At 36.4% G+C, this 72,089-nt stretch overlaps 1 protein-coding gene across 1 annotated transcript; it reads left to right on the top strand.

Moving 5' to 3' along the window:
• The first annotated feature begins 31,337 nt into the window (after positions 1-31,337).
• On the top strand, positions 31,338-35,665 carry LOC127115554 (cystinosin homolog). Its single transcript, XM_051047071.1, has 8 exons — positions 31,338-31,509; positions 32,041-32,173; positions 34,326-34,415; positions 34,535-34,659; positions 34,777-34,819; positions 35,116-35,233; positions 35,361-35,410; positions 35,517-35,665. The coding sequence occupies exons 1-8, from the start codon at positions 31,391-31,393 to the stop codon at positions 35,619-35,621; spliced, it is 783 nt and encodes a 260-aa protein (XP_050903028.1). The 5' UTR covers positions 31,338-31,390; the 3' UTR covers positions 35,622-35,665.
• Positions 35,666-72,089: the final 36,424 nt, after the last annotated feature.

Consider the following 72,089-nt stretch of genomic DNA (forward strand, 5'->3'; position numbering starts at 1 on the left):
GACTTTGGTTTGAGTTACCATCATGGTAAAGCCAATTTCGCAGCTGATGCATTGAGTCGCAAGACTTTGCATACATCGATATTGATGGCTAGAGAGTTGGAGTTAATCGAAGAGTTCAGAGATCTGAGTTTGGTTTGTGAAGTCACGTCGCAGACTGTGAAGTTAGGTATTTGATCAATTAATTTTAATAAAACAAGGTCAAGGTGGTGATTTCAGAATCGACGAGAATGAAGTGATAAGATTCTAGAGCTTAATCGAAGTATTTTTGATGCGGGTCACACAAGTGGCTAGAGTATTTATCCCAGTGCTACTAAGATGTATTTAGACTTGAAGAGGATCTTTTGGTGGCCAAGAATGAAGAAGGAGGTTGCTAGTTTTGTGTATGCATTTTTGAATTTGCAAAAGTTAAAGATGGAGCATCAGAAGCTGTTGGGTTTGATGCAACTGTTGTCTATTCCGGAGTGGAAATGGGATAACATTTATATGGAGTTTGTGTCTGGTTTTCTGAGGAAAGTGAAAGGTTGTGATACATTTTCGGTCATCGTCAATAGGTTGACTAAATCGACTAATTTCCTTCTGATGAGACTTAATTATCCATTGGAGAAACTATTAGAGATGTATATTGAGAGGATTGTTAGTCTGCATGGTATTCCTTCGAGTATCATATCTGATAGATATCTGAGGCTTACTTCAAGGTTATGGAATAGATTGCAGAAAGCATTATGTATGGATTATCGGTTGATTTTCGATTATGATCCACAGACAGATGGTCAAACAGAGAGGAATATTCAATCGTTAGAAGACTTGTTGAGAGCTTACATGCTCAAGAAAGAAGGCGCTCGGGATGGATTTTTACTGTTGATAGAGTTTACCTACAACAGCAATTTCCATTCGAGTATCAGAATGGCAACATTTGAGGCGTTGTATGGTAGAGGGTGTAGGACACCTTTGTGTTGGTGTGAATCAGGATAGAGTGCTATAATTGGTCTTGAGATTGTCAAATAGACCATAGAGAAGATCAAAGTGATTCAAGAGAAGATGAGAGCTTTATAGAGTCGCCAGAAGAGTTACCATGACAAAAGGAGGAAAGCACTTGAGTTCCAAGAGGGTAATCATGTGTTTCTTAGATTTACTCTAATAACTGGTGTTGGTCGAGCTTTGAAGTCTCGAAAGCTCATTCTGCGTTTCATTGGTCCATACTAGATTTTACATAGGATAAAATAGGTGGCCTATTGTATTGCTTTACCACCGTTGCTTTCTAATCTTCATGATATGTTTCATGTGTCTCAGTTGAGAAGACACATTTTGGATCCATCTAATGTGGTCCAAGTGGATGATGTACATGTGAGAGATAACCTGACAGTTGAAGCATCACCTCTGTGGATAGAGGATCAAGAAGTGAAACAGTTGTATGGTAAAGAGATTACCTTGATGAAGGTAGCTTGGGAGGACCTGCTGGTGGAAACATGACTTGAGAGCTAGAGAGCCGAATGGGGGAGTTGTATCCGACTCTGTTTGCTTAATGTAACTTTCGAGGGTGAAAATTCTTTACGTGGAGGAGAGTGGTAACACCTTAATTCTTGATTTGTTGAATTATTTGAATTAGTACTATTTATGTTAATTATTATGTGTGATAATTGATTTAATATGGGTGTCAAGGGTGTGTGACCTTGAGGTAGGAGTGTGGAAAGTATTTAGAGATTGGTAGAGGTAGACTAGAATTATTAGAGTCCAGTTTTAATAATTAATATTACTAGTATTTTTATTAAAATAAAACTAGATATGATAAGGGTATTTTGGTGAATGGGGGGATAAGTGAGGGTAATGTTGGTAGTATCTAATTGAGGGATTAGGTTACTAATAAAAAAGTTAGTAATGAGTGGTTAAAGTTTTTCTATGTAAAATCCGAATTTGGTGGAAAGGGGGAGAGGTAAGGGCTAGGGCATAGGAATAGTATCCATTGAAAGAGGTTTGAAGATTTTTTTTTGAAAAAATCTAAGGTAAGGAGGAGAATAACCTTCAATAAGGGCTTATGCATGAGTGGTAGGGTAGAGGAGTCCTTAACCTCCAATAGGGATGATGACTATGATAATTTCTGTGTGTGTTCTTGAGGAATGATATTCTCCTGATTATATTGATGTGAATTTGGCATGAATTGATGTTTGAAATAATGCACGGTGTATGTATGTGTGTTTACCACCCTTTTACAATAGGGAAGGTTTTGGAGATGTGAATTGATGATGATTTGATGAATTTGTGATTGAATTGGTATGTTAAATGGTAGAATTATGGCTTAATGAGAGTGGAGTTTTAAATTGAGAAAATAGGTGTTTGAAAGACGTTTTTTTGTGTTAGGGAGTGTTTTAATGGCTTTATAACAGTAAAATACTTTCCATGTGAGTTAAACTTTGATTTTTATGCAAAAATAGCAACTGGAGTCTACTCATACGTGCATGGAGTCGACTCCAAAAAATCAGAATTGGAATTTTTCAAAAACTACATAGTATGTAGCGCTACATAAGTGTTGGGATTCCTATATAAGTGTTGGGAGTCGACTCATAAATTTTATGCATTGACTCCAAACTGGCAGAATGTTTGATTTGTCATTTGTTGCAATATTCGAGAATTTTGGCTGTAACTTTTGCTCTGTAAGTCAAAATGAGACGTCATTCAAAGTGTTGGGAAGCTAACGTGTAGAGCTACCTTGTGAAACTACTTGATGAATGTATTTTATGAGTGTTGGAAATGTTTTGAGATGATATTTATGATTATCATGTTATTGCATGTATGAGTAATGCTCTAATTGAGGAGATTGATTGTATACTTATGTTGCACTAAACTATATGATGTTGTGCATGTGTGAATATGTTTCTATGATGAGATATTTTGTTGTATTGTTACATGTTTGAAATATAATAATGTTGAGATGAATTATTAGCATACTTGTGTTGCAATATTGATTGGTAATGTACATTTTGTGATTTTGGTATGATGTAATCCATAGAGGGGATTACTTGAGTTGTCAATGCATTTAAGTTAGGATCAGATAGGGGTCTTAATGCATTGATTTAATGATATGATCATGCATCATAGAAGTTGTGTCAAGAGGCATGTCTTCTAGTTCAGAGAGGGGACTAGTGGCTTTTTCCAACCTCAGAGAGGGGGCTCGGGGGTTCGTAGAGATTGGAACCCAGTTCGTATGAAGAACCAAATATTTAGGTGGTACCATATGCATATGCATAAATTTGCATAGTCGAGTTGCATTGCATAATGAAGTATATGCATTTTGTTGAGTTGTGAATGATTGATGAGTTTGGGTGTGCGAATGTATTTTGATATACTTTCAATGATATTATGTAGATATTCTGCCTTGCACTATAATTCATGTTATTATTGATTTTGATTTCTCACCCCTTTGTTGTTGTTGTTGTTCTGGTCTATGCTCCTCTCCGTGGTACAGATAAGCAGGTAACTGAGTAACTGCTTAGAGTGGAGGATGACATGAGATTATTTATTCATTTTCGTTCTGCGTTTAGTTTACATGCTCTGATATGTAATATTGAGGGGAACTTTTGTAATTTATCTTCTATTGTGTTGAGTAGAGAGTTAAAGTATACTCTCATCGTTAATGTTTTGAGGTTTTAATAGAGATTGCATTTATGATTTCGTTTATGTAAAAATTCTTTGAAATTGAATGATTTATTGATTGCATGCTTTGTTGATGAAGAATTCCACTGCGATGATACCCTAAGTGAAGGTGAGCATGCGAAGACACCCTAAGAGAAGGTGTTGATTATTGTTACTATTTGTTAAAGTGTTACATGACATGTATGTTTTGAAAAGAGAATGTGTGATATCCTATTTGATTGTGTGAATACTCTGATTTTACTATATATTTATGTGCGAGGAAATTAGGGTGTTACACTAATCAATTACGATCTAGTTATAATCAATTACAGACTAGTTGTAATAAATTACATGATAGTTGTAATTGGACACAACATCATTCAGAATACTCAAGATTTAGGATTTCATCATTGTAACCGATTACAGACTAGCTATAATTATTTACAAGCCCAACTAGAATAAAAAAATCCCCTTTTTCCCTGCACTTTCATGCATGCAAACTATTCCATTGAATTTCTCCTAACAATATGCAACACTTAGAATCAAAAGCAAGGCATTTATGAATGGAAAATAGGCATGCAACCACAATTAAGAATTTAAAAACAAGCAATTACAAAACCTAGAGTACCCAATTCCAACATGTAAACCGTTAATTAGGCTATTCGAATTAAAACCTAGAGAACCCGAACATGGAGAGAGTTTTTTGATCTTGATCTTATTTTCTCCCAAGCTAATCAATTCCCTTGTGCTTTGATCATACATGCAATTTTAATCCTTGATCTTTATCATGAATTTCTCCCATCTCCATTGCTTCTTCTTCCTTACTTCTATTTAATTTCGGGTTTGCAAGGAGAAATGAGAGTAAAGCTCTCATGTTGATCTTATGTACCCCTTAGAGAAATTACACGAATGCCCTCAAGTTTCTCTAATTTTCAATTGTGCCCCTAATGCCACTAATTTTAGGAAAACCCTAAGTTTTAGTGTCAAAGCTCATTCAATCTCATATTAAGCCAGGTTTAACGACATAGGGTATTATACGAACTAACTCAAATGAACACAACAAAGTGTGTGAAAATGACAACAATGAAAAGAAGGAAAAAGTTATTGTTGAATCAAAAAAAGGAAGAAAGTGGGAAATAATTTGAATAAAATGAGTTGGAAAGATATTTAACCAGAAAGGCAGAAACAAAAGAAAGTTGTACACAAGGTTTGTAGATATTCTCTAAATACTGCAGAAAAATACATCATCTTATAAATCCTTGAAGCAACTCCCTTCCTATCTCATATTCATGGGAGGGAATTGGAAGAAGGAAAAAATATATGTGAAGGAACCCTAATTTAGGAGTCAATCTAATGGCTTTAAACAAGTGCTTATTGCGAAGCAACTCAACTTTTTAGCTTTAGATTTTCCATTATTCGAATTGTATTTACCCGAAACAGGTAAAAAGAAAAAGTTTTGAGAGTTTATAGGACATTCTCTAAGCGAGATCTTATACTCACTAAGCAAAAACTTCAATGACATTTCATTTTCTGAGTTTATAGAAGTTCACCCAACAAAGTTTTATTGTCTATAAACGAAAGTTCTAGGTTCGAGATGCAGATTTTTTATTTAAATCCCTAGTTTCATATGATAATTGCATGAGGATAGGCAAAAAAAATTCAAATGGGGTGGAGCTACGATTAAAGCTCGTCAAAACCAGTGACATTTATTTTTCTATTTATTTTATGTTATTTCTTTAAACTTACATGTTCAAGTTCATACATGAGTATTGATGGAAAATTTTGAAAATTTGGTGAATTTTCGTATTAAGTTCTTTGTCCACGGATGGTTTAAATGATTTGAAAAATCCAAATGAAAATGAATCAAAGCTTAGGACAAATACAAAATAAAGAATTAAGGCATGATAAAAGGATAATTATTTAAAATTCTTCATACTATCTCTTGAAAATATTTTAATGTATGTTAAGAATCATAAGCCTACCAAAGTCTTATGTGTTCAACCTCATGTTTTAAATAAATAATGAGAATGGGCATACATGTTAACTATGTAGCTTTTGCATTAGTCATGCTACTACTTGATACATTTTAAGTCAAGGATATAATCAAGAAATCATTTGATTTTGAGTAAAAAGCACTTGACTAAAAATCCTACCTTGTGAGAGTGTGATCCTTTGACAATCCCTTTGATTGTAAAACTAATTTTTTTATTCTTTCAATGTTATAACCCAGTTGTCGCATCCGCGAAAAACAACCGGCGGGCTAAAACAAAACAACACAGAGCCGCCACCGTGCGTTATTTATCCCAAAGAGGGAAAGGAAACGCTCGAAGTAAACCTGGAAAAGACATGGTCTCGCGACCAAAGAGAGATGGGATCGGGAGTCGGTTATGCGAAGGGAAGGTATTAGCACCCCTACGCATCCGTCGTACTCGACGGGATCCACGCTCAAAAGGAAAGAAGAAAGGTTGCTAAATGCTGCTCAAAAGAATGCACACACACACACTAGAAACAACACAGGTGGGAGAAGAGGGGAAAGGGCTCGCTAGGATATCGCATCCTATGCCTACGTATCTCATCTGGAATAAGAATCAGAGCTACCGTAGTTCGGCTCACGCACGCCGAAACAAAACACACGCACAGACGCTGAGACGTCAAAACAAACACACAAACAGGCAAACATGGAAACCGAATGCCAATCGCTGGACTTACATCAGACTCCGAACCAACAAACACACACAGGAAACCGACTGCCAATCGCTGGACTTACGTCAGACTCCACACAACAAACACCAATAGGATATAGACTGCCAATCGTTGGTCTTACGTCCATCTCCTAACACACAAGAGGGTTAACCAACAAACAAGTTACTAAGGAGTCTGGCACTCGAGCCTAGTAACTATCAAGCAAACATACACAAAAAGGAAAAAGGGTGCCCGGAGAGATCTCGTACGACCTCCTGCCTACGTACCTCATCTGGTATGAGGATCAGGGCAACGTAGTTCCCCTTAACAGGGGAGAAACTTTCTCCTAACCAGAGACTGGGAAATGACCAACTAGAAGGGAGACTGACTCGAGCCTAATAGTTATCATGTATTCCACAATGGTCCTAGGTTGAGTTTTCTATCTAACTTGCACAGGCAGCAAGCTAATCCTAAACAGGTAAAGCAAAGCATACAAGCAAAACAAAGCAAACATACACACAATTAGCACACACTATATACAAGAAAAGTGGGCTCACACAAGGGTTAGGCTGTGAAACACAAGCCAACTGTAATCGGGTGATGTTAGCTCTTAACCCTAACATTGAGAGTTAGGGTGAAGCAGATGAAATAGGAAGTGAGGGGTGTGCCTCACAGCTCTTATCCCTGGCCAGGGAGAGCTTCAGACAAATGAAAGTGTGGGTTCAGAAAGTGGGAACCCTTCTACACTTATGACTGACTCAACATGGATCTTGGGTTAATATCCACACTGCATCAACACCAGTTGTGTGAGCAAAGGGATGACTCAACTGAATAGCAGGAGATGGATTGCACATCTCTTGTATCTGCCAATTGCCTTATCAAAGGTCTTTCCCTGCTTGGCACAAAGATAAACAAACAACAAGCATTGCCTCTTAAGGAGGACTTCAGACAGGTGCCTGACCAAATAACAGGCCAGGTCTTCCAGACTACATGAAGTCAGTGGGTTATACCTCAATTGGTTAAGCAACCAAGCAACAGCAAAAGCAAGTTCACAATAAACTATAGCAACTAATGTACCTGAAAACAATCTAACTCGGTCAATACACAACTCAAAAAGTCAAACAGACAAACTAAAAGTCAACAGTTAACTGTACACAAGCAAACAGACAAGCAAGCTATGCATCAAGGCAAAGCTCAAGCTCAACTCAAATGAGCTAATCCACCTACAAAACAACTTAATGTTAATCAACATCAACCAAATATCAATCCAAACGAGCAAATGAATCAAACTCCTCAAGGCCATATGCTTCTTGTCCTGAAAACACAACTCAAACATAAGCAAACCCCTAGGACAAGGCCTAGGGTCAAAGAGGGAGAAATAATTCAAAACAGAACATGAAAATTGACAATAATCAAGTTCAATCAAATTAAAACATCATCCAAAAGGTCCCATGTTCATATCATGCACCAAAATTATTTCACAATCCAAATATGGTAAAGCATGCAAGTTCAAAGCTCATTGGACCAAACAGAATGAATCAATCCAAACTAGCTCAAAAAATAATTCAATAAATCTCCAGAAAAATCATGGCTAAACAGAACACATCACATGATCATCATACTAAAATTCAAGTCATTTGGACAAGTGGAAGCAAGGCAATTAAATTCTATAAGGCAAGGTAAGCACGAACAAGCTCAATTAGGGCACAATTTCATGCATCAACTTCACACAAGCCTAAAACAGAATCTACACATGATAAATGCATCAAACCAAAGCAAAGATTAACTTCAAAGGGTCTAGAATCAATATGCACAATTTCAAGCTCATATGAGAAACATCAAGAATTTCACAAATCATCTAAGTTCAACACTCTCAAAAAGTCCACAAATGACCAATCAGCAAAGAAAATCTCAAACAAATCCAAATTGCATCCAAAAATTCCACAAAAATTCATGAGTAATCCTAACATCCTCAAGTATCATCATGCAAAAAATCAGATTAATTGGCATTCATATGGCATGGTAAAGAAATTCCTCAAGTCAAGCAAGCAATGGTGTGACACAAATTGTCACACCTATATTGATCAGATCATATCTCACAAACCAGAAATGCAAAAATTGCAAACTCAATGCCAAAATGTCCCTAAGGATGTCTATTTTAAGCATGCAAAATTTCAAGAATGTTGGATAAAATCTCATCATTTCATAAAGGATATGGCATGATAGGTCCAAAATGCATACTCATACACAATCCCTAGCCAAAATTAAATTCCCAGGCACAAATCATGGAAAAATATTCATAAAACTGTAGACATCAATCTTAAATTCAACCTAACTTGTTCATTTCTTCATGGATTTTAGTGATTCAACTTGCAGATTAACCTACATTCAAAGATCTACCACATGCATGTAACAATTTCAAGAATTAGCACATTCGAAAATTGACCTCAATTGAATGGCAGAAATGAATTCGATGTTTTCAGGCCTTGGCAATCAAAAACAGATGACCTAACACTCTTGTATGATGCTTTGGATGAATGCTTGAGGGTTAAATTGGCACGATCTAGCTCAAATCTCCATTTGCCATTGATGATGGTGTGCTTCAACAGTGCTCGAATCAGCTTGCAAATCACTGGATCTTGCTTCCAACAGCCTCAATTATCCATATGGATGAAGGATTGATCAAGGAAATAGCAATGTTTGTGGAGAAATTCGAAGAAGAAGTGAGAGAGGAAATTGAAGAGTCTTTGGATCTAGATCTCAAATTCAGAATTCTGTTATGCTTAGCAAGAAAACAGTTATGATTAGCCTCTTATATGGTCTGTTAAACATGTTGCTAATCATGATTAGCCAAAATGCACATGAATTAGTGAAATGCAAGTTTTATGCCAAATTGGGAATTCACCCCTCATGCATGCAATTCAATGTAAAAGTGCGAGTTTTATGCTCCAATTCACTTCAAAATGTTGTGTAGAGCCAAATTCAAGTGGTAGCAAGTGAATGTAATGAATAATTTTCAAATTGCAATTTTCCCTCCAATTTTCAAATGAAGAGTCCAATTTTTTTGTGATCAAAATGCATGAGATGTAATGCATGTTTTGGATAGCTCATGACAAGAGAAGAATGTTGCAAAAAATCCCACTCCATTTGGCCTTTTGGTTCAAAAGTTATGCACTTTTGAAGTTCAAATTTTCTTGACCAAGATTTGACCATATCTTGCCAACCACACATGAGAAATTCATGTTCTTAGACTTTTTGGAAATGGGAGAACAAGATCTACAACTTTCATGTTGGACAAAATTTCATTTGAAGCATTTTTGGACATGTAATTTTGAGGAGAAAACCTTTCCATTTTTGGCAATTTTGAATTACAAGTCACTTTCTATTTTTGGAAAGTTTTCATCTGACTTTATTTTCTTCATTGTTGATGTTTGAAATGTCAAATGAAGCTTTTTTGGACATGAATGAAGTAGTTTTAACCCTCTCCCACCTCCAAATCCATCAGTTGACTTGTGGTTGACTTTTGTTGACTGATAGATGAATTGGCTGTGCACAGATGAACTTGAGCCTCAATCTCCTGATGAAATTGCTCAATGTTGAAACCCTAGCCTTCCACAAGCTCAATAAAACCATAGAATGATCCTCATCTCAATGAAGACCTCATCTCCTGGACAAGCCCTGATTGGCATAATTCAGATGATTAGGGTTAACCAAAGGTCAAAACCCTAATCCCAAGGCATCTGATCAAGCACAATGAATCTCTTGGTGATGATAAAACCATGATGATGATGATGTACCATTTCAACCAAGATGATGATCAATCTCCTTGAGGAACCAAGAAACCCTAATTGAATCACAAACCCTCAGATGGCTAGTGATCAATCCAATGAAACCCTCAGGCTTGGATCCTTTAACCTCTTTATCTTCTGAGCAAGACTTAGGAGGATGACTTGCTCAATGTTACCACATGATATGCAAAGATGCAATGACTAATGACCTAAAAAATGAAATGCAATATGCTAAGCTAGTCCCAAGAGAGGAGGGCAAATTTTGAGGTGTTACACCTTAGCCAATTTTAAATAGAAAAACAATAGTCACCCCCTTGTCTTAAGGATAAGAGAGCATTTAAAAATGCAATGGTATTTCAAAAACAAAGTTGGGGAGAAAAGGAAATTTTCAAAAAATGAAAATCAAGTAGTAATGGTGAAAAGAACATACAAGAATATGATTTAACAAAGAAAAATGGAAAAAGAAATCAAATGACAAAGCATACAAAAGAAAATCACCACAAGAAAAAATGGTTGTATATAGTGGAATCAAAGAAAGAGACTTTTTGAATAAAAATATTTACCAATAAGATTTTTCTCTCTTATCTTTAGGCTTTTTGAATCCAAAGAAAAAACTTTTTTTTTGTAAGCCTTGCCAGCTTACAACCAAAAGAAAAACCTTTGTGATCCACGACTGATAATATATTTTGTGATATTGCTTAGATAAAATTCAAAATGTTTATATAATTCATATATTATCCAACTATGAGGGAAACACTAAGCATTAAGAGACACTCAGTGAGATCATGATTCTAATTGAATAATTGACTATTGATATAGACATGTTTTACAATCTTAATTTGATCAAACAAATACTTTATCTTCGGGATATGATTTATGGATATTTATGATGATGATTATGAACTTTCATCAAAAATAATATCATGTCATAAAATAATTCTTTTCAAAGGGTATTGATCTAGTCATTAAACCTCTCATATAATACACTACTACAAAATATCTATTATCATAGCTGGGAGAATTATTCCACCACAGATGGTGGTTTGTGGTATCGAATGGCGTGATAGTAAGTGTGCTACTTTCTGCCATAAGCTATGGTCCATTGTGAAAAACTAGATAGTGTACTACATTTCACCATAGTTGCATTTCACCACAGTTGGAACTTTCAACCACCGTGAAATGTAGTCAGTCCACTTTTCACCACGGTTGAAACTTTCAACCGTGGTAAAATTCCAGTCAGCTCACTTTTCACCACCGTTAGAAGTTCTAACCATGGTGAAAAGTCACTCATTTATATTTTTCATTTTTCCATATGCTTTGGTTGACTAAATTGCAAACTTCCATCACAATATTAAATATGAAATATTTCTAGCACAACAATAAAAATTACAAGAAGAAAAAGAAGAAGAAGATGATGATGATGATGATGATGATGAAGAAGAAGAAGAAGAAGAACAACAACAACAACAACAACAAAACAACAATAAGAACACAAAGAACAAGAACAAGAACAAGAAAAAGAACAAAAATAACATGAACAAGAACTTTAAGAACAACAACAACACCATCATCACCAACAACATCAATAACAACAACAACAACACCAATAACAACAACAATAACAAAAACAATAAAAATAGAACAAAATCAATAGAATAGTTAAACATAATATCTCAGCAATAACAACAACAAACAAAAAACAAAATCAATTGAATCATTGAATATTATATCTCAACAACAACAAAAAAAAAGAAAAAAGAAAATCAATAGAACCATTAAACGTTATATCTCAACAACAACAAAAACAAATAAACAAACTCAATATAATCATTAAACATGATATCCCAACAACAACAATAACAAAAAAAACTAAAACTAAATCAATAGAATGGTTAAATATTAAATATCAACAACAACAATAAAAACAATAACAAGAAGAAAAACAACAACAACAACAAAAATAACAACATAAACCAAATCAATAAAATAGTTAAAAATTAAATCTAACAACAATAAAAACAATAAAAAGATGAAGTTTGGAGGTAGAAGATGAAGTTCGTCTAGGGAAAAATTAAATGAACATCGAGAGTTTTATATCTTGGAAATGTAATTTATTTTTAACATAAAAATAAATAAATAAAATAGAAAATGGCACTTTTCACGATGTTTTGAATTCCAACCATGGTGAAAAGTGATTGAAAAATAAATAAAAAATGAAACAGTTGGTGCTGAGATTCTAACCCATGACTAGTGTAGCGGTAAATTCATGATCATTAAGCTATGGATAAAATTAACGTCAATAAAACTAGAGTCGCCACCGTGTTTTTATTATTTCCAAAGGAAAAGGGAAAAGTACGAACAAAACTCAAAGATAAAAAGTTTTCAAATCAAAACTAATAAAATGCCAGAGATTACAAGTAAGGGGGTTGGTTACACAGATGGAAGGTGTTAGCATCCAAAGTGTCCTAGGTACTCCTAGGGAGCTCTTTTTGTGTGTGTATGTGTTTTGGTATAAAAGATGTTTGAAACAAATAGAGTGTAAAGATGAGAAAAGAATTCATTAATTATATTTTTGTGTTTGACAAGACCTTCGGACTTGTGCCTACGTACCAACATAAAAATGAGGGATCAAAACCTCGTAGTTCGTGGTATTAATTTCAAAATGAGTAGATTTCTTTTAATCAAAATTTGAGTTTAAAAGAAGTACAAAAGGCCCAAAAGTTTGAATGAGTGTTAGTTCTTTTTGTCTTTTGAAATTTTAAGTCAATATGGTTAAATTCATTTACAAGTTTGATTTAAGAAAATAGTTAAAAATGCAGTGGTATAAGGCCAAAGTTTCTAATTTGAAATAAGGTCTAAGTTTGAAATCGCAAGCAAAGAAGATTTAAAAAAAAGGGGGGAGAGATTTTGAAATTTAAGAAATTGGAGGAGATGAAGAGGCTAATCCTAAGCATAAAATTAAAAGTTAAGAGTTGAAAAGATCTGACCAATGAGATGCAACCCAACAGACAAGAATGTCATATAGAAAACCCACTTTCCCTTTGGACTTTGAGTCAAACAATAATCAGCAAGCAATTAGCAATATGAAGAGCAAGGCATCAAATAAAGATAAACACATCCAAGCAAGAAAATCCCATAGCTAAAAGTCTTCTTTGTCTTCTCATGTATCAAATGAAATACTCTTTGATAAACTCAAAAGAAGATATTAGACACCAGATCAAAATAATAGTTGCATCAAGACCATATAGCAGATGAATTCAAAGGCGGTCCCAATACTTGCATCAGATGAAAGTTCAAATCACAGTAACTTAGTCTCAGAAATGTTGGCATTGGCCAAGTTCTTTTGCTCATGGAATGTTGCCTAATTCTAAGTCCAAAAGTTCAGATCAATTCCAACAGTCCACACAAACATTTTTTTAGGGTTTTTGTTGTTTATTAAGTATTTTAAAGTCCTAAGACCACAAATACAAACAAAATATACAAACAAATATATATACAATCACAATATATGGCTCAAATGAGCAATGTGAAAATGGCATAAACATAAACAAGTTAAATGATATGTAAAATGACAAATGAAATGGTAAATGACTTGAATTTAAACTGCATAAAGTAAATGACTTGAAAAATAAAAGCAATATTAATACAAGTTAGTTAAATGTTAGTTGGTTAGATGTTAGTGATGTTTTGTCTTTTAATTGATTAAGTCATTCTTTGGAGAACACTCAACCCTCTATTCACGAGCATGGATCCTTCAACCAAGACATCTTCCAAAGGAAGGAAAAAAGACCAGGTTTCCACACAATACCATGAAAGGGGGGAGACTTACAATCTCGCTTACTAGAATGCTATGCCTTTAGGGTCAAATTTAGCTCTATGTTAAGCAATCGTAATTGGACTTATGTAGAAGTCACAACTATCCGAGGCTGGGAAATAAAAATTTAGGTGCTAATGCATGTTAGAGATTTGGTATGATGAACCAAACTCCTAAAACATATCACACTCTAAAAGAAAAGATCAAATGGATGGACCTATCTCATCCATACATGTATCCGTTCATCTAACACAAGGTTATTGATGAACTAATTAGCCTTAGGATGTTGATATTTCATTGGTCAATAAAAGGGATGGGTAAGAATGGGATTGAAGATGGAGAGGAAAGGGAGATGAGAGAAACACAAATTTGTCATGCGAGAAATTTTATCAAATTAAAATCATTCATTCATTTTGGGAGATGAAATGTACATTTCATCAATCCCCTAAATCTAATGATTTTAACTTAACAAAAGTCAAATCAACCTTGACCAAGGTCCAAACACATAGTCAAACATCACAAGTCAATAAAAATGGCTCAACATCATTTCTATACAATTAATCAATTAAAAATCAAAATTAAAATGCATTTAAATTCAATTTAATTTGGTCAAAACCTAAAACCTCTTCAAAACACCAAATAAATGGCCAAGAGATTTATCCTAGGTCAAACAAGGTCAAAGGACCTTAGACAAACAATTTCATAATTTTTGAAAAGTCAAAAGTATTTTTAAACAATTAAAAATATGCACAAAAACAATTAACTCATGAAAAATATCAAAATCAATCGAAAAAGTATTTTTAATTCAGAAAATGAAAGAGAAAAATATATAAAGATTTTGGTGAAAGTCTCATATTTTTTGGATTAAAAATGAAATTGATATGAATTAATTAAAATAAATGGATTAAACATGAAAATCAAAAAATCAAAAAAACAAGGACCATCATATCTCCCTCATTAATTGAGGTGACAGATCTGATTGCCACACGTGCGTGTTCCACCATACGCCTTAGTCAATACGTTGCAGGCTTGGTAGTCACAATGAAAGCTTGAGATTAAAACAAATTAGATGGATCCTGTGGCTGAGAGGTGTGACAACACAACACCGGAGCTAGGGCTCCGGTCTTCTTCTCCGGCGGACCTCACCGGACTGGTCCACCATCAACCATCACCAAAATGAAAAACAAGGACATGGATTCAAAGAAAAAATGTCCAGGAGCTCGAATCTGGCCTTAATTTTCTCAAATTCCAAGTATATAAAAAGATACAAGGATTTGAATTTTGAGGATCATGAACTGAGTTGCTTCGATTTGACCTCAAAGCAACTCAATCTTCTTGCCTACATTGATAGGAGTTCAGACAACCAAAAATCACAAAGAATGGTGAAAAATTGAGAGAGAAGTGAAAAGATGAAGTTTTTGAAAAATCACCTTCGAGTTGATCCAATTTCACTTAATCTTGATCTGGATTTGCTTGCTCTCTCTTCCTCTTGCTTGCAGAAACCAATTGAGATGAAAAGGGAAGTGAATTTACGGAGTTTGAACTTCCAAACAGAAGATGAAGTTCAAGCTTAATTTCAAGAGAAACCTTCAGAAATTCTATGGTTGTGAGGGTTTGGATTAGTCTAGCAAAGCTTGGGCAAGATGTTAATGATGATTCTGAAGCCTTGAGCTTGTTTAAATAGGCAATAAATTTGATTTTTGCACCACTTGAAATTTGGCAAAATTTAGAAACCTCCTTGCATGGGTGCATGGGCAATGATTTGGGCCTAAGGACTGATGTAATCCAACTCCAATTCGTGTGCAAAGTGTCTTGAAGTCATCATGTGGAAGCATGCAAAGAAGAATGATCATTTGAATCCAAATCTTGCCAAAACACTTCCCATAATGGAGCCATTCACAAGTCCCTGAATTTTGATCCAAATGAGATGATCTTGGACTTTTTGGAATGGCGAGATCAAGGGGAACAACTTTCATGTTGAACACTCTTCCATTTGAAGCTTGTATCATGATGAAGTTTGAGGTGGAAGTTTGGGAAATCAAACATATTTGAAAATTTTCTAAGTCCCAAGTCAAATGTTCACTTCTTCCACCTTGAATAACTTTTTCTATGGACTTCAAATGATAAGAGTTTCTTCATCAAAGTTGTAGCTATTTAAAACTTATTCATTTAGGTCACAAATTTTACCTCATTTAGATTCGGCAAGAAGGAGTTATGCATTTTAGAAGTTGAGGAAAATCACTTGTTCAATGGCATTGGTCCAAAGTGACATATAATGTTTCCTCTTGCCACATGCATTTGCAAGTTGAATTTGAACTTCAAACTAGGGTCCAGACAAAATGACCTATAATCTTTCACTATAAAAATGACTTTCCAAGAAAAACTAGCTCTTGAATTCAACATGAAAGTTGTTTGGAATGTCATTTTGAGTAACTTTTCCTTTGGAATCATTTTCATATGACAAATATTGTAGGAGATAGAGTCTAGGGAAACCCAGTTTTGACCAGTTGACTTTCTCTGGTCAACCACCATGAACCAACTTACTAGCTTGATATTCTCTTAACTTGTGGAACTCATGGAGGATCATATATGTGTAATATAATGTAGTATTAAATATCCCTTGAAATATTTTATCAATTGTTGAAGAAACTTGTTTAAGAAGTCACACAAGATACCTAGATGAATTAGGGTTTCCAAGGAAAACAAACTCCAAAGTCTTGATGATTTCTTGATCAAAATGATATGTAAAGAACATAGGGATCCATATATGATGCTTAGAGACAATTTGAATCATTTCTTGATTGAACTCCTTGCATTGAGGGTCTCAAATGCTAGATATAAGCTTGATAGAGCATGTGTGAACACATACACTACCTATAAAAGTAACAAACTATACATTGACATATTTTTGGTATTTTGGTTAGTGAATAATGAAAAACAAAGTATGATACAATCAAAAGTGTGTTGGGTGATCCCTCCCAATGCAAACCCAATGAATGATGGGTAAAGAGGCTACCAAGGTGTGATCTCAATGCCAATGCATATGATGAGATGGCATGAGGAACCTTAGGGTCAAAATTTGGGGTCTTACAGCTGCCGCTATTTAAGGATATTCTAGTTAGGGAGGCGGAGGTTAAAATCTTGGTATCGACCCAGTAGAATAGGCTTAAATAACAACATATAGAAACAAATTTTGGTCCCTAAGAGACCTCATGATGCATATGATATAAATGTTAAAAATAGTCTTTGTGGGGAAATGTTGTCACAAAGGAAAAGAATCTGGAGAGACTGAAAGTCCACAGGAGTATAACGCATTCCATAAGGAAAACTCACTGGGGATACAGAGACTCTAGGGAAAAAGTTGTGCGTAGGCCAGGCTACGACTTAGAAACTGCTAAGGACACGAGGGTAATTCCATGAAAATAAATCAATGGAAAGACTCAACCGGGGGTAAAGGGAAAATTTGCAGGGGAAACGAGTAAATTAGAAAAAAACTAAAATACTCGAACCAAACAGGGGATTGGCGACTTCACTGAGGAAATGCGCACTCAAACTCAACTGGGGAAGAATGAACTTCATCACAGGAGTACCAGAAGTATATTATCCATTACCAGTTATTGGGTAGGAGGATAACATAATCTGACAGAGAGACATCCGTTACCGGTTAGGGTAAACATATCAAGGATGAATCGCTGAGGAAATAAGGTATGTTCGTCACCGACTACTGGGTAAGAACAACCTGCTAGGGAAAATATCAAATAGGATTTATAACTATCAACTATTAGGCAGAAGACCAAAGAAAGGGAATATCTGTCATTGGTTAAAGTGAACATATCAAGGATATACTGTCGGGGAAAAGTAGGAATTATATCTATCAGTATTGGATAGAATACCAAAAAGAGAATATCAGTCACCGGTTAGCATGAACATATCAAGGATAGACTCACAGAGGAAAACAAGATTTACAACTATCGGTTACTAGGCAGAAGACCGCAAAGAGAAGAAAATTTGTCATCGGTTAGGATGAACATATCAACGATTAACTCTCTGGGAAATGAAATAGGGATTACAACTACCTTTTTACTGGGTAGAAAACCAAAGAAAGAATATCTGTCACCGGTTGAGGTGAACATACCAAGGATAGACTCAAGGGGAATAATATCTGTCATCGGTTAAGATGAACATATCAAGGATAAACTACCTGGGGAAACGTAAAACGAATATGTTGGGAAAGATATGAGGAAGTAGTTACTTTTATCGGGTATTGGTTAAGAGTAAGGTATTCGCAAATCGAGAAGAATATTACCAGTTGCTGGGTAATAGGCTCTCAAGGGACTAAAACATCTATCTAGGTAAGAGCTATAAAGAAACGGTTAAACAAAGACTCGACCCAGTGAGGATATAACTCAGGGGGAGTGGTTCCATCCAGATAATCAACTGGGGAGGAAGCTGAAATAATAACCATCCACGAGAAAATAACTCAGTGGGGAATGAGAAAGGCTAAATTATTTCTACTTAAGAGGATGACACTCTACAATTGAGAGAGGACATACGCACCAAATCTGTATGAAGAATAATGTCACCATAGCAGAGGATCAGAAAAATAAGGAATTAAAAAAATGCGATAATAATGCATAATGAAATATATGATGTATGAATATATATGTATATGTATATGCGATTGATGATTATGCTAACAAAACAATCACAAAGGATATAGATGTCAGTGATCTGAATCATCACTACAACACTTGGCTAATCTCGACAGGATGGAGGCATCAACTGGAGAAAAAGTTAAGGATGAACATAAATCATCCATCTCTGAATATCTCAAATCCCGCTGAGGATCTGATTCATCAACTCTACGGGGAATTTTAGGTCAAAGGATAAAATATTACTGCTCAAGAATCAGTGCTTGCAAGGATCAGGAGTGAACTCCACTGACGACCTGAGGGGAACAAAATCATGTGCTGGATTTATGCAAATCGTTGAGAATATGCGCCTACAACTCATCTGGGGAGGCAATTATGAAACTCGGATGAAGAAACTGAATTGTCGTTGGGGAGGAAAAAGTGATCAAACCAAGTGCTTGGGGAAGACCAACAATGTTCCACTCTTTCAAGACTTACCTGTTCTCAGACTGTTGTTGATATTCCTTACTGAAATCGATTGCTTTTTAAAAGTAATTGCTTTTATTATTTTAAGAAAAAATGATTTTGACTTTTATTGATTTAAATATTTCAAAATTATCATCATAAAAATTCAATTCTATTTAGCTGAAAGATAAATAAGAGTAGGATCAATTAGATAAAAATCCCAACTTTATTTAATAGAATGGTAGTCTGTAAATGACAAGACTCCATAGATCTTTACAAAAGTCGAAAAATGGTAATTTACATGGAAAAGGGCTACATTGAATACAATGATCACTAATCCTTTCACCAATTTCAATATCCACAATGCTCTTGGCTTCGGTCGAGAATGATGAATCCGAGTTGATTGACCTGCTCAAGACCGGAGATCAACCGAGTACAGTTACTTCCCATAATCCCTGATTTTTTGCATTAATTGCCTCAAGATGGGGTACTCAATCTATCGGGATAAATTTTTTCTGTTTTACGTCTCTAACTGTTTCCTGGATCGCCCTTTCGGGTTTTCAATCCACCGAGACGCTCATTTTTGCCTAGGCCGCCCTTTCGGATTTTCAACTTAGTGAGTTGTTCTTTTATTTTTCAAGCGAAGTATTTCTTGACAGAATCAACATTCATAAGATGAGTGAACTCCTCGGAAAATTCAACTGGTCATATCTGGTCTGGCACCATTAAGCTTCTGCCAACTTGGCTTCCATCAAAACTCGTAGTGATGGGATCTTAACTTCTACTGGGAGCACAACTTCCATACCATAAATAAGTGAGAAAGGGGTTGTCCATGTTGAAGTGCGGATGGGTGTACGATACCCATGCAAAGCAAATGAGATCATCTCATGCCAATCCTTGTATGTCACAACCATTTTCTGAATGATCTTCTTAATGTTCTTGTTCGCAACTTCAACAACCCCATTCATCTTAGGTCTGTAGGGAGAAGAATTATGATGTGCAATCTTGAAGTCTTTGCAAAGAGCTTCCACCGTATTATTGTTCAAGTTCGATCCATTGTCAGTAATAATCTTACTTGGCACACCATGCCGACATATAATCTAATTCTTGATAAACCTCACAATAACTTGCTTGGTTACATTTGCATATGATGCCGCTTCAACCCACTTTGTGAAGTAGTCAATAGCCACCAAAATAAAGCGATGTTCGTTCAAAGATTTAGGCTCAATCATTCCAATCATATCAATTTCCCACATGGAGAAGGGCCATGGAGAGGAAATGACATTCAACAGTGTCGGAGGAACATGAATCTTATCTGCATATATTTGACACTTGTGGCATTTCTTCACAAACTTGCAACAATCAGATTCCATTTTCAGCCAATAGTAACCTGCTCTTAACATCTTCTTAGCCATAGCATGTCCATTGGAATGAGCACCAAAGGAACCTTCATGGAGATCAGTCACCAACAGGTCTGTTTTGTGTCTATCCACGCATCTGAGAAAAACCATATCGAAGTTTCTTTTGTACAACACATCACCATTCAAATAGAAGTTTCCAGCTAATCTTCTCAAAGTCTTCTTATCTTTCAAAGATGCCCCATGCGGGTAGATATGACTTTGGAGAAAACATTTGATATCAAAATACCATGGCTTTTCATCTTTGACTTCTTCAACAACAAACACATGAGCTGACCTATAAGGATGCATCACGGTCAGATTAGGGACTTCATTTCAGAACTTCACCATAATCATTGAAGCCAACGCTGCAAGAGCATCTGCCATCCGGTTTTCATCTCGAGGGATATGATGAAACTCAACCTTTGTAAAGAAAGTTGAAGTCCTCCTCGCATAATCTCTATATGGTATTAAATCGGGTTGATTCGTCTCCGATTCACCTTTGGTCTGATTCACAATCAAAGCTGAATCTCCATAGAAGTCAAGATACTTGATTCTGAGATCAATGGCCTCTTCAAGCCCCATAATGCAAGCTTCATACTCATCCATATTGTTCGTACATTTGAAATTTAATCTAGCTGTAAATGGAAAATAAGTGCCTTGAGGAGTAATAATCACTGCCCCAATGCCATTACCATGTTGATTAACAGCTCCATCGAATACCATGCCCCAACGGGAACCAGGTTCTGGCCCTTCTTCAAGCAATGGTTCATCACAATCTTTCATTTTCAGGTACAAGATCTCTTCATCAGGAAAATCATACTGCACTAATTGATAGTCTTCAATCGGTTGATGAGCCAAATGGTCAGCCAAGACACTACCTTTGATAGCTTTTTGAGATCGCTATTCAATATCATACTCATATAACAACATCTACCAACGAGAAATCCTCCCAGTTAAAGCAGGCTTCTCAAAATTGTACTTGATTGGATCCATTTTGGAAATCAACCAAGTAGTATGATTCAACATATACTGGCGCAGACGCTTAGCAACCCAAGCCAATGCGCAACAAGTCTTTTCAAGCATAGAATACCGAGTCTCACAGTCGGTGAATTTCTTACTGAGGTAGTAAATTGCATATTCTTTCTTTCCCGTTTCATCTTGCTGAACAAGAACACAACTCATACTATCATCGAGCAAAGTCAAATACATAACCAATGGTCTTCCTTGAACAGGTGGAGAAAGAATTGGAGGCTCAAGCAGATACTCTTTAATACTGTCAAAAGCTTTCGGGCAATCTTCGATCCAATCACAAGACTGATCTTTCCTAAGAAGCTTGAATATAGGTGAATATGTGGCAGTCATATGCGATATAAATCTTGAGATGTAATTCAAGCAGCCGAGAAAACCTCTGACTTGCTTCTCAGTTTTGGACGCAGGCATCTCTTGTATTGCTTTGACCTTGGCAGGATCAACTTCAATACCCTTCTCACTAACAATAAAGCCCAACAACTTAGCAGAACGAACACCAAAAGTACACTTATTGGGATTGAAGCGGAGTTTATACATCCTCAAACGCTGGAATAACTTCAACAAACGCTCAACATGTTCTTCTTCATCACTTGATTTGGCAATCATGTCATCAACATAAACTTCAATCTCTCTATGCATCATATCATGAAAAAGAGTGGCCATAGCTCTCTGGTATGTTACACCGGCATTCTTTAAACCGAAAGGCATCACTCTATAACATAATGTTCCCCAGGGTGTAATGAATGTGGTCTTCTCCATATCTTCGGGTGCCATCTTAATTTGATTATAACCGAAAAATTCGTCCATAAATGAAAAGACTTTGAACTTAGTTGTATTTTCTACCAACATATCAATGTGTGGCAGAGGGAAATCATCTTTCGGACTAGCTTTGTTCAAATCTCTATAATCAACACACATACAGACTTTTCCATCCTTCTTCGAAACAAGCACAATATTGGCCATCCACTACGGATATTCAGAGGTAACAATAAAACCAGCATCAATTTGTTTCTGCACTTCCTCTTTGATCTTCACTGCCATTTCAGGATGAGTCCTCCTCAACTTCTGCTTGACTGGCTGGCACTCTGGCTTCAACGACAATCTATGCTCCACAATCTCATAATCCAAACCAGGCATGTCTTGATAGGACCAAGCAAACACATTTGAATATTCTCGAATAAGATCAATCAACCCCTTCTTATCCTCTGGACATAGTTGAGACCCAATCTTGACTTCCTTCACATCATCTTCGGAACCCAAGTTGACTAGCTCAATCTGCTCTTCAAACGGCTGAATGGCTTCTTCCTCGTGCTCAAGTACACAAGATAATCCATCAGATACTTCTTCATTAGTCTCTTCCTCAGCCTCAGACACAGGGTAATCAATGTTTGGAGAGGGAGTAGGATCATCGTATTCAATGGGTTTGGGAACCAACCTGCATAATGATTTGATATTTTGATTTTAGAGAAGTGATGCGACCAAATATTATGCAGATGGACAATTATTTATTTATTTATGTTTTTTGTGATTTCCATTTTCAGAAAGGCAAAAAGTAAAAATAAAACATCATAGATGTGGATGAATAGAATTATATTTTATTAATGATAATTAAGAAATACCTAATAATGTTCACTTCTCCCTTAGGCATAGGAGAAGGATTTTTCTTAAAATATGGAAAACAAATTACTTAGAGTGATGGACAATAACGAGAACATCAACAGCAACCCAATTGTTGCAAGTTTTTCCATGCATCACAAAGTCAGCACAATCTTTGTTTTCATCATCCTCAATTACAGCAGCTGAGTGGTGTTCATTACCATGAATGAACCCTCCACTACAAAAACTAGGTTATACTTCTTCAGCTTTGTTACTGAACGACCCATGTTGAAATCCCAACCTGGCTCTATTCTTGTTATCGTCAACTTCTATCATACAACCCCACTGATCTGTACTGCCTGCCTCAATAGATTTCTGAGCATCTTTGAAAGAAGACATGGGTGCCCCAGTTTTCTTCACCTCCGCAATAGACAAGGCTTGGAATGGAGTCCCAACCTCCTCCTCAGCTTCAACATATGTAAAAGATGACAAATGGCTCACCAAGAGCGCTTTCTCTCCACCAACAATGACAAGCTTGTCATTCTTCATAAATTTCAATTTCTGGTGCAGAGTAGATGTTACAGCTTCTGCTTCATGAATCCATGGCCTCCCCAATAAGCAGTTGTAGGCCGGGTGGATATCCATTACCTAAAAAGTAATTTGGAAATCACTCAGACTTATTTTTATTGGGAGGTTCACTTTTCCAATGACGATTTTTCGAGAACCATCAAACGCTTTAACGATCATGCCATTATACCTCACCGGGGCAACTTGATAGGATAACCTAGACAGGGTTGATTTCGGGAGTACATTCAACGAAGAACCGGTATCAACCAGCACATTGGAAAACACATCCTCCTTGCAGTTCATCGAAATATGGAGCGCCAAATTATGATTTCTTCCTTCCTCAGGAATCTCTTCATCACAAAACTCAGATTGTTACAAGAAGTAATGTTAGCCATAATGTGGTCGAATTGATCCACAGTTACATCATGATCAACGTAGACAACACCGAAATCTTTGATGGAGTTTGGAGTAGCTGCTCCACCATATTAAACTCACTTTTCTTGATAAATCGTAGTACCTCATCATTATCATTAGGCTTTAGCTTGCTGGATTCACCAGACTGACAAACTGAAGCACTAACCAGATTCACCACAGGTACATCCACCTTCTTACTGGCTGAGACAACCTCTACTTCCTTGGGAACGATCGAGCCAAATACACGACCACTACGGGTCACCTTCGCAATATCAACTATATTCACAACAAAATTTATCGTAGGCAATAGAACCTCTTGACCATTCTCCACCATGGTGGCATTATACTGATAAGGAACAACTTTATCAGGTGCATATAAGACAGGGCCCGCTAATCGTATTACTAAGAGCAATACCGATTTATTGATGATGTTGCTGCTGCTACTATCAAATTGAATTACTACCCACTCAGGGGTCTTAAACACTGGTACTATCACATTGACATCATCTACCTCTCTTGACTGAAAAACTTGGATAAGCCCTTCATCCATCAATCTCTAAATGTCCCTCTTGACAATGACACATCCTTGAGGGTTCACATTGCATACCACACAACCATCATGTTCATGTTCACAGTCACATACCGAACAGATATCTCTGGGAATTGCAACCAAAGAATGTCTGATATGGCGAACATCATAAACCTTATATTCTCTAGGACAACCATCTACCATGTTGACAGAAGAGTTACCATGGGCGGGCAATGAATTGACTTTTACATTCGGCGCACGATCCTCTAAGGACACCATCCCACTCTTCACAAGTTTTTGTACCTCATACTTCAACAGGTAACAGTTCTCAATATCATGGCCGGGAGCTCCTTGATGAAAGGCACAGTGGAGTTCAAGCTTATACCACCATGGAAGTGGCTCGGGAATTTGAGGTGGATTTCTTGGTTGAAGTAAGTTCTTGAGAACCAAAGATGGGTAGAGTTAGGCGCATGACATAGGAATAGGTTCAAAAGAGACCTTCTTCCTCTCGAAGTTTTGTTGTTGATTATTGTTGTTGTTGTAGTTGGTTCTTTGTTGCGGTTGTTGTTGCTGAATTAGAACTGATTGATTGTTGGAATTGTTTGAAAATACTGGAATTACTGATGAAACTTGATGTTGATGCTGACGCAATTGAGGATTTCTTCTGACATGAGGCCTCCTCTGCCTACCCACGGACACTACATTGGTTTCCCCTTCCTTCTTTCTAGAAAAACCACTTCCATACTTCTTGCAGGACGAAACCTCTTCCTTAGACAAACGTATCTCACGAACTCCTTCTTCTAACCTCATCCCCATGTTTACCATCTCGGTAAAGTCATTGGGGGCACTGACAATCATGCGCTCGTAATAAAACGAACTTAGTGTCTTCAGGAAAATCTTCGTCATCTCCTTCTCTTCCAATGGAAGATTAATTTAAGCAACAAGTTCCCTCCATCTTTGAGCGTATTCTTTAAACGTCTCCTTATCCTTCTGAGACATAGACCTCAGCTGGTATCTATCAGGCGCCATTTCCACATTATACTTATACTGTTTAACAAAAGCTTCTCCCAAATCATTGAACATGCGAACACTTGCACTATCTAGACCTATATACCATCTCAGATCAGCACCAGTCAAACTGTCTTGAAAGTAGTGAATCAATAACTGATCATTATTCTGGCATACATAACAAGATGGCTAAGTGGACAAGTATTTCCCTTATACTTTTCAAAGTCAGGGACTTTGAATTTCATCGGGATTTTCACATTTGGTACTAGGCAAAGTTCAGCAACACTTTTACCAAACAAATCTTTTCCTCTCAACGTTTTTAATTCCTTTCGTAGCTCGAGGAACTGATCCTTCATTTCATCCATTTTCTCATAAACATATGGGCCCTCAGACGGCTCAGAATGGTAGATGGTGTCCTCAACATGAGGCAAGGTATGAACAACTGGAGGTGGCACAGACATGACCGGGCTAGATGCCGGCATAGAAGCAAATTTGGGTGCAAACCCTTCAGGCATGAAATTTGGTGGAATCCCCCACGGGAATCCAGCAGGCATAGTTGGACCGGATTGAGTAGCAGCAGCAGGAATAGTCAAGGTAGCAACCTCAAAGATGACAGTCCTCTAGGGAGGAGTTGCGAGAGTTGGCAAAGACTGATTCTGTGCAGCAAGAAAAGACTCCATCATGGCATTCAGCCGAGCAATCTCATCCTTCAGTTCTCTGTTCTCTTGTTTCAAATGCTCCATAATTCTACGTTGATTAGCATGAGTGTTGTATCGGTGAGTCAGCTTGGCTGAAGCACAGAAGAATAACTGATAAGACATCTGGTAGAAGAAAACCTGTTATACAAATGATGCATGAAGTGCAATGTTTTTGTTTATTTTAAATTTCAAGGAACACATTGTTTTATTTGCAAATATAATTATAAAAAATTGATTGACCATAAAAATCTCTTTTATTCATAAAATTTGGAAGGATTACACTGAGTATGATTTTAGAAACCAAAGTACAAATACAAGAGAAAACGAAACTAATAATCCTAAGGATCCCCTAACAACGGTGTTAGATGATATGGCTGTAGGCGCATACTTCCTTCGGATGCGTCGAATCTCGGTCTCAAAAGATATCTTCATCTAAGCCTTCTCAAGGACAAGCTGATCAACAATCTTCTTCCAAGCACCAGAAGGCTGAGGCATAGTAGAGGAAGATGGATCCTCTGGCTCCCTCTGTCTCTTCACGGCTCGGTCTTCAAGAAGTTCAATAAGTGCGTCTTTATCCTTTGACTCAAGCTGCAACTCTTCATGCTTTCGGCTTAAAGCACGAAACCACTCTTCCCACATATTTCTCTCTTGCTTCATCTTGGCGAGTGCGTCTTCCAACTCCTCCACACCTTGATTAGGGAGAGTTAATTTCTCAGCCACAACCAAAGACATAGGTCTCTCACATGAATACGACATCTTTAATTCTAAAGCTCTCTTCTTCACTCAAGTAGTATAAGCTTCCAAAGCTATACAGTTTCGCGGACCAAGCTCGGATCTTCCTTTCCTGTGCATATTATACCAAACATGTACCATCTTCTGCTTCAAATGTTGGAGATTTTTACCCTCTTGATAGAAAAGTCCTTCTAACTGAGCGTTATTAGGGTTGTCTCTCAAAGGGAACCCAAGTTGACGATGAGCCAAAGCAGGGTTGTAGTTGATTCCTTCTTGTATACCAATGAAAGGCACATTAGAAAATTCATAAAAACTGTCAATAATGTCCAAGCTACCCAATGCAAAATTATACCAAATAATATCATCATTAGTGAGAGACATAAGTCTCTGAGACCACCATAGACATTGCTTGTTCTCCATAAAAGCAGGCGTCTGAGGCAAGTGAGAAATAAACCACATGTACAGAAGAGGAACACAACACACAATAGTCCAACCACCTTTAGAATTACTCAGATGCAAAGAGAAGTACATATCACCCAACATAGTAGGCACATGATTCCCAATCAAGAAGATTCTAATGGCGTTAACATCAATAAAATCGTCAATGTTAGGGAACAAAGCTAAACTGTAGATGAGCAACACAAAGATGACTTCAAAAGTGTCCACACTACCGGTTTAAATAATGTATATTTTGATCAATCGTTATTAATCTAATTCTAACAAAATCATGATAAGAGAAGTGAGAGGTTGGCTCATCGTCTTGATGATTTTCCATTAGACAGATGTTGGCCTTTTTTTCTTCTTCATCATTCGAGGATTTCATATCATTATCTTTCCTTTGGAAGAGGGACTCATTAAAGTGGCCTACTTTTAGACCATTTTGAAATGCTCCTACAAACATTTATTGGTTCAGGTGGATGACTTTTATGGTGGCTTCTTTGAAACGGCAGAGGTATTTCCTCGGTGACTCTAAGGGACCTTGTCAAATGTTAAAAAGGTTGGTGATGGACATCTTTCTATGTTGACTTTCTGCGAACTGGTGTACAAGTTTCTTCACTAGATCTTGTTAGCTTGCGATGGAAGCTCGGGATAGGCCCATGTACCATCGTAGGGCTGCATCCCTGAAAGTGATAGATAAAAAAGCTTCCATTTCATATAATAGAGTGCTTCGATAATGGCCATTTGTGTGTTCATGGAGGCTACATGCTCGTAAGGATCACCATGTCCATCAAACTTTTCCAAGGAGAGAGGCTTGAAACCTTCGGGGATAAGTACTTCCCATATCTCGTCTAAGAGGGAATAGGGATCTAGCGCTTCCATTTCCTCTAATAGGGGTAGCCTTTTAATGGTGTTTTTGAATGTTAAGGATGTTGTCCTCCAGAGTTTGGTTTTTTGCAACGCAACTCATCCCTGACGACACGCATCTTTGCGATGGCTTTAGAATTGATGTTACCTCCACTACTACAAAATAGACCTTTTGTAACACCAATTTTACAACGGTCTTCTTGTTAATCGTTGAAATCGTTTTTGTGGAGCTCTTTTGGTATTTACTAAAGGACATTTCACAATGGTCATTGATAGAAACCATAGTGAAAGGTGCCTGGAGTGAAACGGTTCGAATCTCAGCACCAATAATTTTCCATTTATCGTGACATAATGGGCTTGACCTTTTATATCACCACGGTTGTTATAATCAACCATGGTGTAAGTTACAATCATTTCATCATGGTTTTGTATTTTCAACCGTAGTGAAATATGCTACTTATTTATATATAAGAGAAATCCTCTCTCGTTTCAGTACATTACAGTCATCTCTCTCAAAACAAAACCCTAACATCTCTTCACCCGTCTCTCTAAAAAAACCCTAACATCTCTCTCACTCGTCTCTCTCATATGGAAACACCAAACTTATCCATCCAACTCGTCTTCTTCGAAGTATTTCTTTGTTTTATCAAATCTTAGAAAATGGCTACTTTACAGGTTCGTCTTCATTATAGTTTATGTTACAAATTCTGTTTATATATTATTATTTATGTTTTAATAGCTTATTTCATAATGTTTGAACTTTCTGCTTATTTTGACTTGTAGGTAGGGATGTTTGTTTCAATATTGAGGACGAAACTAAAGTGAGTGTTGCAAACTTTTGTGAAATATTCATAATGACATACATTCAAAATAGACACAAGTTTGCAGCTCTAACTTCAGCTTCATCCTTATTTCATTGTGGACGCTATTATGGGACATGTGAGTTTCTGAAACGTTCTTCGTGTATGTTGTTTAAGATTTGTTGTTGATAAATATTGTTGTTAATGTTTGTTTAAAAGATGAGTTTATTCTATATTATGTAGTTTGAATGTTTTTCCAATCCCTTACCGAATATATAACTTTTCAGGTTGCTTTAGAAAATTATAATATGATAGATAAAGTTATATTAGAAAACAAGTACATGTTTAATTCTTGACAAGATTTCTTTAATTTGTTATTTGCATATTGTTCTTTAACTATTTAAACTTTATTTAATGATTGTATATATTCAACCACCATTCTCTCCACCTCTAATTTTGTTTGTAAAGTAAATTATATTTTGCAGAATGAACTAGTGGTGAAGGAATATGCGGTTGAAGATCTACAATCATTAAACAAAGTTATAACTATTAAAGAGAAAAAGATGGATAAGGAGTTGAAGAACTCTTATCAAGCTTTAAACGTGAACTTATTATTCTAATATAACTTAATTTGTCACATTATAATGTTCTAGATCAGATTGAAATGTTATATGTTTAAGGAGCATTGGCGAAATAAGAATTCCACGTAATTTATAATAAACTCAGTTGTATATATCACAACAATTGTTTATATCAACCATTGTTAAATGTTATGCATTGACGAATGTCACAGTTGGTGTTTAAGTTAACCGTTGTGGTAGATCGCGCGCTACATAGCTTATAATTACGGTTGCACGACTGTGGTGGAAATATTCGTACATACAATCACACCTTACCTCACAACAGTTAGTTCAGCATGGTTGTATCCCTTTTTCAACCATTGTGATGGGTGTTTTCCGTAGTAGTGCTTTAGTATCCTCTTGTGCGAGGGATTGTTCCCTCCTAACAACCATGATTGGGGACAGTTAGGAATAGGAGTGAAGACTTTGATAAGTGTCAAAGTGGTGGTAACAATGGAAGGTGTGGCCTTTCACTGTGGATCCACAGTGGGCACTATTGTACTTACTAAAAAAAGTATAAATGCATAGCAACCCTATGCTGGTAAGGGTTACTAGAGACTTCAGTGTTTTGGGGTTTTAGAGTAAGCTCTCAAGGATGAGGAGCCATGTTTTAGTGGTGTTTTCTGTGGGGTTAGAGCAAGCTCGTGAGGGTGATATGCTCTGTTACTGGGGTATTTTAGGTGAATATGAGATTGTCTTTCCTCAATCTTAAGGTTGAAATATTCATAGAGATCTATGAGCCTGGATTTGGGGGATCCTAAGAAGTAGTAATTGTTCTGCCTTGACCATAAAACTCATGGACTACCTCTACTTAGAAATCATGGTCATAACTATTTCTACCGATGGTTATGAACAACATACACGTCACTATCCATGTTTTCTCCCCACGATGAGCCATTGGTGGGGCAGAGTCATGTCTAGGCGACATACCGTTAGACATGTTGATCCTATGTCACCCATGCGGATCTTTTATAAATATATCACAACACCATTATTATCATGATTTTAAAGACATTGTTTCCCTTTTCTTTGTTCCTAAGCTCTTTGCCTTCTAAAAAATATTCAATTGCGACAACTATTTTATAATTATAAAAACTAATTTTCAATATTAGTTATTAATTCTTCAAAATGATAGTAATTAAAGTAGTGCAACTATCATGCTCTCATAAAATAACAACAAAAATAAATTCCATTTATAAGATATTATTACTATTATTATTGCCGCTTCTTCCTACAAAATAGTCTGACTCAACAACTTAATAAAGACCATTTCTCATTTTTCATGTTTTATAACGTTACAAAAAATTTCAAGTCACTCATTTTAAGAAAGAAAAAAAATTCCAATATATTTTTTTACTGAATTTTTTTTTTCATTTTCTCTCTACACCAAACAAATTCAAAAGATGCAAAATGAACCTAGCCAACATTGCATCCAAAATCAATTTCAACTAATTACTCTCTAATTTTTTGCTCAAGAAAATTCTAAGGTCAATACTAAAGAGATTAATAAGCTATTATTAGAACACCTAACACTAATGACTAGGGCTTACTCTTAACCATAATTAGTTTGAGTCATCATAAAATGTAACACGTATAAGATGCTTCAAATTACGCATCAAAGTTTTGTAATTACACATTACATTGTTAGAGTTTGAGTTTTAGGTTTTAGTGAAAAAAATTCTTGCATGGCTTCTTGGAATTCAATTCCATGTCGTGTGGCATATGAAGTTTTGGGATGGTCTGCATTCTTTTGTTGGTCTGTTAGTTTCTATCCACAAGTCTATTTGAACTATAAAAGAAAAAGGTATGAACCCTAATTATTCATTTACTCACAGTTTTTAATTTAGGTTGATTTTGATTCCTAAAATATGTTTGTTTTTTAATTAGATTCGGTTATCACTCAAAATCGCAGATATAAAAATATACTTGTAATAAAGACAACATTGAAAAATAATGTTCTTAAGTTTTTTTTTCTCTAAAAATCTGAAGAATCTTGATGTTATAGCTGATAATTGATTTTTTAAATTTTATATATGATTGAGATTTATTAACATTTTTATTTGATATGAAGTAATTTATGAAAATCATTTTAATCTTTTTAAAGGTTTTATCATTAGAATAAAAATGAGTATAGTTCTTAAGGCTAATATAATGTAAATGAGTTCACCAAAAAAGAGTTAAGAATTCATGGTTAGGGTTTTCAATCTATGATAAAACAATTAAAGAATGGAAAGTGTTTAACAAAATATATAATTTTTAAGATATGAATACATTTATTGTTATATTTTTCATTGTTATTGTTTGATTTGAGTTTTGTTTTTTTATGGCTGATTAGTGTTGTAGGGTTAAACATTGATTATGCTCTGCTAAACACGATTAAGCAAGTTTACTACATGATCTACAATGCATCTCTTTACTTCAGCCCCTATGTTCAAAAGCAATATGGAAATAAATATGGCCACAAACAGGTAATTTGATTTATTATTATTAAATTTCTATTATATGATATGATTTTCTTTAATTTAAACGTGTAACTAGGTTAATAAACCCTATTTTTACTCCTTTGTAAGATTCTACTTATTTGACTATTTACTCTTTTTGTTGCTTAGTCAAAATTATATTTACATCCCTCTTTCTTAGGATATATTATTATTATTATTATTATTATTATTATTATTATTATTATTATTATTATTATTATTATTATTATTATTATTATTATTATTATTATTATTATTATTATTATTATTTATAAATTAAGAAAAATCTTGCAAGGTTTGCTTATGACATGATGAGGTTATGAATCATTTATTTGTGAAGTTGTCTTATTGATTTGATATAAGGTGTTTAGATAGATGATGATGCTTTTATCTCTTTCCTGTTCGATTTTAGGGGTCCTTCGATCTTAGGAGTCCTGATTTTTTTAAGGGTTAAGTAAGAGTAAGAAATCTCATGTATATGTTTTCAATATAGTATTTAGTAGTCTGAATTATTTAGAAATTTGTCTAGGGAGTTTGTCGGTTAATTACTTAGTGAACTTGATAATCTAATCACTTAGTGAATTTGATAATCAGTTTAACTTGAAAATAAATTCATTCTCCTTCTCCGTTCTATTTAAGTTTAATGGAAAGCGTGACTCACTCAGGTTTAACTTGGAAATTGTCTTATTGATTTGATATAAGGTGCTTAGATAGATGATGCTTTTATCTCTTCCCAGTTCGAGTTCGATCTTAGGGGTCCTAGTTTTTTTTTAAGGGTTAGGTAGGAGTAAGAAATCTCAGACATGTATATGTTTTCAATACAGTATCTAGTGGTCTGAATTATTTAGAAATTTGTCTAGGGTGTTTGTCGGTTAATCACTTAGTGAATTTGATAATCCAAACACTTAGTGAATTTGATAATCGGTTTAACTTGGAAATGAATTCATTTTTATGCACCATTCTGTTTAAGTTTAATTGAAAGTGTGACTCACTCAGGTTTACCTTGAAAGTTCTCTTATTGATTCTATATAAGGTGCTTAGATAGATGATGATGTTTTTATCTCTTCCACGTTCGATCATAGGGGTCTTGGTTTTTTAAGGGTTAGGTCAGAGTAAGAAATCACAGACATGTATATGTTTTCAATATAGTATCTCTGAATTATTTAGAAATTTGTCTAGGGAGTTTGTTGGTTAATCATTTAGTGAATTTGATAGTCTAATCACTTACTGAATTTGATAATCGGTTTAACTTGGAAATGAATTCATTCTCATGCTCCGTTCTGTTTAAGTTTAATTGAAAGCGTGACTCACTCAGGTTTAACTTGAAAGTTGTCTTATTGATTTGATATAAGGTGCTTAGATAGATGATGATGTTTTTATCTCTTCCCCGTTTGATCTTAGGGGTCCTGGTTTTTTTTAGGGTTAGGTCAGAGTAAGATATAGTATGTAGTGGTCTGAATTATTTAGAAATTTGTCTAGGGAGTTTGTGGGTTAATCACTTAGTGAATTTGATAATCTAATCACTTAGTGAATTTGATAATCGGTTTAACTTGGAAATGAATTCATTCTCATGCTTCATTCTGTTTAAGTTTAATTGAAAGTGTGACTCACTCAGGTTTAACTTGAAAGTTATCTTATTGATTTAATATAAGGTGTTTAGATAGATTATGATGTTTTTATCTCTTCCCCGTCCGATCTTAGGGGTTCTGTTTTTTTTTTAAGGGTTAAGGGTTAGGTCAGAGTAAGAAATCTCAGACATGTATATGTTTTCAATATAGTACCTAATGGTCTGAATTATTTAGAAATTTGTCTAGGGAGTTTGTCGGTTAATCCCTTAGTGAATTTGATAATCGATTTAACTTGGAAATGAATTCATTTTCATGCTCCGTTCGATTTAAGTTTAATTGAAAGTGTGACTCACGCAGATACTTTTGAATTTATTTGTGTTCTCTTTTATTTTTATACAATTGCTCGAATTTATTTCATTTCAATTTTCTCACGATGATGTGTTGCTTTTCGTCTTATTAGGTTTGTTTTTGTTTTTGGTTTGGTATATATGTAGTTTTTTTTTCTCAAGCCTTTTCTATTAAAAGATATATTGTGTGAGAAAACTGAACTTTTTAATTTTGTTTTTTTTCAGATGAATCCTGTGGCATTAAATGATGTTGCATTCTCAGCCCATGCTGTTCTACTTTCTGCATTCACTTTATACCAAATAGGAATTTATGACGTAATACTTCTTCTATTTGATAAACCCTCATTATTATTTTTGTTTATATTTTTCAAAATAAATAATATTCTTGTTAATAATTGATTATTATTCTAAAAATTGAAAGTTTTTTCATGCAGCGTGGAGGTCAAAAACTCTCGAGAACAACTGCAGGAATGACAGTAATAGTGACATTAGCTTCAATAGTTTGTGCCTTTATAGCTTTGCCTTCACGTAGTTGGCTTTGGCTAATCTCTATATTCAAGTATGTTTTTTTTATATATATTATTCTAGCTTTTGATTAATCACATTAATTGGTTATTCTAATTTATATTTATTTTTTTGGTTATGATTTATGTTGAAATTTATCTTTATGTTACAGTGGTATCCAAGTTGCATTGACAATTATTAAATACATTCCACAGGTGAGAGATTTATCCATATATTCATTTCTTTATCAATTATAAAAATACTTAATTAATATTACATGAGTTAACATAGATGATAATTTATTTAAAGCTATTATATTAAAGTAAACTTTATAAATTAGTGTAACACTATTATTTAAATTGATTTAAATAATTTTTGCAGACTGGGCTGTACTGAAAATATTTTAAAATATTTTTTATTGGTACAACTAAAATATTATGTACTATTGATTTTTTAAAAGTTTTTTTATTGAAATGTTTTCAATTAATATATGCTCGATTTATGAATATAGGCAGTGTTTAATTTCACGAGAAAAAGTACAGAAGGATGGAGTATTGGATTGGTTTTGCTTGATTTTTTTGGAGGGGTAGCAAACTTTTTGCAAATGATTATGCAATCAGTTGATCAAGGTGTGTTATCTCCTTAATTTACTAAAAAATATTCTCTAATATTTTTTTATTTTAACAATTTAATTTAATAAAAAAACATTCTTTGATATTTTAACTTTTGAACTAACATATATTATATTTTTTCTAGGTTCTTCGAAGAATATCTATGGGAATATAGGAAAACTTCTGGTAGCAGTGGTATGAAATACTAATCTCTTATTTTATAAAATATTTAAATATTTTATAATTTGTTTATGTTCATATTATAGTTTGCTAATTTTGATGGAATATTTATTTATTGTAGGTATCTATCGTATTTGACATACTTTTCATATGCCAACATTATTGTTTATATCCTCCCAAAAAATCAGAGGCTGACAAGTCAGAGAATCCTGTTAATGCAGTTTAGTACACAAAATTTCTTCATTAGAATTATTAGTTCCTAGTTTAGATTTAAAACTACAATGTATAATCATAGAATATGTTTTCTATGATTTTTCTAGCTTTATTAGAATTTGTAAATATAATTTTTTTTTGCTTTTTTTTTTATAATTTTTGTTTGATATTTTTGTTTGGATTATTAGATTATTTTGAGATGTTTTTAACACAGTGAGATTTTTATAGTTTGATTTTATTTTATAACTCAATAGATATTTGTAATATTTCTCTGTTTTTAATTGATTGATAAGTATACATTTTTTTCTCAGTATATCAAAATTAGTGTCATGTGTGAACAATACTTTTTTTGATGCAACTATTCGGTATAAAACAACATTGTTCCAATATGGTTTGTAACATACATGTTATTTTGAACTCTTTTTAATAACACTCTTCATGTTTTTTTTATTTGTAACTTTGTTACTTTTATATTTAATAAATCCGAATCATTTAATAAAATTGGGCCGCATATTTGTTATGCTCCACGGATAACTTTATAACTCTTATCTCACCTTAGTCGAATTATAAATCATTATATAAGATTATTATTATTATTTAATGTATGAAAAAGATAAAATTAGAAGTAATTAGATTCGGAGTGGAGGATGATTGATCAGGCGAAAAAGGTATATATGAAACGCTTCTTGTATGGGGGAGAGGTTTCTTTGATGACCGTAGAGGGTGGTTACGAAAGAGTTTTGCACTTTAACATTCAAATTGATAAGAGATTAAGATGAAACTTTACAAGTCAATAATGAATCATACATGGACATTACTTAGAATCACGCTTATATATGAGAGACTATTGTAATTGTCTATAGATTGTCTGGTGTGGAAAGTAGATGGTCGTTGAATTGTCATCATGTGGCTCAAAGGGGAGACATGCTCATGTGCGATGAAAGATAGGGGAGGTCCACATGTATGTTAGTACATTGAGCATCTTGAAGAGATTGAGTCTTAGTACATTGAGCATCTTGAAGAGACTGAGTCAGTGTTGTGGGTCTTTGGCCAACCTAGGACAACTGCCTTTGAGTCTTTTTTGTCTATCATGAAGTGAGAATTGTTGACGTAAAAGTATATGAGGTTATCCATTGAGTGTGGGGAGCGGTTGGCATGGGGGATATGCGTATTAAATGCACATGGAGCTTATGAAATATTTCTACGACGATGGTCGTCGCGTGTCAGATATGCGTAAGGAGGAAGGTGACACGCCTAGGCATACTCAAGTGAAGTTATTGCTTTAAGAAGTGATATGGGCCATTAAATGGCTTCTTTAGGCTTCAAATTCTTCGTTCAAGGGTATTTTTAGAGAACACCTGCTCATTTCTGAAACTTCAATGTCGGTAACAGAGTTATCGTTGTGCTTTTTCTTTTTAACATTTTTTTATTTACTGCTTTGATTAATTTGGTTATAATTTGATCATATGTCGTATACTGTACCTTATGTCTCACCTTACATTCAATAAGTTAGGTTTATTCATTTTCAATGTGTTTTTTATCATGGGCAAGTTAGTCAAAAATCAACATACATGTGCTTTGAATCACAAGTTAAAAAACTTAAAACAACGTATTTTTTATGTGTGATTCGAATCAAGAATATAATTTATGCAAATAAAAAATTCATTTGAAAATTAGGATTTTGGCACTTATTTTTTATTTGAATCAGGGAATTCTCTTACTTGAATCAGAAGATTTCATTACTCGAACCATGATTCCTTTTGACTCGAATAATGACTAAACAAAACTTCAAAAAAATAACCATTATTTGAGTCAAGTAATTGCTTGACTCGAATCACTGGCATCACATGATGATTCGAATTAAAGCTTACCATATCTAAATTTTATCACCTTGATTCAAGTCTTTCTTTCCTCTGATTCAAATCATAAATGTAGGATTTGACTCACCTCGGTTTTCGTTTCCTATCACTTTTGTGCCTGGCCTCTAGCACATATATAAAAAAAATCCATGAGTGTTCTACCTTTCACAAACACATCTTTACCTTGTTTCAACCATGCGAAAAAAGCTTCTTATAATGTTGTTCTTGTGTGATCTAAATTGTGGTGCTCAACTATAAAGATTGAGTGTGAGTGGTAGATCCAAGGTACATTAGAGAAGCTAATATTTTTTTGTGAAGTTTTGTTATGTGTCTTGTGATAAAGAATCACTTTGTGTCTGTGGTATTTGGATATTGACTTCCAGCAAATAGAATAGTGTTCTTTATGCCCCATTGAAGACTTCAATAGAACGGTGTAAAGCTTACTGTGGAACGAAGTTAGGAGTTTTCGAGTAATTCTTGGGTAGAATAAAGACTCAGACAAGAAACAGATAAGACTGAGTAAATGTCACTGCATAACGCAAGCTTAGAGCAAGATTTGTGTCTAGAAATATTTTTAGATCAAGATCAAGTGAAGATCTTGAAAGATTGGCAATTCAGTGTACTTCTACAACATAAAAGAAAATCAATTTAGACTTATGTTGACAAAAGCAATTTTTTGACTTGGAGTGTTTAGTGTTGTTGATTTCTATTGTACCAAAAAAATCTTGTATTAACTTTATAAAATAGTGGAAGACCCTATGAATTTTCAATGGAGAAACTATTGAATAGTGGATTAAGCTCTAGCAAGGAGGGAATGAGTCAAACCACTATACATCTTGCATGCTCTCTCTCTCTCTCTCTCTCTCTCTCTCTCTATATATATATATATATATATATATATATATATATATATATATATATATATATATATGTGTGTGTGTGTGTGTGTGTGTGTGTGTGTGTGTGTGTGTGTGTGTGTGTGTGTGTAACCTTACCTTTTTTTATTTCTTGCACATATATTGTATGCTTAGGCTTTATTACTTTTCTAGAAATTGCATATGATTAGGATTTACTGATTTCTTAGCGATTTCTTGTGTAAAAGTAGTTATGTGTTAGATTAAGCCACTGAATGATCTCCTTGGTGATTAAACCTGAAATTTTGTGATTTTAGAATCTTTATCAATTAAATAAGTTTGAAATACACTTCTCATGTATATTCGAAATTATATTAATTGTTACTTGATTGTTTAATAATTTCATTGTGGTTGTCATACCATAATTTTTAACCCTAAGATCCCACATACCATTGGTATCCTTGCACACAAACAAGGTCACCTTTTGGTCCCTCTCCCTCTCATCTTTGGGTTTTGCTTTTACAGGGATCATCAAGCACCTCTTTATTAATGTTTTACCTTTGTGTTTATACGTCCATTTCTTGACCACTAATCAAATAGAAAAATATGTTTTCTTTAAGTTTATTGTGCAAGGTAGGGCTTGTTATCAAGAGCATCAAGCATGATTCCTCAACTAGGTTTTCTTTGATTCCTCAGCTAGGTTTTCTTTGATTACTCATCAAGGTGTGGCCAACCATTCATTCTCAAGGGATCTATGTTTCAATGCATGATCTCAAAGGCTTTAAAGCACCTCTCAATCTCATTTTGGGCAAGAGTACATCAAAGTTTTGTTGCTTACTTCTCAAGGAAAGTCACTGGTTCATGTGTTTGTTTATATACATTCTTCAACAAGTAACTTCAAGCTATGAGAAATATAATCAATATACATTCAAGGATACCTTATTTTTAGTTCATATGATCATCTATGTACCTTGAAATGCAAGAAAACTCCAAGTACATAAGCTTGCTCTAAGTGGTTTGACCAAAAAGTCAACATTTGAAGTAAAAGTTCCAAGGATCACAACTCCTTCAATTCTCAATATTCTTTAATGATTCTTTTTGAATATGACTCTTATCAATATCCTCTACAACTTCTCTTTAACTGACAAGAGCCGGTTATGCTTGGAGGATCATCAAAAGTTTGGAGACATTATAGGTCATTTGTGGACTTAGTGAAATTTGATCTATTTTCAAGTGACTTTTTCTCAATTTTCAAGATTTATAACTTCTTCAACTTTTAACATTTGAGCCTTATTCTTTTTTCACAATGTCATTTGTGATTCCTTCTACAAAATTTCTTCAATGATCAAGGTCAAATTATGATTGGAAGGCCATGGAATTCATTGAGACATAACCAGTTTTTCATGCCAACTTCAACATGCCATAACTTTATGCTCAAGCATCCAAATACAATCTTTCTTGGCATATTGTAATCTTTGTATGATATAAACACATTGCAAAAAGAATGGGATTAAAAAGCTTCTTGAGTAGGATGCCCCATTGGGTTGAACATGGTGACTTGGAACTGAAGAAATTACCATTGCTCGAAATTTGAACTTCACTAATCTCAATCCCAAGACAAATTAGCATGATCTTTGGACCTAAACATGTTTAACCAAGTCTCTAGAAGTTAATTGTCCTTTGAAATGTATCATTTGGTTGAGTTTTGATGAGTTGCAAGTCACATTTTTCTCACATTCGGATCAAATTCGTTTTGCACGAATCCAGTATCATTTCACACGTATTTGGATCCAAACACATTACCTATAAATAGAGGAAGCTATTGCATTAATTTCCAAGCTTTGGAGAGCCAAGAAATCTCCGTTGCAACTTGAAATTTTCCAGAAAAACTCAACTATCGTTTTTTGGATTCCAACTTATTTCAACCCAATTTCTTGATTCCATTAGCATCTTTAGCATCCTCTGAAGCTTATGCAATAATTCCCAAGCTCTGAGACCTTATAAAGTGCTCTAACTAGATCGAGTTTCATCAACTTTTGATCACCATTTGGACAAGGTAGTTTTGAGCATCATTTGAACTCAAACAAGTTATCACAATGTAGTCCTTCACTCTCTGATGATTTCCCCTAACTTATCTGGTGTTGATTGATCATGTTCATCATTTAATTTTATTTTTCATGGCTTGCTTGCTTCTGAAACTTCTCTGAAATTCCCCTTGCTCAAGTTAGATAAATGATTTTAGAGCATAAGGTTGAATTTGGGATGAGAAGAGGGTCACAATGGTGGTGGTCTCGTATTCTGAATTTACCAAACGACGAAACTCCGGTGAGAGTCCACCGGAGAAGATGACCGGAGTGTTCCAGGTCGTCTGAGTTTGGCCAGACACGTAGGACAAATGAAATGTTTTCATTGGTTCATTTTGAATTGGATCATGTGTGTTGGTTATATTGCATTCCATTGTGCGTCCTAACTTGAGGAGTGTTGGATATGCCACGTCAATTAATGAGGCGTGATCCAACGCTACATGTTTTTCTGATTTTTAATCCTTTTTCTTTTATTATTTTTAATTGCTTTTACTTTTAAAATTCATACTAATTTCATTTTTCAGCGAAAAAATCTCAAAATAATTTTTAAAATTCTCTTTTATTTTTCTTTATCTGATTTTTATTTTTTCATATTTTATTTCACTATTTTTTTTTATTTTTCATGAATTTTCTCTTTTCTCCTTTGTTTTAATTGGTTTAAAAAATAATTTTCTGCATTTTTAAATTCTGAAAATTTTATTACACGCTTCTTATTTGATTTCCAACCTCTCATAATTTTCTTGACCATTTATTTAGTGTTTTGAAGGACTTTATGAATTTTTCATTTTATTTATATTTTAAAATTTATTTAAAAATACTTTTGGTGCATTTTTATTTCATTTGATTGTATTTTATATTTGTGTGACCTTTATAAACTTTTGTTGGCCTTGGATCATGATGGTTTGGATCATGAGTCTCATCAAACTCAACGGATCTTCGGTGTTGATGGGGTGAAAACCCTAATCCACCAAAATGGATGGTTTATTTTGATGATGACTTTATCAATTTTGGTCCAATTTGAGTGTGGCTTCTCTTGTCCCCTTCTTCTTCATCTCTTTCTTTTCCCCTTTGATCAATTGGATAACTTGTGCCCATGTTGTTCATGATGTATGGATTGGTGCTTGATGAACTTTCATCATTTAAAATATACCTCCTAATTGATCATGGATCATTTAAGGTACTTTGGAGTGATGCATAAGTTTGTCCTAAGTGTCATGAAGTATGGATTAAAGTAATGGACCATCCTCCTAGCTTTTATGCTTGATCATTCCTTTTTTTCTTTTTGTGTGGCATGACTTTAGGAGAATGATTTACATATCACTTCTCTAGCATGTATTAACACTAACATTATTATTGGCCGGTCTCAGATAGTTGTGACTTCTATATAAGTCCAATTACGATTGCTTAACATAGCACTAAATTTGTCCCGAAAGAAAAGGCATTTTTATAAGTGATATTGTAAGTCTCCTACTCCTCATGGTATTGTGTGAAAATATTGCTCTCTTTTCATTTGTGAGAGCTAATGGCATACTTGTTGATTTTATTTGGGACTCATCTTATAATGATGTATGGGTTCATGTTTTCATGCTTGTGGGTGAATAATTAAGTGTTCTCCAAAGAATGACCAGGCCATCTTTCATTTTTGATTACTAACATCATTTACTAATAGTTTATTGTATTAACTTTTACTTCAATGTCCTTTACTTTATGCTCTTTATTTTATGTCATTTAGTTTATACTTTAAGTATAGCATCCCATATCATATTATTTGTGATTATGTCATTTGTTCTTTGTCCATTTGGACTTTTCTTTCATTTCCTTGTAAAGAAAACATTAATAAAGAAAAAAACCTAAAATTTTTGGTTTTCTTTATCCATGGACTTGAGGTTAGTATCCTTAGCATTGTTATGAATTTATGGACTTATAGCTAGGACCTTGCCCTTTGCTTTGGGAGATTGTGATTTGAGACCTTGGGATTCATCTGATGCCTTTGACTTTGGAATTCTCTATGAAGACTTGGTTTGGTTATTTTGGTTTCATCTGATACATGGATTATTATTTGCTTATTTGGCTTGCTTAAGACTTTATCCAAATGAGGGAATTCTTGCTTGACTTTTGTCATAAACCTTACTATTTGTTGGTTAGATCTTTCCTCCATAACTTTTACTTTATGGTCTAGGATAGTCTTTTCTTCTCCTCTATTTCTTTAATTTTCAAGTCTTCTCCCTCTTTTCAAAAATCTTCTTGTTTTCTAACTTGCACCATTTTCTTAATAAACCTTGACTTTTTGTCAAGTGATTTTCAAAACCTTTTTCCTATTAAATACTAATCAATTTTAAGCATATTCAGACCAATTTCAAAAGACTAAAAAATACATAACTCATTTAAATCATTTTGTGTCTTTTGTGCACTTTTCCTTTTAAAAATTTTCTCAAAGTTTAGACATGAGTCATTTCCATAGTTGATATATAATTCTCCTATCCCATAGTATTGATACAACTATTTTCCATATGTGGGAGCTAGTGGCATACTTGTTGATCCTTATCCAAGTTGGAGCCCTTCTCATGATGATACAAAGATCTTATGCTTGTGGGCGACTAGTTGAGTATACTCCTTAAAATGATAAAATTCTTTTCCATTAAAAATGAATCAAATCAAACATCTTTGTTATTTTTACCACAAACTATGAGGTTTTGATCCTCCATTGCACTTTGTTGGTACGTAGGCATGAGACTTCAAGAGTCTTGGCAAACACAAAATAAAAGAAAAACATATCTTTCCCCATCTTTCCAATATTTAGCAAACAACACATTTTTCAAACCAAAATATACATATTTTCAAAGAGGTTCCCATGTAGTACCATGTATGTTTATGGTGCTAATATCTTCCCTTTACACAACCAACCCCCTGACCCTTATATCTTTTCATCAGTTTTGTTTTAAAACTTCTTCGGGTTTTGTTCGTACTTTTTCCCTTTTCCTTTGGAAACAATAAAAGCGTGGTGAAGACTTTTGCTTTATGAGTTAAGTTAATCAATAGCTTAATCTCAAAACTTTTACCGCTACAGTGGTCACGTTCTATTTTCTGAATATCATGTCGTTATATGGAATCACTCCAATTGTATCTATTATATATTTTTCAGCTGGTACACATTTTATTAAACTCTAATTTTGGAAAATTGGTCTTTTTAGGAACAACCTATCCCCCCACCCTCTTATAGACCATTTTACTACCATATTCTCCCCTAAGAACTTCATTTTCTTCAGAGAAAGATTACATACTCTAGTTTCTTGTTCGATTACCTACTTGAACACTCAATTTTTTTGGCCAAACTTCTTAAAACCTAAGGTTTTCTATTTTCTTCCTTTTTGAACTTTTGAGATTTTACTTGAGTTTGAACATGGAGAACCCAAGAAACCCATTTGTAGGAATACCTTTCTTAGAACTCAACGATGCATCTTCCACCACTGAACCAAATATGATTGACTCTGTTCCCAATGATAGAGAACTCAATCTAGCCCGTATTAATATGACATATTTCATGACATGATTTAGTAAGTGTGTGTGTTTTCCCGGTGTTTAGAATGTAACTTCAAGCACCCATTTAGTGTTGAGCATATAACATGGTAGTTGGAGGAATGGTTTATATGTAAGACTCGCGATCTTCATTTTTTTATCTTTGAACAGTGATGAGAAAATGAAAAGAAAAGTGTCGTTAAAGCACCCTAGTAATGTTGAAGACTTTGTTGGATGAATAGTGACATCTTGGGGTTCCATACTTTCTAAGGCACCGAGGACAGGTTGGAGTGGTCACACAGAGATGCGGGTCATCCTCCGACTAGTGGGTAACTATACTTGGGCATAAATGAGAACATACGTACATTTTGAGGCATGTCGCCTTCCCATGTACAAATGTTTTTTCTCCTGGATGGGGGTCACATTAGCCTTTAATGACTTTGATCTTGATGATCTTAATCACTTGGGGTCTCATATATTGGTAAGATTATAAGAAGAGATCTCATATATTGTTCATGTTCTTTCATTTGTTACATGTTTTGAAGAAGTGTTCTAGCCCTTGCCAACCTCAGGGTTTGGTTTCTCTTAATAAAAATCATAATTTTTTATAAGTATACATGGATTCCTTGAAGAATTTCAAGGATAGATATTTTGTGCGCCCCTCAATCATGTTGTGCATGAAACACTTTATGAAATCATAAAAGAGAAGTTTATAGATCAAGAGAAAAAATTCAAATGAGAGTGAGAGAAACTCTAATACTAATGTCTCTGATGATTCCTTCCATTCCTTATTAAGTTAGGATGACAAGGTTATCAGGAAGGTCTCCAGGCCCCTTTTTGACAAGCTGATATGCACTGTAAGTTCTCTCAAATGGTGGTTTCAAGGGAATTTTGCTTTTGGTTCAAGAAATTATATCTTCAAGCAAATTGACTTCACTATCAAAGATATGTGGTTTAAGAATAATCCAGTGGACTTTGTCAATAGTTTCGAATGAGAGATAGAGATCGATTTAGAGGATTATACCCAACAGAAGAAAAAGATTTGGTATATCAATACCCACTTATTTCTTGAGATGATTAGTAAAAAAGATAGAGAATAAATTTTAATTAAGAAATTGTCCCATTATTTTCCTTTTTCATTTTAGTAAGAAATATAGGTGCATGAATAGAGGTTCCCAATAGTTGTGAGCCACTTGAAATCTCCTTATGAGTGTGAGAGTTATTTTTGGATTTGGATCTTCTCTGTATATTTGAGTTAACAACATGCCCATGCAGCAACTAATGCAGATGTCGTGTCACCATAAGACAAAAAATATCAAAAGCTCGAATGTAAATTTTACAAATTCATTGAAAATAAAAATGTGAGTGACACAATCCCAACCAACGGCGCCAAAATTTGTATCACTATAATGTATGTGCAAGCATGCCCATTCAAACTAATAACAAGTTTTTAAGTAAGAGTATCAATCCTATGAAGATTGTATTAATTTAATGATTATCATACAAGAAATTATAGAAAGTACATGACCAAAGGTAATAAAATAATTGGTTGTGAAGGTGCGAAAACACAAGAGGGGGAGGGGAGGGGTGGGGGGGGGGGGGGTTGAATTGGGTTTTAAACACAAAAGCTTTTTACCAACTCAAAAACACCACTTAACTGTTAATAATAAAGAGATAAAAAAACACAAGTATCTTTAACCTGGTTTGCTTGAAACTCAAAGTTGATCCAGTCCACCTGCCAAGGTGATTTCTCCTTATACACAAGGACTTAATCCATTATAATCAATTGATTACAATAATCACAAAGAATAACCTTCTTTACCTTCTCAAGGATCCGACTATACCTTAGTTTCTTTAAGGACTCACAAAGAATACCCTTCTTTGTCTTCTCAAGGATCCGAATATACCCTAGTCTCCTTAAGGAATAAAATAATCAGTTTGAATACTATTTTGTGTGTTACAAGTTGCTTCTACGCAAGCAGATTTTACACAAATGATAAATAATTACTTAAAGAAAAAGTGTGTTTAAAGAATGATATCTTTTTCAAGTTTAGCAGCGCTTCAGCATTCTTTTGAGTTCTTGTTTTTCTTCAATTCTCCAAGTCCCACTTATATAGCATAAGAAAAGAAACCGTTGAAGGGAAAAAAGGGAAAAACCAAATAGAGCGATTTTCCACTGTTGGATTGTGAAAGGAGTGATATTGCATATTGTCCTTCACCCACAAATTCAGTGATAGGTGTCATGTATACTATTGTCCTTGCCCATAAAATCAGGTAGTGGAAAGGATATTTGATTTGTATTATATACTATTTGATCATGTTCCCATTTGATCTTATCATCAAGTTCATTGACTTCTGATGAGAGTTGATGAAGCATGAAATGAAGAAACATAAAGTTGGATTTGTAAACATCACAATCTTCAATCAGAACCTTGACAGCGTCAATAGTCTAGCTTGAGATCTTCAATATCTTCAAAGTCTTCATACTCTACAGTCAGGACCTTGATAACCTCAACGTGTTACTTGAGATCTTCATAATCTTCCGATAAGTAACATAACTTCAGAAGCTTGGTGATCAGAGTCACGTCCAGAAGCACAAAATGAGAGAATATTGCAGCAATAATATAGTGTCTCTTTAGAAGCTTCTCAGGAGTGAATCAACACATAAACATAAAGATCATGGTAGCATCAACTTTGAACATCTTTCAGAACTTCTTATGACTGTCGCAGAAGTGGAATTGGACTTTATTGTTCAGAAATTGATAACGTTGCACGTCATATACTCAGAACCAGAACCGGTTGTTAAAGCTACACAATAACAAACCATTAGGGTACCAAAATTGTTCTCATACAAATACAACACTGTTATCATCAAAACTCAAGGTATAGATGCAAAACCAAATCTTTTTCTAATAGTCTCCCCCTTTTTAATGATGACAAAACATGTATTTTGATGTACAATTTTATACAGGGTAATCGCAGAAGAATACATTTTACATAAGCACAAAGCTCCCCTTGAGATGTATAATCCTAAAAAGATAAAATCAGAATGAAAGAGAACTTTCCTGATTAATCTTTTTGAAGTACTAGAATGATCTTCCATCAGAATATGGTTTATCTTCAGAAGTTGCTTGATGTTGTCCTGAGCACTGGTTTTTTAACATCAACATTCTGATGAGCTTTACTTCAATATCTTGGTTGAATTCTTTTGAAGAAGCCTCGGAGTTGGTTATCTTCAAAAGCTTGAATTTTTGTTCTCTTTGAAATTCTCTTTCAGAGCTTGATTACCTTTGAAGAACAACTCTCTTTGAAAAGAACTTTCAGAACCTGGTTACGAATTCTTCTTAAAAGCTTAATTTCCAAGTCTGATTACTATTTAAGTTACACTTCCTTATAGCATGATGTCGAATTTTCCAATTCTTCAAAACTTGATGCCAAGTACCCAATGTTCTAACTTGGATTTGATTCTTAATCATCAGCGTGAAAGTTTTTGGACTCAGATAGTAGATCATGTCATCAGAAACTGGTAACTAACATTCTGATCTTTGAAACTTCACAAGAGCTTCTGATGTTGGAGATTAACCCTGCAAAACAATTAACAAACTATTCTTCAAAGTAGTTATTAGTAGAAAACATTAAACAATGTTTAGGTTCTTATTCAGGAGTATAGGTATGTCAAAATTAAGTTATGATACTTCCCCTTAGATATGTTTCTCCCCCTTTTTCATCAATCAAAAAGACATAGAAAAATAAAATAAAAAGAAGTGGAAAGAAACAAACATGATTTTCATTAATCAATGCCAAAAGGTATAAAAGATACAGTCAAAAACAGAAAAACACTTAAAGAAAAAATGATAAGGATTCTGAGGAGGAGGCGGAGAAAGTCTGGATAGTATCAACTGAAACATCATTTCCTGTCTATCCAGACGTTCTTTGACCAGAGCATTATCATCTTTCATTTCCTCGATGGTCTTCAGAATCACATCAGGAATTTCTCTAGAAGAAGTTCCAGCATATTATTGATGAAGATAAATTTTAACTTGTTAGTCTTCATAAATAACCGATTGTGTACCAGCTTCTTCCATAACACATTCTGGATGCCCAGAATCTACCTCAACTTCCTAAATAACTTCCTTAATCTCTGGAGCAGGAAGACATAGTAGAGAACTTCTTAAATTCCAGAGTTCCATTAAGGGAACAAACCCAGAAGGAACGTTTCGTTCAAATAAATCATACACAAAGTCCTTTATTTTGGAGATCTTGGAGTTAATCCATCTTTTGTAGGCTTCCCAAGCAGAGTCACTTTCAGCCGAATTAGCTGAAAAACGACTAATCGTCATAGCTTCATGTAGACGGCTTCTTGAATCTGGCTCAAACTTCCTTAGAATCTTACCAATATTGGGATTGGGTTTAGGAGGTTTAGGGATTCTGACAAATAGGTCTATTATGGTTTCATTAGGATCAGGACCATAAAGAGTTAGAAGTGTAGGGAAAATGATTTGGGTGTTTCTGAATCGGATACTTCTGGTTCAAGTTCATAATTGAACATGCCTTCTGTAGCGGTAAATTCATGACCATTAAGCTATGGATAAACTTAATGCGAATTAAACCAGAGTCACCACCGCGCTTTTATTGTTTCCAAGGGAAAAAGGAAAAGTACGAAAAAAACCCAAAGATAAGAAGTTTTCAAATCAAAACAATAAAATGCCAAAGATTACAGAGTAAGGGGTTGGTTACTCAGAGGGAAGGTGTTAGCACCCAAAGTATCCTAGGTACTCCTATGGATCCCTTTTTTGTGTGTACATAAGTTTTGGTAGAAAATTATATTTGCAATAAATAGAATGTGGGGATGAGAAAAGAATTCATTAATTATATTTTTGTGTTTGACAAGACCTTCGAACTTGTGCCTACGTACCAACATAAAATGAGGGATCAAAACCTCGTATTTCATGGTAACAATTTCAAAGTGAGTGCATTGCTTTTAGCAAAATTTTAAGTTTAAGAAAAGGCAAAAAAAGTCTAAAAGGGTTTAAATGGGTGTTAGTTCTTTTTGTCTTTTGAAATTTTAAGTCAATATGGTTAGATTTATTTACAAGTTTGATTAAGAAAAGAGTTTGAAAATGCAACGGCATAAGGCCAAAGTTTCTAATTTGCAATAAAGTCTAAGTTTAAAAATCACAAGTAAAAAATATTTTGAAAGGGGGGAGAGATTTAAAATTTAAGAAATGGGAGGAGATGAAGAGGCTAATCCTAAGCAAAAGCTTAAAAGTTAAGAGTTAAAAAGATCTGACCAATGAGATGCAATCCAATAGACCAGAATGTCATATAGAAACCCAATTTTCCCTTGGACTTTTAGAATAAAACAATATCACTACACAAAGAGAAAGAAGAGCAAGGCGTCAAATAAAGATAGCCACATCCAAGCTTAGAAACTTCATGATCTTCTTCATAATTTCCCATGTATCAGATAACATAATCCTTGAATGATTCAGATATAGGCATTAGACACAGGTTCAAAGTAACAGCTTCAATGAGACCATGTAGCAGATGAACTAAAATGGGATCTCAATACCTGCATCAGATGAAAGTTCACTTCACAAGCACTTGGCTTTAGAATAATTTCCATTGGCCAAGTTCTTTTGCATAGGGAGTGTTGCTTAATTCTAAGTCCAATGTCTCAGATCAAAACAAACAGTCCATACAAATCCTTTTTTAGGGTTTTTATTGTTATTATGTGCATTAAGGTCAAAAGACCACAAAAACAAACAAGATACACAAACAAGTATATATAATCACAATATAATCACAAAGATATGGCTCAAGTGAGCAAAGTGAAAATGGCATTAAAGTAAACAAGTTAAATGGTATGAATAATGGCAAAAGAACAAAGACTTGAATTTAAATTGCAAAAGGTAAATGACTTGAAATTAAAAGTTATTCAAATGTTAGTTGATTAGAAGTTAGTGTTGCTTTTGCTTTTCAATTGTTTAAGTCATTCTTTGGAGAACACTCAACCCTCTACTCACAAGCATGGATCCTTGAACCAATACATCTTCCAAAGGAAGGAAAAAAGGCCAAGTTTCCATACAATACCATGAAAGGGGGGAGACTTACAATCTCACTTACTAGAATGTTATCCCTTTTGGGACAAAATTTAGCGCTATGTTAAGCAATCGTAATTGGACTTATGTAGAAGTCACAACTATTTGAGGTCGGGCAATAGAAATTTTAGTGTTAATTCATGTTAGAGATATGGTATTATGAATCATACTCCTAAAACATACCACACTTAAAATAAAATGGCAAAAGGGTGGACCTAATCTCATCCATACTTATGTTGATTTTGCAATCAACTAGCCTTAGGGTATAGAGATATTATAGGTCAATGAAATGGATAGGGATAGAATAGGATTGAGATGAAGAGGGAGGGGAAATGAAATCAACACAAATTGGTCAAAGGAGGACTTTTATCAAATTAAAATCATTCATTCATTTTGGGATATGAAATGTACATTTCATCAATCCTCTAAATCCAATGATTTTAATTCAACAAAGTCAAAGCAACCTTGACCAAGGCCCAACAACAATAGTCTAACTCAACAAGTCAACACAAATAACTCAACATAAATTATTTGCAATTAAACAATCAAAAATCAATTAAAATATGCATTAAATTAAATTATGGTTGGTCAAAATCCTAAAATCTCATCAAAACACCAAATAAATAGCCATGAGATTTATCATTGGTCAAACAAGGTCAAAGGACCTTGGAGAAAAACTTTCATCATTTTTGGAAACTTAAAAGTATTTTTAAACAATTAAAAATATGCACAAAAATAATTAAATCAAGAAAAATATTAATATTGATCCAAAAAATAATTTTAATTCAGAAAATGAAAGAGTAAAATATTTGAGAATTTTTTGTGAAAGTCCCATATTTTTTGGATCAATATTAAAATTAATATGAATTAATGAAAATAAGTCAATTAAAATGAAAATTAGAAAATACAAAAATGCGTGGACCACTTGATCTCCCTCATTAATTGAGGTGGCAGATCAAGTGGATCAGACCGCGCGTTCCATGATGTTCCCTAGTCAAGTTTCCACACGCGTGATAATCAATTTGGACGCTCAAGATTAAAACAAAATAAGAGGATCGTGTGGTCTAGAGACACGCCAATGCATCACCGAAGCCAGAGCTCTGGTCTTCTTCTCTGGTGGACCTCACCGGACTGGTCCACCTTCAACCATCACCAAAATGACAAAGGAGGACATGAATTTAAAGTAAAAATGCTTAGGAGCTCGAATTTGGCCTCAATTTTACCTAACTCCAGGTATATAGAAAGATATAGCGAGTTGAATTTTGAGGATCATGATTTGACTTGCTTCGATTTGACCTCAAAGCATTTCAATTTTGTTGCCTACACTGGTAGGACTTCAAACAACAACAAAAAACAAGAATTATGGAGAATTGAATGAGAATCAAAGAGATGAAAAATTCAAAAATTCACCTTCACTACAGGTTCAGATGGACACTGTAAGACCCCAATTTTGTCCCTAAGATCCCTCATGGCATCATATCATATCAATCATTGCCTCAAGGATCATTGTGCACCTTGCCTGCTTTCCTGTGGGTGGGTCATCTTTTGAGTGTGATTCTTGATCACCAAGCACGTTTTGCATTTGTATATTATTGCTTTTCTTTTTACCACTAACCAAAAGTACAAAAATATGTCATCTAACCCTTGTCTTGTAGATGAAGCAATCAGCAGGTCAAGGCAGTCAGTGCATTCATTGAGCTATAGATGGTGGCCATTCTTGAGAATTTGGACACCACAATCATTATCAAGAGCGTATATGAGCTATGACATCATTTTGAATCAAAATCTCAAGTGGTAGAGGCTTGAATCTCATCAAGGCATTCTTCAGTCAACTGAAACCCTAGTCAATCAACTGCCAAGTCAACTGTGGATTTGGAGGTGGGAAGTGATGGGAAATACTTCATTCATGTTCAAACAAGTCTCATTTGACATTTCAAACATCAACATTGAAGAAAATAAAGTCAGGTCAAAACTTTCCAAAAATAGAAAGTGACCTATAATTTGAATTTACAAAAAATGGAAAGGTTTTAACCTAACTTCAACTTCAAATTACATCATCAAGAAAGCTTCAAATGAAATTTTGTTGAACATGAAAGTTGTAGATCTTTCTCTCCCATTTCCAAAAAGTCCAAGATCATCCATTTCTCATGTGTGGTTAAGGAAATATGATCAAAACATGGCAAGGTGTACATGGAGATTCAAAAGTGCATAACTTTCAAACCAAAGCTCCAAATTGCATGGCTCTTTTTGCATTATTCTTGTCATGACCTATAATTTCCAAATCTTGCATAACATTGCATAATTTGTCATCTCATAATCATTTGCAAAATCTTGATTTTTTGGAGGGAAATTTCACAATTTAAATTTGGTGCATAATTTGAATATTTTGCAATTGCCATTGATTTTAAAATATCATTTTAAGTGAAAAACAAATAATTTCGTGCACTGTTCACTCACCATTTCCATGCATAAGGGTGAAATCCCAATTTGTCAAAACACCTCCAAACTTCCCTAATTTTCATTAGCAATTGGTTTAGCATAATTAAACATGTTTAGCATAGCATATAAAAGGAAAACCCTAACAGAATTGCAGGAAAAGACATCACATTTTTCAGATCTACAAAATTTCTCTCAAACTTTCTCTCATTTTTTCTTCACAATTCTTCAATCCAATCGCATTTTCCTTGCCAAATTCATCCTCTAGAATCATCATAGAGCAATATTGAAGCAAGATCCAAGAGATTCGTGCAGTTGGAAGCATGTGCAAGCTTGAAGAACAACAATGGTGAAAGCAAAATTCTGTGGATTCGAGCACAATTGAACCTCAAGCCTCCTTCCAAACACTTGTACAAGCTTGCTAGAGGAAGATTACAGCATTGCAAGGCCTTGAAATCACACGAATCCAAAGCTGCTCTTCAAGAGGTTCCAAATCGACCTCTCTTATTCTCAATTTTATTATGCTAGACTTGTAGATCTTGTTTGTGTGAGCATGCTGAGCTTTGAATCACTGAAAACCATGCCTTATTCATTGAGTTTCGAGTATTTAAAGTTTGGATGGTAAATTTTGATTTGCTCGATCCATGTGATTTGTGATGTTAGATGCTTGATTAATGCTTGATTCTTGCTCTAGTATGTTCATGCTACATGTTGATATGATTAGTTTTAAGATCTGGAAAAAATGTTCATGATGATCTTGAGCTCTAACTGTTCATGGCTGTCGCGAGTTGGAGAAGACGATCCAGGTGTTTTGGCCACGGTTTTGGATTTTTATTTTGCAACGCATTTCCATTCCCATAGGTTCCTAGGGCTTTGTTGCCATTGGTGCATGGAGCGCTCCATGCTGAGCGCTGATTGGCCAGGCGAGATAATTAGTGAAACGCAGCGTAGCATGTGGCGCCAGAATCATTATTCAAATTAATTTCCAAATAATTCATTTAATTCATTTGTTTTGCTTCAATTTTCATTTCAATTTTTTTTGCATCTTCAAAAAATCATATCAAATCCAAAAATGATCCAAAAAATGTGAGGATTTTTGCATTGCCTTCCTTATTTTGTCTACTATTTTGTGATCATTGAAATCAAAGTTGTGCCGGGCTGATTAAATATTTTGCCTAGGGTTCTTGTATGTGTGTGCATTTTGACATTGCCTTGCTTTTGCATTTGTGAAATGATGGTTGTTGATCCAATGAATCTGAATTTTTGCATTCTGAAACTAGACACTTTGCTTGACATTTTGGTGTTGAGTTTGCATTTTTATCAATTATCATTTCTGGTTTGTGATTTTTCTAAGTAGGTGTGACAATTTGTGTCACACCTTTGGATGTTCATCTTATGTGATGTGATTACCCTATCAAATGAATTCCAAATGCTCTGATTTTTTGTGTGATGCATATTATGGATGTTGCGAATGAGCATGAATTTTCTGGGAATTATTTGATTGATTTCTGATTTAATTGAGATTTTTCATTCTGGTTGGTCACATTTGTGCTTTAAAATTGCTTTGAACTTCAATTGATCATGAAATGGATTTGGTATATGATATTGATGTGAGCCCTTTTGGATTGTTTCAAGCTTTGTTTGAAGTTGATTCATATTAATTTTCAGCTTCTGTTTTAAATTTTTTCGTCATCTTTGACCCTAGGCTTTGACCTAGTGGTTTGTCTCTCATGTTTGAAGCTTTGTTTCAGGTTACACATTCAAGTTACACAATTGATGATGCCTCATCTTGAGAGCATTTGATATTTGCTTTTGATTTACTAATGTGTGTTTTTGTAGGTTGATGTTGACTCTCTTGAGTTTGACTTTTGGCTTACACATTGTGTATATTGGTTATCTGTTGCATTAACTGTTGGTTGTTTGTCTGAGTTGTAGACGGATTTGTTTGATGTTTCCACAGGTACATTAGTTGCTTAAGTTCATTTTGAACTTGCTTTTGCTTGGTTGCTTAACCACTTAGGTATAACCTCTCTTCTTCATGTAGTCTGGAAGACCTGGCCTGTTATGTGGTCAGGCACCTGTCTGAAGTCCTCCTTAAGAGGCAATGCTTGTGATTGTTTACTCTTTGTGCCAAGCAGGAAAAGTCCTCATATGAGGCAATTGGTAGATAAAAGAGATGTGTAGTCCATCTCCTACTATTCAGTGTGTCATCCCTTTGCTCACATAACATGTTGATGCATTGTGGATATTAACCCAAGATCTTATAGAGTCAAATCACTTGTGGAGAAGAGTTCCAACTTTCTGAACTCCCACACATTCTATTATTCAAAACTCTCCCTGACCAGGGATAAGAGCTATGAGGCACACCCCTCATCTCCATTTCATCTGCTTCACCTTAACTCTCAATGTTAAGGTTAAGAGCACAACTTACCCCATTCCAGTTGACTGTAAAGTCTAACCTTGCTTGAGCCTAATTGCTTGTATATAGTGTGTGCTAATTGACTTGTTTGTCTGATTGCTTGATTCATCTGTGCATATCTGCTTGAGTGTGCCTTAGTGCATTTATCATCATCATTTGTATATCATTTCATAAGCTTTGTTTTATAGCATTTTGCTTTGTCCATGGAGGAGACAAGCATAAGTCCATTACTTAGCAGTTGTTCCTATGATATGGTGTGAGACTAGTATAAGTCCATTGATTGGCATCCAGTATCATTTGTTTTGTTTTAGGAGATTGGTGTAAATCCATTGATTGGTATCCGGTATCCACCTTTGTTTGTGAGACTAGTATAAGTCCATTGATTGGCATCTGGTATCATTTGTTTTGTTTTAGGAGATTGGTGTAAATCCATTGATTGGTATCCGGTATCCACCTTTGTTTGTGAGATTGGTATAAGTCCATTGATTGGCATCCGGTATCATTGTTTTGTTTTAGGAGATTGGTGTAAATCCAATTATTGGCATCCGGTATCCACCTTTGTTTGTGACATTGGTATAAGTCCATTGATTGGCATCCGATATCACCTTGCTTTGTTCATTTGCTTACTTGCATTGTTGCCTATTCCAAAGGAATCACTTGAATCATCTACATATGATTTCAAGAGGTGAATATCTAAGAAGTTTTACTTCCTCACCCTCCCACCTTTTGTTTCTTTAAACCTCCATTTACATGCTAATCCAAAACCTGGAAAATATTGTGCAAACATTCTCATCTCTTTTCAAATTAGAAACCTAGGCTTTAGGCCTTTGATTTTTCAAACTCCATTTCATAATACTTCTTTGAATTGAATTCTAATCATACTTTGACCATCTTTTTGTGAATAAATCTTAATTGGTTAATCCAACTCATTCAATTGTTTTGTGGCTTTGTCCATTCTTGTTAAGTTTTCATACATTAGCCATAGGTTTGATTTATCCTAGTTGGTTGATGTTAACCTCACCTTGGTCCTTAGTGATTGAATTGTAAGACTTCCTTGCTTATTATAGGGTTAACCCCTCACTAGCAAGTTGAAGTTATTCTCACGTGGTGGACTCGTTGTTTGTATAAGGTTGAGTTTTCTCCCATGGATAACGAAAGACCTTAGGGCTTTTGTTTTAAAATGAACCCACTCATATTTTGGAAATTTTTTAGCCGAACTACGGTGTTTTGATCCTTACCTTCCATGGAAAGGTACGTAGGCAACGGGTTCATCCGTTCAAACACAAAAATAATAAATTGTATATTCTTTTCTCATCTTCCCAATCATGTTTGCACAATAATATTTTCATAACAAATAAACTTTTTTATACAACAAGTGTGAAAAGGGCTCCCTAGGAGTACCTAGGACGTTTTGGGTGCCTAACACCTTCCCATTGCGTAATTAACCCCTTACCCAGACTCTTTGATCTTTTCATTAGTTTTCTATGTGTAAAACTTCTTAGGCTTTTGTTCGCTTTTTAGCCATTCCTTTGGATAAATAAAAGTGTGGTGGCGACTCGATTCTTTGTATGCTTTGCTTTTGATTTAATCAATAAATCATAAAGTGACGAATACACCGCTACAGAAAAGTGGCGACTCTGCTGGGGAAAATTTTAGACCTTCCTTGGTGGTTTTGCCTACTTTTCACCCTTGTTGTATGGTATTGTTATGTGTTATTTGACATATTTTTGTACAATTTGGGATAACTGTATTGATTGTAATGTTTGAATTGCTTGATATACAATTGCTGTTTGCTTTGGTGATCTCTGTGAGATGAGTTCTATACCCGAACTCGAGTGCACCTTAGGATAGGAGAATGGCATAGTCTTGTTGACTTGTGTGGAGTATTCCTTAACAAGTTGACTTGCGAGTCCATTCACTTGGTGGAGGTCATGTTGGATTAATAATGTCACACAAGTTATTTGTGGTTAGGCATTATTCTTTCAATCATGTGCCTTAGAAGCCAAGGACCTTAGTTTACCAAGCCCATCTTGGCCTATTTTTAGGACGTAGTGCGGAGGTCGTCCAGATGTCAGATCTGATGCGATTGTTACGCGATACTACACTCATAAGAGTCTCTCTTGAGAATATTTTTGGAATACGAGTATTCGTTCCTCCGATAATATTCGAAAGATGGGATGATGACTATGGGAACCTCTGGTAGAACATGTCTGGCAGGTTTAAACCATAGTACACTCCCTTTGGGTGGTTCTTAACCGAGACTCCATGCTCATGACTCTCAGCAAACCCGTGATTCGTGGTTGAGTCGTTCGGACATCCTTAATATCAATGGAACTTGGGTGTTGATAAGGTGAAAACCATAATCCACCAAAATGGATGATTGATATTAAGGATGATTGAGCTGGTTCATGTATTGTTAATATCAATGGAACTTGGGTGTTGATAAGGTGTAAACCATAATCCACCAAAATGGATGATTGATATTAGGGATACTATGAGCTTTCCCATGACCTTTGTCTGGTGTGACTTGCTTGATCCTTGAGTGTGATTGTTGCATTCATGCATTCATGCATTCATTTGCATTCATGTCATCAGAAAAATCAGAAAATTTTCAAGGAACTTAAAGGGTTTATTTGCAAAATTTTCAGACATGGAAAGACCAAAAAGGCATACAAAGAACTACAGCTTTAGACAACTCGATGTGAAAGAGTTAAGGAATCTAACATCTTATGTATTAGATCCCTTGGGTTTCAAAGCTCGCTATGGGAAGCTTCTGCCTCTGTTGACTACTCAGGTTGACGAAGGGTTGATGAGTACTTTGGCTCAGTTCTATGATCCTCTGTATCACTGCTTCTCATTCCCGGATTTCCAGTTGTTGCCTACGCTTGAGGAGTATGCTCATCTTATTGGGATCCCGATTCTGGATCAGGTGTCGTTCAATGGCTTGGAGAGTATTCCTACTTCTCGAGAGATTGCAGACTTGTTGCACATAGATGAATCCCTGATTGAAGCGCATATGACCACTAAAGGTGGAATTCAGGGTCTTCCTTCTGATTTCCTCATTGCTCAAGCTACTGTTTATGGGAAGGCCATGAGTGAGGATGCCTTTGAGGCCATATTCGTGCTGCTCATCTATGGTTTGGTATTATTCCCCAACATCGACAAATTTGTGGATGTGAACACCATTAGGATCTTTTCAGTTCTTAATCCCGTTCCTACTCTGTTGGGTGATGCCTATTTCTCTTTGCATCTGAGGAATGCGAAGGGTGGAGGAGTTATTGTGTGTTGTTTGCCTCTGTTGCATAAGTGGTTTATTTCTCACTTACCGCAGACGGTCGCTTTCAAGGAGAACAAAGGATGTCTACGGTGGTCTCAGAGACTCATGTCTCTCACTAATGACGATATCTCTTGGTATGATCGCGTGTATGATACAGTTCAGATCATTGATTATTGTGGTGAATTCCCTAATGTGCCTCTTCTTGGTACATGTGGCGGGATCAGCTACAATCCTATCTTAGCACGTCGTCAGCTTGGGTTCCCCCTAAAGGACAAACCTCATAACATTTTGTTAGAAGGTGTATTCTTTCAGGAGGGTAAAGATCCCCAAGGCCTGAAAGCCAGATTTGTCCGCGCTTGGCGCAAGATTCAGAAGAAGGGTAGAAATGAATTGGGTCCGAAGAACTGCATAGCTTTGGAGCCATATACCTCTTGGGTCAGACAGAGAGCTTCAGAGTATCTCATGCCGTATGATTATCCGAGACCTACACCGTTGGTTGTGGCTGGGCCTTCAACCCTCCCTAACCAAGATGTAGAGGAGTTGAGAGAAGAAGACCTTTCACGTGCCTGGATCCGTGAAAGAGAAGAGTTGCTTCAGCAAATCAAGGAGAAGGACGCTCTGATCGAGTTTCTCGAGCATCAGGTGATCGATGATCCGAATGATACCTAGACTTCTCTGCTTCCTCAGTCTTCCAAATTCTGGAAGAGGAAGTATGATCGACTCGCTAAGGAGAAAGCGGATATGGAAGCAGCCTATGAGAGAGAGATCAAGAAGCTGTGTGTATCTCGTCTTCCAGCATCTCGAGCTTCTAGGGATCCATAGGATGTTTATTTTCCTTTTCACTTGTAATAATCAAAAATGCTGTACTTCTTTGTCTCAAATATATTTGATGAGATATTTTCCATATGCTATTAAATGCTTAAAAATTCAAATTTGCAAATAGAACCCTAAAAGTTCCTTGAAAATTAAAAACAAAGCATATGCACGAGCATTGCATGCATCATCTTGCATAAGCAGGTTGTTCTGGTCTTCTTGTCTGTGGCCTAACTCTGTGCTCTTCATTTATTTTGAAGACAAGCTGACTCACCGGTACTATACCAGAGCCAATTCTGCTAGAGTGATGGATCAACTTGAACAAGAGAATAGAGAGTTGAAGGAAGAGGTCGCTCGTTTGGGTGCTCTGATGGAGCAATTGTTGGCTGCTCAACATCAACCGTCTCCACCTCCTGCAACTCCTCTCCAGAGGACTGTCATATCAGAGGTTGCTTCTTCGACTGTGCCAGCCGCTAGTGCTCATTTCATGCCTAATGCCATGCCAGCCGGGTTTCCGTGGGGTATGCCTCCGGGTTTCATGCCAGATATTCCAGCACCAACTTTTGCTTCCATGCCGACATCTAGCCCGGTCCTTGCTATGCCTCCTCCTGTCGTGCATACCATTCCCAGGGTAGACGACACCATCTATCATTCTGAGCCGTCTGAGGGTCCAGATGTTAATGAGAAGATGGATGCTATGAATTACCAATTCCTCGAGCTCCGTAAGGAATTGAAGACTCTCCGAGGGAAATATCTGTTTGGCAAGTCTGCTGCTGAACTTTGCCTAGTTCCCGATGTGAAGATTCCAATCAAGTTCAAAGTTCCTGACTTTGAAAAATATAAGGGGAACACCTGCCCTCTCGCTCACCTGGTCATGTATGCCAGGAAAATGTCTACGCAAACAGATAATGATCAGCTTCTGATCCATTACTTCCAGGATAGTTTGTCCGGTGCGGCTCTTCGTTGGTATATGAGCCTTGATAGTGCAAACATCCGATCCTTCAACAATCTTGGCGAAGCCTTCGTCAAGCAATACAAATATAATATTGATATGGCGCCTGACCATGATCAACTCAGGGCCATGTCCCAGAAGGATAAAGAGACATTTAAAGAGTACGCCCAGAGGTGGCGAGAGTTAGCAGCTCAGATTACTCCTCCGCTGGAAGAGAAGGAGATGACTAAGATCTTCCTGAAGACACTTAGTTCATTTTACTATGAGCGGATGGTTGCGAGTGCTCCCTCTGATTTCACCGAGATGGTGAACATGGGGATGCGTCTGGAGGAAGGTGTCCGTGAAGGACGATTGGCTAAAGATGAGAGCTCTTCTAAACGGTATGGGGCGTTTAAGAAGAAAGATGGAGAGGCACATGCTGTGCAATCTCATGATAAACCAAGAAGACCCTCTGTTAAGAGGAAGCCCGCGCGTCATCAGCACCAGGTGGCTCATATAGCACCTGTTTTCAGAGATAATGCTCAGTATCAGCAGCCTAATCAGCATCAGCAACAACCTTAATATCAGCAGCAGCATCGTCCACAGCAACAGGCTTACCAGCCTCGTGGCAGCACCAGTAATCAGGCCAATCTGAATTATGATAGGAAGAAGATCAGTTTCGATCCCATTCCTATGTCATATGCTGAGTTATATCCTTCCTTGTTGGAGAGGAAACTGGTTACATCCAGGGAGCCTCCGGCTGTGCCTGCTAACCCGCAGTGGTGGTACAAGCCCGATCAACATTGTGTTTATCATTCCGGTGCTCCGGGACATAATATTGAAAACTGCTATCCGTTGAAGACCAAGGTTCAAGACCTTATGCGATGCGGCATCCTGAGCTTTGAGGACTCAGGCCCGAATGTTACTAAGAACCCATTGCCCGAGCATGGGAAGTCAGTGAATATGGTCCAGGGTTGCCCTGGCAAGTATAAAGTCAAATATGTGAGCCATATTCGATAGTCATTGGTCGAGTTGCATCGTTTGCTATGTCAATACAGTCATATGGAGCACGACCATGACAGATGCCGTATCTGTTCTGTTAATAGATTGGGTTGTCGCCAAGTGCGAAGAGAGCTTCAAGAGCTGTTGGATGAAGGTACCATAGAGATTCTTCAGAATCGGAATGTTGATGAAGACGAACCAGAGGTGAATGTTATTTCCCCGGTGTTCAAGTTGCCTGAGCCTGTTGTCATCCGTTATGATGGTAGCAAGCAGAAGGTTTCTCCTTCTCTTGGTCATCAAGCCTACAGGCCCTTGCCTTATTCTTCGGATAGAGCTATTCCTTTCCGGTATAATCCCGTTGCTGTGGAAGATGGGAAAGAAGTGACGTTGCCTTCCACCTCTGTGGTTAACATTTCTAATGTGAGTGGATTGACCCGTAGTGGTCGTGTGTTTTCTGCGCCTAAGCCTCAGGCTAGGGCTGTTGCTTCTGATTCTGCTGAGTGTCCGGTTAGGACTACTGTGAATGTTCAGAATCCGGCACCTGTTGCCAAACCCTCCTCTGTACAAAAGACTCATGTTTCTTCTGTTGGCCCGAGTGGCACTGTGAATGAAGAAAGTGATGAGATGCTGAGGCTCATCAAGAAGAGTGAGTACAATGTTGTAGACCAGCTTCTACAAACGCCGTCCAAGATCTCCGTGTTATCTTTGCTTCTGAATTCAGAACCTCATAGGGAGGCTCTGCAGAAAGTTTTGGATCTGACTTATGTCGATCACGACGTCACCATAGAACAGTTTGACAGTATTGTTGCAAACATCACTGCTTGCAACACTTTGAGTTTCTGTGACGCTGATCTCCCTGAGGAGGGAAGAGACCACAACTTGGCTTTACATATTGCCATGAACTGCAAGACCGATGCCATGTCCAACGTGCTAGTGGACACTGGATCATCCCTAAATGTATTGCCGAAGACCACTCTTTCGAGATTGTCATACCAGGGGCCTCCCATGAGGCAAAGTGGTGTTGTTGTGAAGGCTTTTGATGGGTCGCGTAAGACTGTGATTGGGGAAGTCGATCTCCCAATCAAGATTGGACCAAGTGACTTCCAAGTTACCTTCCAGGTAATGGATATCCACCCATCATATAGCTGTCTCCTTGGTAGACCATGGATTCACGAGGATGGTGCCGTGACATCCACCCTACACCATAAGCTGAAATTTGTCAAGAATAAGAAACTGGTTGTGGTAGGGGGAGAAAAGGCTCTCCTTGTTAGCCACCTGTCTTCTTTCTCATATATTGATGCTGAGGATGAAGTTGGAACGCCTTTCCAAGCTTTATCTGTTGTTGAGCCAATTGAGAAGAAGTCTCCTTCATTTGCTTCCTATCGCGATGCGAAACTGGCCATTGAATATGGTGCAGTTGCTGGTTTGGGGAAGATGATCGAGCTTGAAGACAATAGATCCCGGGCTGGCATTGGCTATTCTTCTGGGGAATTCGACGAGCAAGGGTTGTTCAAGAGTGGATGTTTCATCCATGCTGATCAGCCTGAAGAAGCTGCTGCTATTCTGGAAAAGGATGCAGAGGATCCGAGCAACTTCATCATACCTGGTGGTGTCTGCCACAATTGGGTCGTTGTAGATGTTCCTACAGTCATTCATAGATCAGAGTAATGGTTCACTTTGTTCAAAACCCTTCTCCCATGCCAAAAGGAGAAGTGATGACATTGTTGGCAGCATTTATACAATGATATTTCATTCAATTAATGCATTGTTAAACATTTGTTTTCCATTTGTTTTCACTTTTTGCTTTTGCATGAAATCAGTGATCACAAAAAAACCATAAAAACAAGAATAAAAGCAATCCTTTCATCTGCATAATGATTTGCTTGTTTAAATTCTAAAGTTTTTATTAACCAAAATCATTATGCAGGTTGATTCTAAAACCCATTGAACATAACGATCCAACGCCATCTCCCAATTTTGAATTCCCTGTATTTGAGGCAGAGGAAGATGATGTTGAAGGGATTCCTGATGAGATTACCCGTCTCCTTGAGCACGAGAAGAAGGTCATTCAGTCGCATCTCGAAGATTTGGAAACAGTCAACTTGGGGTCTGAAGATTGTGTTCGTATGGTGAAGATTAGGGCACTTCTTGAAGAGTCTGTCAAGAAGAGGTTGATCAGTTTGCTACGAGAATATTCAGATATCTTTGCTTGGTCGTATGAAGACATGCCAGGTCTAGATACAGATATTGTGCAACATTTCCTGCCTTTGAAGCCTGAGTGCGTGCCTGTGAAGCAGAAGCTCAGAAGAACTCATCCAGATATGGCAGTAAAGATCAAAGAGGAAGTTCAGAAGCAAATTGATGCGGGGTTTCTGGTGACTTCTACATATCCTCAATGGGTGGCCAATATTGTGCCTGTGCCTAAGAAGGACGGAAAAGTCCGTATGTGTGTTGATTACAGAGATTTGAATAAAGCTAGTCCAAAAGATGATTTTCCTCTACCACACATTGACATGTTGGTAGACAATACAGCTAAATTCAAAATCTTTTCCTTTATGGACGGATTTTCCGGTTATAATCAAATCAAGATGGCACCCGAGGATATGGAGAAGACAACATTCATCACACCTTGGGGAACATTCTGAACGCCGGAGCCACGTATCAACGTGCTATGACTACCTTGTTTCATGATATGATGCACAAGGAGATAGAGGTCTATGTCGATGATATGATTGCTAAGTCCCGAACGGAAGTTGAACATGTTGAGCATTTGTTGAAGCTTTTTCAGCGTTTGAGGAAGTTTAGACTTCGTCTGAATCCGAACAAATGTACATTTGGAGTCCTTTCCGGCAAGTTGTTGGGTTTTGTAGTCAGCGAGAGAGGTATTGAAGTTGATCCTGCCAAGGTCAAAGCAATACAAGAGATGCCTGCACCCAAAACTGAGAAGCAAGTCTGAGGTTTTCTTGGCCGCTTGAACTATATTTCCAGACTTATATCCCACATGACTGCCACATGTGCGCCGATATTCAAGCTTCTCCAGAAAGATCAGTCTCATGATTGGACCGAGGATTGCCAGAAAGCTTTTGACAGTATTAAAGAGTATCTGTTTGAACCTCCGATTTTGTCTCCACCTGTGGAAGGAAGACCTCTGATCATGTATTTGACGGTGCTTGAAGACTCGATGGGTTGTGTACTCGGTCAACAAGACGAATCAGGGAAGAAAGAATTTGCTATATACTACCTCAGTAAGAAGTTTACTGATTGTGAGTCTCGATACTCTATGCTTGAGAAGACGTGTTGTGCTTTGGCTTGGGCTACTAAGCGTTTACGCCAGTACATGATAAATCATACAACTTGGTTGATATCCCGAATGGATCCAATCAAGTATATTTTCGAGAAGCCTGCTTTAACTGGGAGGATTGCCCGTTGGCAGATGATGTTGTCTGAGTATGATATCGAGTATCGAGCTCAGAAGGCTATCAAAGGTAGTATCTTGGCTGACCATTTAACGCACCAGCCAATTGAAGATCATCAGTCTGTTCAGTACGACTTCCCAGATGAGGAGATTCTGTATTTGAAAATGAAAGATTGTGATGAGCCTACACTTGACGAAGGTCCGGAACCTGGTTCCAGGTGGACGATGGTGTTTGATGGCGCTGTAAATCAGTACGGAAATGGAATTGGGGCAGTAATCATTACTCCTCATGGCACGCATATTCCGTTTACAGCAAGGCTAACTTTCAAATGCACGAATAATATGGCTGAGTATGAGGCTTGTATTATGGGACTGGAAGAATGCATTGATTTGAGAATCAAGCATCTTGATATGTATGGTGATTCGGCCCTGGTTGTCAATCAGATCAAGGGTGAGTGGGAGACGAATCAACCTGGTCTCATTTCGTATAGAGATTATGCGAGGAGGATTTCAACGTTCTTTACAGAAGTTGATTTTCATCATATTCCTCGAGAGGATAATCGGATGGCAGATGCGCTTGCTTCCATGATTGTAGTCAAATATTGGAATGAAGTACCCAACATTGTCGTGATGCGCTTGGATAGACCAGCTCACGTGTTCGCAGTTGAAGAAGTGAATGATGATAAGCCTTGGTATTTTGATATCAAGAATTTCCTCCAGAACCAGGTATACCCGCCTGGGGCATCTGTGAAAGATAGGAAAACTTTGAGAAGGTTGTCAGGCAGTTTCTACCTCAGCGGTGAAGTGCTGTATAAGAGAAATTTTGACATGGTTTTGCTCAGATGCGTGGATAGACACGAAGCAAACCTGTTGATGACTGAGGTCCATGAGGGTTCATTTGGTACTCATTCCAATGGACATGCCATGGCTAGAAAGATGTTGAGAGCAGGCTACTATTGGCTGACAATGGAGTCTGACTGCTGCAAGTATATGAAGAAATGCCACAAGTGTCAGATTTACGCGGATAAGATTCATATTCCTCCGACACTTCTGAATGTGATTTCATCACCATGGCCTTTCTCTATGTGGGGAATCGACATGATCGTCATGATTGAACCGAAAGCGTCCAATGGACACAGGTTTATTCTCGTAGCAATTGATTACTTCACCAAATGGGTTGAAGCCGCTTCATATACGAATGTGACCAGGCAGGTGGTTGTGAAGTTTATCAAGAACCAGCTGATTTTCCGTTATGGTGTGCCAGATAAGATCATTACTGATAATGGATCTAATCTGAATAATAAGATGATGGATGAATTGTACGCTGAGTTCAAGATTGCACACCATAATTCTTCTCCTTACAGACCTAAGATGAATGGGGTTGTTGAAGCTGCTAATAAGAATATCAAGAAGATTATCCAGAAGATGACAGTTACGTATAAAGATTGGCATGAGATGCTGCCATTTGCTTTGCATGGATATCGTGCATCTGTCCGCACTTCAACAGGGGCAACCCCTTTCTCTCTTGTGTATGGCATGGAGGTTGTTCTCCCAGTAGAGGTGGAGATCCCATCAATGAGAGTCTTGATGGAAGCCAAGTTGACTGATGCTGAATGGATTCAGAATCGTTATGACCAACTGAATTTGATTGAAGAGAAGCGATTGACTGCCATGTGCCATGGTCAGTTATATTAGCAGAGAATGAAGAAAGCATTCGATAAGAAGGTCAAGCCTCGTGTGTTCCGAGAAGGTGATCTCGTGCTCAAGAAAGTCTTGTCTTTCGCGCCCGATTCCAGGGGCAAGTGGACTCCAAACTATGAAGGTCTATATGTTGTTAAGAGAGCCTTTTCAGGCGGAGCTTTGATGCTTACAACAATGGATGGGGAGGATTTCATTCGTCCTGTGAATTCAGATGCAGTCAAGAAATACTTTGCCTAAAAAAAAGAAGTATATGCAAATGAAAAACAGAATAGCTCGCTAAGTTGAAAACCCGAAAGGGCGGCTTAGGCAAAAATGAGCGTCTCGGTGGAGAACCTGAAAGGGTGATCCAGGCAAAAGTTAGAGACTTGAAAAAAAAGAGAATATTTGCATCCCGCTAGATTGAGTACCTCATCCTGGGGCAATCTAGGCGAAAATTAGGGATTTGGCAAGTAACTGCATCCTGACAAGACTTTCTGTTCCACAGCCGTCTTTTCGTCAGAGGTTCTCGATTCGTCGTTGACTGAAGCTTCAAATACATCGAGATTCAAATTGGTAGAGAAAGGATCATTATGTTCAATGTAGCCCTCTTCCAATATATATCACTGATTTCAAATTTGTACAGATCTATGGAGTCTTGCCATTTGCAGGCTACCATTCCATCAAATCAATTTGAGCTTTTTATCCAATTATTTACACTCTTATTTGTTTCAATTCAACAAATGTTTTGCATGTTTTAATTGATAAAATGTCATTGTTTTAAACAAATAAATTTTTCAAAAATTGTTGTTTTAAACAAAGTGAACATTCACAATGATGAAAGGATACTTAAGAATTTCTCAGTGCTCTCCCGAGGGTGGCATGATTTCCGACAGGTAAGACATTCGTTCATATTCCTGGCATGGTTGTATCCTCTTTATCCTGATTGTTGTTGGGGTTGTTCCCCAAGCAGAGTGTTGTTAGGACTTCATTGTCCTCTCCAACAGTTTTTTCTCCCCAACGTGGGTGCTTTCCTTTGGAAGATTCGGTAGTAGGTGGTTTGAGACCTCGGTACCCCATCACTCTCCCTAGTGCAGTCGCCAGCGGAGTTGTTGCTTCTTTCCTCAGCACTGTCGCTAGCAGAGTTGTTGATATGATATACTGCATTTGATGTTGTATCTCCCCATCGTAGTGCTTGTTGAGGTTTTCACCTCTTATCCATTCAGCAGAGCAGTGATTATTTTCCTACTCAGCAGTTTTGAGTTTATTCTTGGAAGGTTCAACATTTGGTGGTTGATCCCCAGTTTTCCTCCTCATCCCAGGTGGATTCCCCCAGTGGATTCCCTAGTGCCGTCAGTAGACTTGTGGTATGGTGGATTGCATAGGTGATATTCCCCTTTATCCCCCAGATTCCCCAACAGAGTCAGGATCCCCGCCGGAGTTGTTTTCCCCAGTTGGGTCGGTTGGTGACCTATCATCCAGAGATTTGGTTGATTTCCTGATGCTTTTGATCCCTAGTGGAGTGGCTTATTGCAGAAACTACTTGTGTGATCTATTCTTTCCTCAGTGGGTTTATCCCCGATGGAGTGGCTGATTATTTTTCCCAGTAGAGTTGCTTGTGCAGTTAGATTCTACATGGATGATTTGTTCTCCCTTTGTGGGTTGTTCCCCAACGGAGTTATTTGGAGTTGCTTTCGTGGCAGTTCTCGCCTGTGCAAAGAACTCTTGTTTTCCAGTTGATACTGAGGATCCCCCTGCAGATATCTCGGGATTTCTCCTGTTTCCCCAACAGATTTGTCTTTGTGGCTGTTTACGCCTGTTGTGACTTTCTGTACTCCAGTTGGGTTGATTGTTGATCCATCACTCAGAGATTTTGAGATTTCTGTGCTATTCTCTGATTCTCTTGCCTTGCCGCAGATCTTTGCTTTTCAGCATGTGGATCTCCAACAGATTGGCTTTCCTTTGGCTTCCCCTGGAAGTGTAGTATCGGGCGTTTGATTCCTGGGCCTGGTTGTGTTAGATATGTCTGTCTTGTCAGCATTCATCAAACATAAATCACGCATATTCATGCATAATCATAAACATTCAGATATTCATGTTGCATTTTTTGCCATATATCTCTTGTTTGTTGTCTCCTGCTATGGGTGATATAGATCTCCAATAGATCTTCCCAAGCAGATGTCGGGTGTTTAATCTCTCAATGTGGAGTCAGCCTCATAAGCAGAAAGTGTCTGTCTTTCCTTCTGCAGTTCCCTACTAAGATATATCCTCGTGGATGACGGTTTCTTCCGTTTCCTCTCAACACATGTATTGGGATGGATTTTCCTATTGAGTTATATCCTCATAGGATGAGTCTTGATTCAGTCTGTCTTTTCAGTTTGACCCTGAATTGGCATTTATCAACTGTTTCTCGTGCTTCCCTGTGGAATAAATGAATGAATTGCCCAGTAACCGGCAATAATTCTTTTTATCTCCAGCGGAATCTTTTTGGGCCTTTACCCTCATACCGGTAGTTGTAAGTCCTATGTCCCTCTTCTTGGTGGAATTTGTGGTGATATACCTTTTATTCCTCAGCAAGAGTTGATTGGTTTTCTACCCAGTAGTCGGTAGTTGTAAATCCTAGTTTTTCTGCTCTTCAGCAGTTGGTGGTTTGTTATAAATCCTATTTTTGTTCCGGTGCGGAATTGTGATTCTTTCGTTCCCCACGCGGATGTTGTTGGTTTTCTACCCCGTATTCGGTAGATGTAAACCCTACTTTTTATCTTCATCAGAGTTTTGGCCACTACCCCGTATTCGGTAGTTGTAAGTCTTATCTCTTTTCCCCTAGCAGAGGTAACCTTTGTGGTTCGTTCTGGTTGATGGTGGATTTTTGTGGTCTTCTACCCAGTATTCGGTAGTTGTAAATCCTATGTTGTTGTGGTTTTATTCCCAACGGAGTCTGTGCTTTTCATGGATAGTTGCCGGATGCTAGCAACCCTATCCCCAGCCAGAGTTTTGGTCTTCTACCCCGTATTCGGTAGATGTAAACCCTAATTTCTCCCCTTTGCAGAGTTAACCTTGTTGTTCATCCTAAGCGATGATGGTTACTCTTTGTGGTTATCTTCAACCAGTATTCGATGTTGATATTCCTCCCTTGCTTTTGGATAATTGCCTTTTGCTAGCAATTGTATCTCCAGCAAATCTTCTTCTGGATCATTGTCGTTTGCTTGCAATGTTATCCCCTTTGAAGTCGCCAGCAAGTCCCTGTGGATAATTGTTGTTTACGCAATTCACCCTCGGTGAGTCTTCTTTCATTTACCCTTTTTGCTTGGTAATGATTGTTGCTCCCTTTGATTGGTCATCATTATATACCTAGTTGTGGTATCCCGATGCCTTTCTTTTCGGTTGATTTATCCTTTATTAACCCTATAACCGGTTGTGGATAATCTTCCATGCGAGTATGTTATCCATGTTCTGACGGTAATGGATAATATATCTCATGCACTCTTCAGTCGAAGCCTGTTGTGTTTCCCCAGTCGAGTAAGATTCGTTTTTCCTTTGTGGAATCGAATATTTGTTGTTCTCCTGGATGATTGCCGGATGCTTGCAATTTATCCCCTGTGAGTTATCTTTCGTTTACCCTGTTGTTGTTGGTAACGATTGTTTCTCTTTTTGGTTGGCCATCTATTATATACCCAGTAACCGGTATCTCTGGTGTCTCTTCCTTTTCGAGTGTATTATTCACGTTCTGACGGTAATGAATAATATATCTCTTTCGGTCTTTGGTTGGAATCCTTTGTTGATTTTCCCCCAGCGGAGTAAGATTCGTATTCTTTGTAGAATCGAATATCCATCCTTTAACAAGTTTGTGTTTTGGATGATGAGTGTCTTGGCATATATACCAATTCACGTTTTCGGTAGGTCACCTATTATATACCCAGTAACCGGTATCCCTGGTGTTTCCTTCCATGCGAGTATATTATCTACGTTCTGACGGTAATAGATAATATATCTCATGCGAGTATTCTATCCACGTTCTGATGGTAATGGATATTATATCTCATGCACTCTTTGGGTTTGTGTCCCCAGTTGAGTAAGATTCGTTTTCCTGTTATGGATTCGGATGACCATCCTGTAAGTCGATTTGCTTTTTCAAGCCCTCCTTTCGGATGATGAGTGTCTTGGCATATATACCAATTCACGCTTTGGTCGGTCACCTATTATATACCCAGTAACCGGTATCCCTGGTGTTCCCTCCTTTCTGCTCCCTATTATGACCTTGGTCCCCTGTGGAGTCGGATTTTCCTGAGTTGATGTACCTTTTTCAGGTCTTTCTCAGATGTTTGGTTGATTGATATCTCTCACCCTTATACTGGTCTTAGATATTCATTCTTCCTGAGCTTGTTACCCTTATACCGGTAACACCTCATTTCTTTGTTGCTTTCCCAGGAGAGTCTCTTTGTTAGACATTCTCCAGTGGTTTTCTGTGGTGATTTTTGCCCTTTTGCTGTATTGGCGTTTTCCCCAATATATGCATTTTTCCCCGGTAGGGAGGTTCTTTGTGAATCTTTCCTTGGTCCGAGTCCGGATTTTTATCCGAAGTATCCTTTGTGGATAGTTTGAGTCAGCTTGAGTCTTTCCAATGGATGTGTTTTCCTTTGGAATTCTTCTTTTCCCCAGTGTGAGTCCTTCACTTCCTAGCGAGGTCTCTAATCTAGTCGTGTCTTGTTCACTCAGTGTCAGTTGTTTTCCCTAATTCAGAGTCGTGTCCTGCTCACGCATTCTTTTTCCTTTTCCTTATCCCCATGAGAGTCTTGTTAGAGTCTCTGTTCCTGGTGAGTATATTACTCCGACGGATCGTCTTTTCTTCTTTGTGGATCCATATTCCCCAGAGTTTTGTTTCTTTTGCATGCATACATTTGCATCATGAGGTCTCTTAGGGACCAAAATTTGTCTCATTACTGTTATTTAAGCCCATTCTACCGCGTCGAGATGAAGATTTCTAAACTTCACTTCTCCGGCTAGAATGACCTTAAATAGGGGCATCTGTAAGACCCCAATTTTGTCCCTAAGATCCCTCATGGCATCATATCATATCAATCATTGCCTCAAGGATCATTGTGCACCTTGCCTGCTTTCCTGTGGGTGGGTCATCTTTTGAGTGTGATTCTTGATCACCAAGCACGTTTTGCATTTGTATATTATTGCTTTTCTTTTTACCACTAACCAAAAGTACAAAAATATGTCATCTAACCCTTGTCTTGTAGATGAAACAATCAACAGGTCAAGGCAGTCAGTGCATTCATTGAGCTATAGATGGTGGCCATTCTTGAGAATTTGGACACCACAATCATTATCAAGAGCTTATATGAGCTATGACATCATTTTGAATCAAAATCTCAAGTGGTAGAGGCTTGAATCTCATCAAGGCATTCTTCAGTCAACTGAAACCCTAGCCAATCAACTGCCAAGTCAACTGTGGATTTGGAGGTGGGAAGTGATGGGAAATACTTCATTCATGTTCAAACAAGTCTCATTTGACATTTCAAACATCAACATTGAAGAAAATAAAGTCAGGTCAAAACTTTCCAAAAATAGAAAGTGACCTATAATTTGAATTTACAAAAAATGGAAAGGTTTTAACCTAACTTCAACTTCAAATTACATCATCAAGAAAGCTTCAAATGAAATTTTGTTGAACATGAAAGTTGTAGATCTTTCTCTCCCATTTCCAAAAAGTCCAAGATCATCCATTTCTCATGTGTGGTTAAGGAAATATGATCAAAACATGGCAAGGTGTACATGGAGATTCAAAAGTGCATAACTTTCAAACCAAAGCTCCAAATTGCATGGCTCTTTTTGCATTATTCTTGTCATGACCTATAATTTCCAAATCTTGCATAACATTGCATAATTTGTCATCTCATAATCATTTGCAAAATCTTGATTTTTTGGAGGGAAATTTCACAATTTAAATTTGGTGCATAATTTGAATATTTTGCAATTGCCATTGATTTTAAAATATCATTTTAAGTGAAAAACAAATAATTTCGTGCACTGTTCACTCACCATTTCCATGCATAAGGGTGAAATCCCAATTTGTCAAAACACCTCCAAA

Source organism: Lathyrus oleraceus, chromosome 1 (genome assembly GCF_024323335.1).
Source record: "Lathyrus oleraceus cultivar Zhongwan6 chromosome 1, CAAS_Psat_ZW6_1.0, whole genome shotgun sequence".
NCBI classification, from domain to species: Eukaryota; Viridiplantae; Streptophyta; class Magnoliopsida; order Fabales; family Fabaceae; genus Lathyrus; species Lathyrus oleraceus.

Coding starts and splice junctions, on each gene's coding strand:
- LOC127115554 (XM_051047071.1), top strand. CDS start 31,391: ATGGCTTCTTGGAATTCAATTCCATGTCGTGTGGCATATGAAGTTTTG. Junction 34,416..34,534: donor ACCAAATAGGAATTTATGAC/GTAATACTTCTT, acceptor TTTTTCATGCAG/CGTGGAGGTCAAAAACTCTC. Junction 34,660..34,776: donor TGGCTAATCTCTATATTCAA/GTATGTTTTTTT, acceptor TTTATGTTACAG/TGGTATCCAAGTTGCATTGA.